The sequence below is a fragment of the Ranitomeya variabilis genome, chromosome 2 (genome assembly GCF_051348905.1).
Source record: "Ranitomeya variabilis isolate aRanVar5 chromosome 2, aRanVar5.hap1, whole genome shotgun sequence".
Lineage (NCBI taxonomy): Eukaryota > Metazoa > Chordata > Amphibia > Anura > Dendrobatidae > Ranitomeya > Ranitomeya variabilis.
In genome coordinates this window covers 680,423,431-680,495,519 of record NC_135233.1, presented here as the reverse complement: position 1 = coordinate 680,495,519, position 72,089 = coordinate 680,423,431, and the positions used below count along the sequence as shown (strand labels likewise).

The window sequence follows — 72,089 nt, the reverse complement described above, 5'->3', positions numbered from 1 at the left end:
CTGGTATAAGTTACCGCGTCACCAGGCTCCAGATCGTGAGGGAATCGTCCTTCACAAGGCTCCACCTCCTCTCGGTCCACGTGGACTTGTAGCGGCTCCCCGATCTCCTGGATAACCCCGCGTCCATATTGGGGGTTGAAGGAGACCACTACACCCCAGTGGGACAAAGGGGGCTCCGCAACGGTGGTTAGATCAACCCGGGTTGCCGGTTGTGGTCGGGTTCGCCGTGCATCCATCAAGCGCCGCAGGTGTTCGGCCTCAGGCATGAGTTTCAGGCCCGGTGCCTGCGGCGCGCTGTCAGCCGCGACCGGGTCGAGAGGATCAGGGGACATTGGAGACAAGCAGACCTCCGTGGGTTGGCCCAGCTGAGCAGTCACACGGGCATCGGCCTCCAGGCGGGCAGCGATCCGCCGGGCCTCGGCTGCGGCCATACATTCTTCCGACGGCGGCCGGGGGGGTCGGCCCATCGTTGGCTCCGTAAGGGTCAGCTTTCGCAGTGACGGCGTATCCTGAGCCACATCGGACTGTCCAGCCTCTCTCTGCGTTCGACCATCCCCATGCGGTGCCTCCGGCGTCGCCATCTTTTTCTCCTCTCCAAAGTCTTCTTCCCGCGGTCTCTTTCGTGGGCGGCCCCATCGCCATGGTCTCCACCCTCCAAACAGGATCAGGAGGCGGACCTCAGCCGTTGACGGACACGTCCGCAGGACACAGAAATACTTGGACTGGGCGGCCATTGTCTTTCGCGCTCTCCAACTTGCCTACGCCCACTCCACGCCCCTCTTCTCTTCCTGCACTCTCCTCAGCGCTGTAATGGCGGCGGATTTTGGCGGCAAATGGCGCAGCACAGTCTTTGCAATAAAGTACAGTCCAAGCACAATAAATCACAGTTCCAAGGCACACATGACCTGATTCTTCAGGCTTAAGTAGATCCTGTTCGTGACGCCAAAGTTTGAAGCGCCCCCACACCGCTGCAGGGCCGAGGGATACCCGGAGCCAGGCCCCTGAGAGTCTCTGTTCAGTTCTGGGGTTGTCACGGTGGCTAGACCCGGTCCGTGGCCCTGTCTGTCAGTGGGGGACGTCCGGTGCAATAAGTGGTGGTGTAACGGTGCAATTGTGAGGTGCAGGTCGCGGTAAATAACGAGGACACCAGGTTGCAGTCTCTTTACCTCTTTACTGAAGATCTCTGAGTCCTCAGTCCAGAATACGGTTTACCAGGCTGCGCAAGTCCGGCCGGTCCAATGGCACCTCCAGAGTTCTCTTCACAGGTGGAAATCTGTGCCTTCCTGCTTGCGCTATGTGTTGTGGTCCTTCCCTGCTGTGCTTACGGAAAGTCCCCACAACTGTTGTGTCTGTTTCTTAAGTTCCCTCACAACTCGACTAGATGATGTTCTGCTAATCCTCCGTCCCTCCCTGAGGTTCGGGTAGGAACGGCACCCGTTTGACGGGTAGGCTCAGAGCTCTTCCGGGACCCTAGAGACGCCCCTCTCCACAAGTTGCCCCCAAGACTTCATAGGTGATTTGAGTTAGACAGCCCGCCTGAGACTGACTGTCCTGCCGCTGTTTAGAGTATTGCTTGAAGCTGGATATTATGATACTCTCTCGGCGTTCCGGCCGCCGGCTGTGCGCCTCAGTAGAATGTTGCCTCGGTCTTACAGCACAACTCCTACTGGTATTCTCCTATCGCTTTGATCTCGTTTCTCACTCAGCACAATCTATCTCTCTTCTAATCCTTTCTTGGGCACCGCCGCTACCCGGAGCAGGCACGGTCCCGTTACGTTCGTTCTCGTTGCCAAGCCTCTGTCAGGATCCCACCCCTAACAGAGACCCTACTGTCTCTTCCCCTACAACACCCTCTGCTACAAGGTGTTGCCTGGTTCCAACCCAGTCAGCTTTCTCTCCAACTTCCTGCCTGACCCCCAGTTTTACCAGTCTGTGAGGAGTGGCCTAATGAATAGAACCCTTAGCTCCCCCTGAAGGCCCGGCGGTGAAATGAATTGGTGTCTGTGATACCTGATTAGATGAACTCCTTCAGTGCCATCAGACGCACCATAGCTCCCCATAGTGGCGGAGCCACAGCACTGCAACGACCAGGACTCTGGGGCACTGCATTTGCTGTATCGGAATTCCGATACCGAGATCCGATACTTTTGTGATATCGGGAATCGGTATCGGGATCGATATTAATGTGTAAAATAAAGAATAAAAATGAAAAATATTGATATACTCACCTCTCCGACGCAGCCTGGACCTTACCGATGTAACCGGCAGCTTCCGTTCCTAAGAGTGAGCGCTTGAAAGACCTTAGATGACGTCGCGGCCTGTGATTGGTTGCGTGAGCGGTCACGTGACCGCCACGCGACCAATCACAAGCCGCGACGTCATCTAAGGTCTTTCAAGTGCTTGAAAGTCCTTAGATGATGTCGCGGCTTGTGATTGGTCGCATGGCGGTCACTTGACCGCTCACGCGACCAATCACAGGCCGCGACGTCATCTAAGGTCTTCAAGCGCTCATTCTTAGGAACGGAAGCTGCCGGTTACATCAGTAAGGTCCAGGCTGCGTCGGAGAGGTGAGTATATCAATATTTTTTTTTTTTATTCTTTATGTTACACATTAATATGGATCCCAGGGCCTGAAGGAGAGTTTCCTCTCCTTCAGACCCTGGGAACCATACAGGATACCTTCTGATACTTGGTGTCCCATTGACTTGTATTGGTATCAGGTATTGGTATCGGCGATATCCGATACTTTTCGGGTATCGGCCGATACTATCCGATACCGATACTTTTAAGTATCGGACGGTATCGCTCAACACTAGTCCTCTGCCATCCTAATACGGTCCGGTTCGTCATAAATAAGTCCTAGGGCCTCAAAGAATCTATCAATTGACCTCCGTTCAGGGGTAGTAGGGGGCAGAAAGCCCAGGATAGGGGTCCCTCCCTAAGAAAGGAGATAGTAATCCCTACCCGCTGAGTCTCATCCCCAGATGATCGAGGTCTAAGAAAAAACCATAATTTACAACTCTCCCTGAAAATGTGAAATTTATCTTTTTCGCCAGAAAACGTGTCCGGAAGTGTAACCGAGGGATCCGGAGAGTGCAAAACAACATCCACAGAGTCACCAGGTAGACTAACAATATGAGAGGTGTTTCCCTGCACGGTCTTAACAGTCTCAGTCAGTTTTTTCTGTAAATGGTTATGAGATGAGATGAGATGACAAGGGACTGATGTTTCACAGAAAAATCCCGCATCATCTGCATCAAACAGGACACTTGATCTGCCAAGTAATGCAGCGGATCCATGACCAGAGAAAAAAAATTCAAAATCCTGTTTTAATGTGGGTTAGTGATAATGTAATGTGCTGCTGCAGCACAGTATAGCGCAACGTCCACCAGGGGGTGCTGGTGAGGGAAGAGAGGTTGTACACACAGTGTAGCAACACTGAAATAGCAGCACAGGTGCCACAGGTAACGAAAGAGTAGTTAGACAAGCCAAGGTCATACACAGAGAGGTCAGCACAGTACACAGGGGCAGTCAGAAGAATAGTCAGGGACAAGCAAGAAGTCAGAGCCTACCGGGAACGTGGTAACCAAAACGTGAGACGTAAGACGAAGTCGTGGTACAAACCAGAGTTGAAGCCACTCGGGTAGCGTGGTATCAGAAACAGAAAACAAGGAGCAAAGTCCGGAGATCAGATCGAGTCATATGTGGGTACAGGCAGTCAGAGGCACACGGATCACTAATACAGGTCAGGGGCTCAAGCCAGGAAGCAAGAACTATCACTAACACTGGTCAGCAGGCTGTGACGGACTGAAATAGTCCAGCTAGCTCCAGAACGAGGCTTAGAAGATTAACTCCTGCATGACCAGTCTCAAGAGAGGAAAGAAGAAAGTAAACTCAGAACTGGACCATGACAGTACCCCCCTCTCAATGGGGGGCCACAGGACCCCCAGGCTTCCCTGGATGATGAGCGTAAAAGGCCTGGACCAACCGATCAGCATGGACCGAACGCACCGGCACCCATGACCGGTCCTCAGGACCGTACCCTTTCCAATGGACCAATTACTGAAGTGAACGGCGGAGCATACGAGAATCCACCACCTGTTCAGCCTCATACTCGGTCTGGCCATCTACCACAACAGGCAGCGAGTGTGAGGGAGACTCACCAGAGGAAGGCATTGATGGCTTCAGAAGTGCCTTATGGAACACATTGGGGATCCGCAACGACGGAGGCAAACGCAGGCAAAAGGCCACAGGATTAATCACCTCTAAAATTTCATACGGACCAATAAACTTGGGACCCAACTTAGCAGAGGGGATTCTCGGCCTTATATTTTGGTGGATAACCATACCTTATCCCCCACCTGATAAGGCTAGTTTCACATTTGCGTTTAAAAATGCAGCGTTTAAAATGCAAACGCAGGTGGTGAAAAAACGCATGTAAACGCGTGCAAACGCTGCGTTTTTTAGACGCATGCGTTTTCTAATGTGGTAAAAAAAACGCGGCGTTTTGACGCGTTTATATGCGTTTTTTCCTGCGTTTGCATTTTTTTTCCCATGAAGAGAAATTTCACAAGAGAAAAATCAAGATAACCAGACACCGCCAATGGGACTAAAGAGGGCGTATATGTTGGGATCTCTATATAAAGACCCTAGGGCTACTGAAATTTTAACAGTTTGCTGCTGTATCCTGTGTCATGATGGATCTTCGCAGGGAGAGCTTTTATTTCAACCTGGATTTCAGCTTCAAGCTGTTTCTTGCCTGTGCTTTTGCTTGGGAGCAAGACAGAAATCGCGAAAGATGGAGGAGACAACGTAGGTGTTTTTGGAGGCACCCCATTATCGAAGTACGTGAGAGCCGTGGAGCCTATCACACGCTCTATGCCGAGCTTAATGCCAACCCGGAGAAATTCCACGAATATACAAGGATGTCACAAGACTCGTTCCGGGATTTGCTTGCTCGTGTCCAAGGAACCATACGGAGACAGGACACCAAGCTCCGTAGAGCGATTCCATCGGAGGAACGTCTGCTGGTTACATTAAGGTACGTCACAAATCTAAATCCAATGACAGTCCAAATTTTTTGTTTTCACACATGTATGTTTTGGCTATTTACCTATCTTTCTTTAGCGTAAACACACCATAAATAGAATAGATTGTAATGTTTTTTGTTTCTGTTTTTCTTACAGATTTCTGGCAACCAGAGAGAGTTTATCATCCCTCCACTTCCAATACCGGCTTGGAATATCCACCCTTTCCGGAATAGTTGCGGACACCTGCCGGGCTTTGTGGAATGTACTCCGGGATGAGTTTATACCCGTACCCACCGCGGACATGTGGCTTGAAATAGCTGAAAAATTCTGGAGTGTGTGTGATTTCCCCAACTGTTTAGGAGCGGTGGATGGAAAGCACATCCGCATTATCAAACCTGCCAGAACAGGATCGGAGTACTTCAACTATAAAAAATATTTTTCTGCTGTGCTCATGGCAATAGCTGATGCGGAATGTCGCTTCATCGCCATGGACATTGGAGCTTTTGGCCGTGGCAACGATTCCCAGACTTTCAAGAACTCAGATATGGGCCGGCGTGTGTATGGCCAAAATTTCAATTTTTCCCTGCCACAACCTCTCCCCAACACTCAAGGTCCACTTATGCCATTCATTATGGTTGGGGATGAGGCCTTCCAGATGTGTGAAAACCTACTGAAGCCCTATTCCTGTCGGGACTTGAACCACACTAGAAGGACTACAGACTGACCAGGGCCCGAAGAACAGTAGAGTGTACCTTTGGCATTCTGGTCGCTAAATGGCGCATTCTTGCATCAGCCATAAATCTAAAAGTGGAAACAGTCGACGAGGTGGTCAAAGCCTGTGTGGTTCTCCACAATTACATAATGACTAAGGAGTAGTGTTGAGCATTCCGATACCGCAAGTATCGGGTATCGGCCGATATTTGCTGTATCGGAATTCCGATACCGAGATCCGATACTTTTGTGGTATCGGGTATCGGTATCGAAACAACATTAATGTGTAAAAGAAAGAATTAAAATAAAAAATATTGCTATACTCACCTCTCCGACGCAGCCTGGACCTCACCGAGGGAACCGGCAGCGTTGTTTGCTTAAAATGCGCGCTTTTCCTTCCTTCCGTGACGTCACGGCTTCTGATTGGTCGCGTGCCGCCCATGTGGCCGCGACGCGACCAATCACAGCAAGCCGTGACGTAATTTTCAGGTCCTTCTAGGCATTCAGTATTTTAAAATTATGTCCCGGCTTTGTGATTGGTCGCGTCGCGGTCACATGGGCGACGCGACCAATCACAAGCCGTGACGTCACGGGAGGCAGGAGACGCGCGCATTTTAAAATGCGCGCGTGTCCAGCCTCCCGTGACGTCACGGCTTGTGATTGGTCGCGTCGCCCATGTGACCGCGACGCGACCAATCACAAGCCAGAACGTAATTTTAAAATCCTGAAGGACCTGAAATTACGTCACGGCTTGCTGTGATTGGTTGCGTCGTGGCCACATGGGCGACGCGACCAATCACAAGCCGTGACGTCACGGGAGGCTGGACACGCGCGCATTTTAAAATGCGCGCGTCTCCTGCCTCCCGTGACGTCACGGCTTGTGATTGGTCGCATCGCCCATGTGACCGCGACGCGACCAATCACAAAGCCGGAACGTAATTTTAAAATACTGAATGCCTAGAAGGACCTGAAAATTACGTCACGGCTTGCTGTGATTGGTCGCGTCGCGGCCACATGGGCGGCACGCGACCAATCAGAAGCCATGACGTCACGGAAGGAAGGAAAAGCGCGCATTTTAAGCAAACAACGCTGCCGGTTCCCTCGGTGAGGTGAGTATAGCAATATTTTTTATTTTAATTCTTTATTTTACACATTAATATGGTTCCCAGGGCCTGAAGGAGAGTTTCCTCTCCTTCAGACCCTGGGAACCATCAGGGATACCGTCCGATACTTGAGTCCCATTGACTTGTATTGGTATCGGGTATCGTATCGGATTAGATCCGATACTTTGCCGGTATCGGCCGATACTTTCCGATACCGATACTTTCAAGTATCGGATGGTATCGCTCAACACTACTAAGGAGCGACCCAACATTGAACTGGATGAACCAGTTGCACACCCACTGCCCGATTTCCAGCATCACCCGCTGCGGTCAACTGCAGCCGTTGGTCACATGCGGGACCAATTTGCTGCCTTTTTTTATTCAGATATTGGACGTGTGTCATGGCAGGACAATGTTGTGTAAATGTCCTGTTGTAATTATATCTGTACCAGTAATTTTCTACAATGATAATAATATTTCTCATTAATAAACTTTATTTTTGGTTGTGTTGACCGTGTCTCCTATGTATTTCCTCTCCAAACCAAGGTTGTCCTAAAACTGGAAGTATTTGATCTGTATTTAATATCATTTTTTGTAATCCAAAACCAGGAGTGGGTTATAAAGGCAGAGGTGCTAGTTATTATGTTAATATCATAACCCGACATGATATGAGACATGGTTTACATACAGTAAACCATGTCATATCCCCCTTTATTTTGCATATTCCACACTACTAATGTTAGTAGTGTGTATGTGCAAAATTTGGGTGATGTAGCTATTAAATTTAAGGGTTAAATTGCGGAAAAAATTGGTGTGGGCTCCCGCGCAATTTTCTCCGCAGAGTAGTAAAGCCAGTGACTGAGGGCAGTGTTGTGAACTCTGTTTTTGGGCTGCCTCTAGTGGTCACAAGCGGTACTGTGTAGTGTTGTCTTTCTGCAGGTTGGCAGCATCAGCTGGTTCGTTATCCTTGGTTGGTTTCCTATTTAGTTCACCTGGATACTCAGTTCCTTGCCTGCTCTCAATGTATTCAGTGCTCTTCAGATTCCTTGTGACTACCTTGCTCCCAGTCTCTCCAAGACAAGCTAAGTTTTTGTTTGATCATTTTTTGATTATCAGCATTTATTATGTTTTTAGTCCAGCTCGCTAAAATGTGATTTCCTCGCTTGCTGGTTGCTCTAGGGGACTGAGTCCAGTCATGAATAGCCTGGACCTTGACTGGGTCCATCTCCACAGTAGAAGGAGAAAAAATAAAACCCAAAAAGGAGACCTTCTGTACTCCGAAGAGGCATTTTAAACCCTTCACAAATAAAGCATTAGCACGCAGGACCTGAAACACCATCCTGACCTGCTTCACATGGGACTCCCAATTATCAGAAAAGACCAAAAGTCATCCAGATAAACAATCATAAATTTATCCAGATATTCTCGGAAGATGTCATGTATGAAAGACTGAAACACAGAAGGAGCATTAGAGAGTCCAAAAGGCATCACCAAGTACTCAAAATGGCCTTCAGGCATATTAAATGCTGTTTTCCATTCATCTCCCTGCTTAATGCGCACAAGGTTATACGCACCACGGAGATCTATCTTGGTGAACCAACTGGCACCCTTAATCCGAGCAAACAAATCAGACAATAGTGGTAAAGGATACTGAAATTTGACTGTGATTTTATTCCGAAGACGATAATCTATACAAGGTCTCAACGAACCGTCCTTCTTGGCCACAAAAAAAAATCCTGCACCAAGAGGGGAAGAGGATGGGCGAATATGTCCCTTCTCCAAAGACTCCTTTATATAACTCCGCATCGCGGCATGCTCTGGTATAGACAGATTAAAAAGTCGTCCCTTAGGGAATTTACTACCAGGACAAAACCACAGCGCCTGGCGCCAGAGAGAAAGCCCAATCTTGAGGGTCGAGGACGAATTGGAGTACGTGGTGGAGAAGATTTTGGATTCTCGTATCTCTAGACGGAGGCTTCAGTATTTGGTGAAGTGGAAGGGCTATGGTCAGGAGGATAATTCCTGGGTTGTCGCCTCTGATGTTCATGCGGCCGATTTGGTTCGTGCCTTCCACGCGGCTCGTCCTGATCGCCCTGGGGGTCTTGATGAGGGTTTGGTGACCCCTCCTCAAGGGGGGGTACTGTTGTGAACTCTGTTTTTGGGCTCCCTCTAGTGGTCACAAGCGGTACTGTGTAGTGTTGTCTTTCTGCAGGATAACGAACCAGCTGATGCTGCCAACCTGCAGAAAGACAACACTACACAGTACCGCTTGTGACCACTAGAGGGAGCCCAAAAACAGAGTTCACAACAGTACCCCCCCTCTTGAGGAGGGGTCACCGAACCCTCATCAAGACCCCCAGGGCGATCAGGACAAGCCGCGTGGAAGGCACGAACCAAATCGGCCGCATGAACATCAGAGGCGACAACCCAGGAATTATCCTCCTGACCATAGCCCTTCCACTTCACCAAATACTGAAGCCTCCGTCTAGAGATATGAGAATCCAAAATCTTCTCCACCACGTACTCCAATTCGCCCTCGACCAGCACCGGAGCAGGAGGTTGCAGCAGATTTGGAACCATGTGGTGGACAATTTGAGGTTGTCACAAGAGAAGGCTCAGCGCTTTGCCAACCGCCGCCGCGGTGTGGGTCCCCGACTTCGTGTTGGGGATTTGGTGTGGCTGTCTTCTCGGTATGTTCCTATGAAGGTCTCCTCTCCTAAATTCAAGCCTCGCTTCATCGGTCCTTATAAGATCTTGGAAATCCTTAACCCGGTGTCTTTTCATTTGGATCTCCCAGCATCGTTTGCCATTCATAATGTGTTCCATAGGTCTTTGCTGCGGAGGTATGTGGTACCTGTGGTTCCTTCTGTTGAGCCCCCTGCTCCGGTGCTGGTCGAGGGCGAATTGGAGTACGTGGTGGAGAAGATTTTGGATTCTCGTATCTCTAGACGGAGGCTTCAGTATTTGGTGAAGTGGAAGGGCTATGGTCAGGAGGATAATTCCTGGGTTGTCGCCTCTGATGTTCATGCGGCCGATTTGGTTCGTGCCTTCCACGCGGCTCGTACTGATCGCCCTGGGGGTCTTGATGAGGGTTCGGTGACCCCTCCTCAAGGGGGGGGGTACTGTTGTGAACTCTGTTTTTGGGCTCCCTCTAGTGGTCACAAGCGGTACTGTGTAGTGTTGTCTTTCTGCAGGTTGGCAGCATCAGCTGGTTCGTTATCCTTGGTTGGTTTCCTATTTAGTTCACCTGGATACTCAGTTCCTTGCCTGCTCTCAATGTATTCAGTGCTCTTCAGATTCCTTGTGACTACCTTGCTCCCAGTCTCTCCAAGACAAGCTAAGTTTTTGTTTGATCATTTTTTGATTATCAGCATTTATTATGTTTTTAGTCCAGCTCGCTAAAATGTGATTTCCTCGCTTGCTGGTTGCTCTAGGGGACTGAGTTTCTCCCCCCCACACCGTTAGTTGGTGCGGGGGTTCTTGAAATCTCAGTGTGGATATTTTGTAAGGGTTTTTTACTGACTGCACAGACCCCTTACTATTTTCTGCTATCTAGTATTAGTGGGCCTCATTTGCTAAATCTGTTTTCACCCCTGTGTATGTGCCTTCCTCTTACCTCACCGTTATTATATGTTGGGGGCTTCTATTTCTTTGGGGATTATTTCTCTGGAGGCAAGAGAGGTCTTTCTTTCTCTCTAGGGGTAGTTAGTTCCTCAGGCTGGCTCGAGACGTCTAGGATTTTTAGACACGTTCACCGGCTACTTCTAGTGTGTTTGGATAGGTTCAGATTTGCGGTCAGTCCAGTTTGCCACCTCCCTAGAGCTTGTCCTATGTATGTTACTTAGCTGGAGTAATTTGTGATCCTCAACCACTAAGGATCATAACAGGGCAGATATTAATAGCCAGGAGAGGGTCCATGGTTATTGCCCCCCCCTGGCTAAAAACATCTGCCCCCAGCCACCCCAGAAAAGGCACATCTATAAGATGCACCAATTCTGGCACTTGGCCACTCTCTTCCCATTCCCGTGTAGCGGTGGGATATGGGGTAATGAAGGGTTAATGTCACCTTGCTATTGTAAGGTGACATTAAGCCAGATTAATAATGGAGAGGCGTCAATTATGACACCTATCCATTATTAATCCACTTGTATGAAAGGGTTAAAAAAAACACACACACATTATTAAAAAGTATTTTAATGAAATAAACACACAGGTTGTTTTAATATTTTATTGCTCTCTCAATCCACCTGAAGACCCTCGCTCTGTAACAAAGAAAAAATAATAAACCAACAATATACATACCTTCCGATGATCTGTCACGTCCCATGATGTAAATCCATCTGAAGGGGTTAAAATATTTTACAGGCAGGAGCTCTGCTAATGCAGCTGTGCTCCTGCCTGTAAACCCCGGGGAATGAAGGTAATGTAGGTCAATGACCTGTATTTACCTTCATTCGCGGTGATGCGCCCCCTACTGGATGTCCTCATATGACTTCGAGCCTGGGAACTTTTCTGAATATTTTCCCACTTTTGAGGGACATCCAGCAGGGGGCGCATCACCGCGAATGAAGGTAACTACAGGTCATTGACCTACATTACCTTCATTCGCGATGATGCGCCCCCTGCTGGATGTCCCTCGAACGTGGGAAAATATTCAGAAAAGTTCCCAGGCTCGAGGTCATATGAGGACATCCAGCAGGGGGCGCATCAATGAAGGTAATGTAGGTCAATGACCTGTAGTTACCTTCATTCGCGGTGATGCGCCCCCTGCTGGATGTCCCTCGAAAGTGGGAAAAAAACTTTTCTGAATATTTTCCCACGTTCTAGGGACATCCAGCAGGGGGCGCATCACCGCGAATGAAGGTAAATACAGGTCATTTACCTACATTACCTTCATTCCCCGGGGTTTTTTACAGGCACGAGCACAGCTGCATTAGCAGAGCTCCTGCCTGTAAAATATTTTAACCCCTTCAGATGGATTTACATTGTGGGACGTGACAGATCATCGGAAGGTGTGTATATAAAAGGGGGATATGACATGGTTTACAGTATCTGGTCGGGTTTCACGAAAACCGACCTTGCCAAAAATCGGCTACTTTGGAAATTTGCCGATCTGTTTAGCTCAATCCTACTGGCGACGTTTCTTGACGCACGGTGTGTGTTGCCGGCGGCCATAGACACAATAAACCAAACATAATTGTGGCAAATCAAACTTTTTTAATTTATTTAACAACTGAAAAAAAATATTTTTCACTGCGCCAGCTTGGGGTAGAGTGATGTAAACGGGGGGTGTGAAGAACTGAGGCCTGGTAACCGTTGACGAGGCAGAGGTGGCAGGAGAAGGGGCAATGAAACTAGAAGGGTCTGGAAGTTCGGGGATGGGGCTTGAAACATGAGAGGCTTGAGACGCATTGGAAGGGTGAGACAAAACTGACATTACAGACACATTGGTAGGTGAAGGGGGAGGAATGCTAAGAGTCCTCTGTTTTTTTTATTCTGGGTTTTTTTTTGCTTTGCCTGGTTGTGGGACGTCTTGGTGGGCTCATATGCCGTGGCGTGGTGGCAGGTGACCTTTCAGGGTCCGGCTGCACTGTGTCACAGTCCATAGCGATTGGCGAGCAGACGGCCATGCCAGGGTCTTGCTGCATCGTGGTGGGGGCGGTACGTAAAGGCATGCCAGGGTCCTGCTGCATCGTGGTGGGGGCGGTCCGGAAAGCTATGCCAGGGTCCTGCTGCATCGTGGTGGGGGCGGTCCGGAAAGCCATGCCAGGGTCCTGCTGCATCGTGGTGGGGGCGGTCTGGAAAGCCATGCCAGGGTCCTGCTGCATCGTGGTGGGGGCGGTCTGGAAAGCCATGCCACGGTCCTGCTGCATCGTGGTGGGGGCGGTCTGGAAAGCCATGCCAGGGTCCTGCTGCATCATGGTGGGAGTGGTCCGGAAAGCCATGCCAGGGTCCTGCTGCATCGTGGTGGGGGCAGTCTGGAAAGCCATGCCACGGTCCTGCTGCATCATGGTGGGGGCGGTCCTGAAAGCCATGCCAGGGTCCTGCTGCAGCGTGGTGGGGGCAGTCCGGAAAGCCATGCCAGGGTCCTGCTGCATCGTGGTGTCAGTGGAGGAGGACCAAGCAGGAGCAGCGGTTGTCACGGTGGTGTGGTGGCGGTGGGATGTCCAACTGCACTCGCCATGGTGCTGGCGCTGTAGTGGAGTCCGCCTGTGGAAGGAATAGAGGTGGCCGTGCAGTGGTATGTAGCAGAGGTCGGCATTGAGGTTAATCATGACAGTGAAGGCACAGTTGGATATGCCGCCACTGTCTGCTGGAAATACCGACTCTGCTGCATAGCCTGCACGTAAGCAGCATTGCAGGCCTACATGACACTCAGCTGGAGATCAGGAGTAAGGTTTTCCGACATGCCCTGCTCAATTTGGTTAAAAAAATGATGAGCTGGCCTCTGGAGGTCGGCTTTAACTTGATCAAGGCTTTTGGTGACCTCCTGGATATGGGCATTCAAGAGGTTATGTGAAACATCCATTCGGTCACCTAAAGCCTTGATTGCTTCGTGTAAAACCGAGCTCAAGTGCAAAAACTCGGGCATGAGTGACCTGTCCGAAGCCCTCTGCCACTGCCGGGATGTGCCCAAAAAAAGGGGGCAGTGGAAGAGGACTGCGAAAGGGGAAGACCTGATGGACCAGCTCCCTGGTCTCCAGTTAGTGTGGAAGGCCCACCTGCTGCTGCGCTGCTGGATGGCTGGGACGGGTCCGTGGCTGTCGGATGAAGGACCGCTCCAGAACCTGGGCCGACAGTCGTGCTGTATGTGCTGTGAAAAAAGGAAAAAGAAAATTAATACCAAAAATTAACCAGACGCAAAATCCTGTGGAATTTAAAAATACAGATTATGGCAATACAACACAACCTAATGCACGTGATAAATACTTACGTTCTCTGGGCAAGGACCGGTCTTAGAAATGCCAATACTCGATGGTATTTGTATCGTCTGATCCTTGCTCCTGAACCACTGGGAACACGACTCTCTTCACGCAGGTCCTTGTTGAAGCGGTCCTTCATCGAACGCCAACGTGTTTTAACTTTGTCCACTGTTAAAAAAAAACCCCTTATGGTCAGAAAATTGACTTTTTGCCGTGCTCATCCAACTGTGTGTGATGAGAGAAACTCCGTAGAGTTTCTTTCATCACACAGAGTTGAGTGAGCATGGCCAAGGTCTCTGCTACTTCACACTGCAGTGCAATACTTACCAAATGCATTTCGGACCCGTGTCGTGGCGTTGTCCCAGCCATCCCACATCGCTTGGGCCACCTCAATCCACAACCGCCGGATCGTGATGTTGTTCGAGTGCAGTGGATCATGGCTGTCCCACAACGGGACTCGCTCCTGGACCAGGGTGATGAGTAGGTCATTGTCTATCAGGTTATGGTCCCGTTGTGAAACCTAAAAGATAAAGAAAGTCATTAAAGTTTGCTCAATTACATAAGGAAAAGAAAGAAAAAAAGATGCTGAGAAATGGCATGAATAGGAAAGTCAAGATACAAAAGGATTCCAGAAGGAAAAAGTTTATAAATACAAGTGGAAAGAAAGGAAGATTCAAGAATATTACACTGAGGACAGTCAGCCTTGTATACGTACCCGCTACCGCCTTTCCACCGGACCTTGACTCCGCTGCTCCGGCCCTGTCTCTGCCGCAGTAGAAGAGCTCTAAAAAAAAGGAAAAATCAAATTGTCACGTGTCGATGTGACAGTGAATACTAACCAATCTGACGAGGCAAATACTCACCTCACTGACATGCTCCACTTCCGACTGGTGTGGCTGAAACTCCTCACCAGACGAAGAATCCGAAGATGACATTCTGATGCATGTAGAAAGAAAAAAATGGCAGAAATTAGGACATGTAGAGACAGAAAATAAAAAATAAAGGCATTGGCTACGATATACTCACATTGTTCATAGTCTTTTCCTCCAAGATGTGGCCTGTCAGGGTGTCTTCGGCTTCAGAGTCTGGTGACAAGTGACCTGCAACTGTCCACACCCTCCCTTTTATCACCTTGATGGTGGGGGGTGGCTTATCAGTGTCTAGACATTGTTATCTTAATTGAAACGCATGCGTTCAAAAACGCAACAAAACGCATGTGCAAAAAAACACATGCGTTTACATTGACAGCAATACGTTTTTTGCCGCAAAAAAACTCATTCGTTTTTTTGCGGCAAAAAAACGCCTCTAGAAATTACTACATGTTGCATTTCTGCATCCAAACGCAAGCATAGAAAAGACGCATGCGTCGTCAAACGCGGCAAAACGCATACAAAAAAAGCATGCGTTTTTAATGTTAAATATAGGGAAAAAACGCATGCGTTTTTTTGCGCTAAAACGCAGCGGCAAAAAACGCAAATGTGAAACCAGCCTAAGGCTTGGCGGTAATTCTATAGGATGTTAAATTGCACTTTATTATGTTATGGATTAGGATAGTATTAAGCACAATGCACTGGCACTTTTATATTGCACTTAACAAAGAGATAGATGATGTTTGATTAATTATTAATCATTAATTCTAATTAATTGCACTGACATAATTGATCACTGTGCACTGGCACTTTCATCAATATAATAATGATTTTATGTCCGTATTAAGTTTTATATAATATAATAAAGGGATTATGTCCGTAATATCTCTGTATTGTTTATTTATTAGGCACATCATGTGGTTGATTGGCACATAGATTTAGATTTAATTTCACATTGTCACACCTTCAGTGATGTTATATTGGGTATACTTATATGGAGGTGTCTTTTAGTAACATTCTTAGACCAATTTCCGCTCTTTGGCTTTGCTGCTCCTGTCTCTTGTGGTGCCAGGGTGTGCGCATGCATGTTTTCCCTGCCCTCGGTTGCTCCCAAGGACGCTCTGACACTGACACGCATAAGCTCCTTGTTTGCGTGTCGTTGAGCGTCGGAGGGAAGCGCGTCATAGAGGGGCGGGGCATCACGCAATGCGCCGATTTTACCGGTGCATACACACATGGCTCTCATATAAAAACACGGCCGCCCCTCACCCTGGCACGCCCCCGGAAGAAGCAGGAGGCGAAACGCGTGTCGGGGTGAGGGGATACCATGGACACCAACACTCGCACCAGGTAAATATCCCTCCCCATGGGGAATTATATGGGTGAGGCTGAATAGGATCGCAGCAATGGAGGGATTGTCACGGATGATAGTACAGAATATTTGGAGAAATTATTAAGGGGGATTGTTTAACCCTTAAGCTATTGAGCTCTGTGTGGTAGTAACCAAACTACCTTGCTAGTATTGTTAATTGACATTCTCTATCCATTGCATTTTTTTGAGTGAGCTCTCACATTCTTTACATGTAGGTGGTATATTTAGGCCTATTTTAGGCAAGATTAACAGATATTTCATCAGGGGAATTAGGCATCCCACCTTTAATTGCATTTTATGTACCACTCTGTGTGTTTATAGATTCCATATAGCTGAATTATAGCGCGTGTTTTTCATGGTGTCCTCTACAGTACTTTTTGCTTTGTTTTATATTTATGTATTTTAACTATTTATTAATAAATATGTTTTTTTAATGAATTTTGGGATCTCTTCTTGTTCTCACATACAGTTTGTGAGATCTATTGGTTGTATATCCCAAAAACTTTCTCAGCTTTTATGCACACACTGATCAAGCAAACAGGTTACAGGTTAGGATGTTACCTTTAGTAGCCTTTCAAACCCATTTGTGTCAACTTCTCTGCATGTCATCAGGCCAAAATCACCAGGGAATGTGATCTTTTGATCAGGGTCATTTGGATGTTTTGGGTTGTAGTTATGATTTAGAAAGAGAAAACACAGTAGTTTGATAATTCACCCAACCACTAACCATGAGTGGAGAAAAAGTTTTGGTGTTATCATTCATATTCTCTGAAAACAGGCCAAGAAGGCAAAAATTCTGCCGGGGTATGTAAACTTTTGAGCACAAGTGTATATCAGCACCAAAATGATATCACTAAAAACGTCAGCTTGGCCCACAAAAAATAAGCCCTCACCCATACTGAGATCACGAAAAATGAAGACGCTACGGGTTTCGGAAAATGGCGCTATTTTTTTTTTTTTTTAAGCAAACTTTGGAATTTTTTTTTCACCACGTAAATAAGAAAGAACCTTTACATGTATGATATCTATGAACCCGTAATGACTTGGAGAATCTTAATGGCAGGTCAGTTTTAGCATTTAGTGAACATGGTAAAGAAAAATAAAAAACAACTGTGGGATTGGACACTTTTTGCAATTTTACAGCACTTGAATTTTTTGTTTCCCGTTTACCAGTATAGCATATGTTAAAACCAATGGTGTCATTCAAAAGTACAACTCGTCCTGCAATAAGCCCTCACATGGCCATTTTGACCAAAATATAAAAAAAGTTATGGCTCTAGGAAGAAGGGGAGCAAAAAATGAAAATGCAAAACCAAAAATACCTCTGGTCATTAAGAGGTTAAATAAAGTATTTTTTGTGTTTTTGTTTAGATTATTAACCCCTTTCTGTCATTAGACGTACTATTCCATCCATGTGGGGTGGGCCCTACTTCCCAAGGACGGAATAGTACGTCATACGCGATCGGCCGCGCTCACGGGGGGAGCGCGGCCGATCGCGGCCGGGTGTCAGCTGACTATCGCAGCTGACATCCGGCACTATGTGCCAGGAGCGGTCACGGACCGCCCCCGGCACATTAACCCCCCGCACACCGCGATCAAACATGATCGCGGTGTGCCGGCGGTATAGGGAAGCATCGCGCAGGGAGGGGGCTCCCTGCGGGCTTCCCTGAGACCCCCGGAGCAACGCGATGTGATCGCGTTGCTCCGAGGGTCTCCTACCTCCCTCCTTGCCGCAGGTCCCGGATCCAAGATGGCCGCGGCATCCGGGTCCTGCAGGGAGGGAGGTGGCTTACCGAGTGTCTGCTCAGAGCAGACACTTGGTAAGCCTGCAGCCCTGCACAGCAGATCGTCGATCTGACAGAGTGCTGTGCACACTGCCAGATCAATGATCTGTAATGTCCCCCCCTGGGACAAAGTAAAAAAGTTAAAAAAAAAAATGTCCACATGTGTAAAAAAAAAAATAAAAAAAAAATTCCTAAATAAATAAATAAAAAAAAAATATTATTCCCATAAATACATTTCTTTATCTAAATAAAAAAAAATCAAACAATAAAAGTACACATATTTAGTATCGCCATGTCCATAACGACCCCACCTATAAAACTATATCACTAGTTAACCCCTTCAGTGAACACCGTAAAAAAAAAAAAAAAAAACGAGGCAAAAAACAACGCTTTATTCTCATACCGCCAAACAAAAAGTGGAATAACACGCGATCAAAAAGACGGATATAAATAACCAGGGTACCGCTGAAAACGTCATCTTGTCCCGCAAAAAACGAGCCGCCATACACCATCATGTGCGAAAAAATAAAAAAGTTATAGTCCTCAGAATAAAGCGATGCCAAAATAATTATTTTTTCTATAAAATAGCTTTTATCGTATAAAAGCGCCAAAACAAAAAAAAATTATATAAATGAGGTATCGCTGTAATCGTACTGACCCGAAGAATAAAACTGCTTTATCAATTTTACCAAACGCGGAACGGTATAAACGCCTCCGCCAAAAGAAATTCATGAATAGCTGGTTTTTGGTCATTCTGCCTCACAAAAATCGGAATAAAAAGCAATCAAAAAAATATCCCGTGCCCGAACATGTTACCAATAAAAACGTCAACTCGTCCCACAAAAAACAAGACCTCACATGACTCTGTGGTCTCAAATATGGAAAAATTATAGCTCTCAAAATGTGGTAACGCAAAAAATATTTTTTGCAATAAAAAGCGTCTTTCATGTGTGATGGCTGCCAATCATAAAAATCCGCTAAATAACCCGCTATAAAAGTAAATCAAACCCCCCTTCATCACCCGCTTAGTTAGGGAAAAATTAAAAAAATGTAAAAAATGTATTTATTTCCATTTTCCCATTAGGGTTAGGGCTAGGGTTAGGGTTAGGGCTAGAGTTGGGGCTAAAGTTAGGGTTAGGGTTTGGATTACATTTACGGTTGGGATTAGGGTTGGGATTAGGGTTAGGGGTGTGTCTGGGTTAGAGGTGTGGTTAGGGTTACCGTTGGGATTAGGGTTAGGGGTGTGTTTGGATTAGGGTTTCAGTTATAATTGGGGGGTTTCTGTTGTGAATTTGGTTTCTGGGCTCCCCCGGTGGTTACTGGTGGTACTGAACTTGTGTGCTTCATCTCCTCTGTTCACCTGTTTCCATCAGGATGTGGGAGTTTCTATTTAGCCTTGCTCCTCAGTCATTTCTATGCCGGCCAACAATGTTACCAGAAGCCTTTCTGTTGCATGTTCCTGCTCCTAGACTACTATCAGCTAAGTTGGACTTGTAGTCCTAAGATTGTTTTGCATTTTTGTTCCAGTTCTCTGTGTTTGAATATTTCTGAGGCTGGAAGCTCTTGTGAGCTGAAATTGCCACTCTGGTGTCATGAGTTGATATTAGAGTCTTAAAGTAATTTCAGGATGGTGTTTTGAAAGGGTTTTCAGCTGACTGTGAAGTTCCCTTTTCTGTCTTCCTACTATCTAGTAAGCGGACCTCAATTTGCTAAACCTATCTTCATACTTCGTATGTCAATTTCCTCTAAAATCACCGACAATATATGTGGGGGCTACTGTCTGCCTTTTGGGGAAAATTTCTCTAGAGGTAAGCCAGGTCTGTATTTTCCTCTGCTAGGGTCAGTCAGTCCTCCGGCTGGCGCTGGGCGTCTAGGGATAAAACGTAGGCACGCTACCCGGCCACTGTTAGTTGTGCGGTAGGTTTAGCTCACAGTCAGCTCGAGTTCCCATCTTCCAAGAGCTAGTCCTTTTGTATGCTTTACTACGGTCTCTTGCCATTGAGAACCATGACAGTTTGGCCGGCCAAGGGTTAAAATAATTGGCAGAAGAAAGGAGAGAAAAGAAGTCTGCAGAGAATTTATTTTTTTTTTTCTGAGTTTGCTCATTAGTTGATTCACTTGCATCTCTGCTTACTGCAGCCTTCGTCTCTCTCTCCTTCTAATCCTTGAATGGTTCTGATTTCACCTGATTAAAATGGATCCTCAGAGTTTAGCTACAGGTTTGGATAATCTCGCTATGAAGGTTCAAAGTTTACAGGATTTTGTAATTCATGCTCCTATATCTGAACCTAGAATTCCTTTACCTGAATTTTTCTCCGGGGATAGATCTCGCTTCCAGAATTTCAAACATAATTGTAAATTATTTTTGTCTCTGAGATCTCGCTCCGCTGGAGATCCTGCACAGCAGGTCAGGATTGTAATTTCCTTGCTCCGGGGCGACCCTCAGGATTGGGCATTTGCTTTGGCACCAGGGGATCCTGCGTTGCTCAATGTGGATGCGTTTTTCCTGGCTTTGGGGTTGCTTTATGAGGAACCTCATTTAGAGATTCAGGCTGAAAAAGCCTTGATGGCCCTGTCTCAAGGGCAAGATGAGGCTGAAATATACTGCCAAAAATTTCGTAAGTGGTCTGTGCTTACTCAGTGGAATGAGTGCGCCCTGGCGGCGAATTTCAGAGAGGGTCTCTCTGATGCCATTAAAGATGTTATGGTGGGGTTCCCTGTGCCTACAGGTCTGAATGAGTCCATGACAATGGCTATTCAGATTGATCGGCGTTTGCGGGAGCGCAAACCTGTGCACCATTTGGCGGTGTCTACTGAGAAGGTGCCAGAGATTATGCAATGTGATAGAATTCTGTCCAGAAGCGAACGACAGAATTTTAGGCGAAAAAATGGGTTATGCTTCTATTGTGGTGATTCAACTCATGTTATATCAGCATGCTCTAAACGTACTAAGAAGGTTGATAAGTCTGTTTCAATTGGCACTTTACAGTCTAAGTTTATTCTGTCTGTGACCCTGATTTGCTCTTTATCGTCTATTACCGCGGACGCCTATGTCGACTCTGGCGCCGCTTTGAGTCTTATGGATTGGTCCTTTGCCAAACGCTGTGGGTTTAATTTAGAGCCTCTGGAAGTTCCTATACCTCTGAAGGGTATTGACTCCACGCCATTGGCTAGTAATAAACCACAATACTGGACACAAGTACTATGCGTATTAATCCGGATCACCAGGAGATTATTCGCTTCCTTGTGTTGTATAATCTACATGATGTGTTGGTGCTTGGATTGCCATGGCTGCAATCTCATAACCCAGTCCTCGACTGGAAAGCAATGTCTGTGTTAAGCTGGGGATGTCAGGGGACTCATGGGGACGTACCTTTGGTTTCCATTTCGTCATCTATTCCCTCTGAGATTCCGGAATTTTTATCTGATTATCGTGACGTTTTTGAGGAGCCTAAACTTGGTTCACTACCTCCGCACAGAGATTGCGATTGTACTATAGATCTGATTCCGGGCAGTAAGTTTCCAAAGGGTCGTTTATTTAATCTATCTGTGCCTGAACATGCTGCTATGCGGGAATATATTAAGGAGTCCTTGGAAAAGGGACATATTCGTCCTTCGTCATCTCCCTTAGGAGCCGTTTTTTTCTTTGTATCTAAAAAAGATGGCTCTTTGAGGCCGTGTATTGATTATCGGCTTTTGAATAAAATCACGGTTAAATATCAGTATCCTTTGCCACTGCTTACTGATTTGTTTGCTCGAATAAAGGGGGCCAAGTGGTTCTCTAAGATTGATCTTCGTGGGGCGTATAATTTAGTGCGAATTAAGCAGGGGGATGAGTGGAAAACCGCATTTAATACGCCTGAGGGCCATTTTGAGTATTTAGTAATGCCTTTTGGTCTTTCAAATACCCCTTCAGTCTTTCAGTCTTTTATGCATGACATTTTCCGTGAATATTTGGATAAATTTATGATTGTGTATCTGGATGATATTTTGATTTTTTCGGATGACTGGGACTCTCATGTCCAACAGGTCAGGAGGGTTTTTCAGGTTTTGCGCTCTAATTCCTTGTGTGTAAAGGGTTCTAAGTGTGTTTTTGGGGTTCAAAAGATTTCATTTTTGGGGTACATTTTTTCCCCCTCTTCCATTGAGATGGACCCTGTCAAGGTTCAGGCTATTTGTGATTGGACGCAACCCTCTTCTCTTAAGAGCCTTCAGAAGTTTTTGGGCTTTGCTAATTTTTATCGTCGATTTATAACTGGTTTTTCTGATGTTGCTAAGCCGTTGACTGATTTGACTAAGAAGGGTGCTGATGTTGCTGATTGGTCCCCTGCTGCTGTGGAGGCCTTTCGGGAGCTTAAGCGCCGCTTTTCTTCCGCCCCTGTATTGCGTCAGCCTGATGTTACTCTTCCTTTTCAGGTTGAGGTAGACGCTTCAGAAATCGGAGCTGGGGCGGTTTTGTCGCAGAAAAGTTCCGACTGCTCCGTGATGAGACCTTGCGCGTTCTTTTCTCGTAAATTTTCGCCTGCTGAGCGAAATTATGATATTGGTAATCGGGAGCTCTTGGCTATGAAGTGGGCTTTTGAGGAGTGGCGTCATTGGCTTGAGGGGGCTAGACATCAGGTGGTGGTATTGACCGACCACAAGAATTTGATTTATCTTGAGTCTGCCAGGCGCCTGAATCCTAGACAGGCGCGCTGGTCGTTATTTTTCTCTCGGTTTAATTTTGTGGTTTCTTACCTACCGGGTTCTAAAAATGTGAAGGCGGATGCCCTTTCTAGGAGTTTTGAGCCTGATTCCCCTGGTAATTCTGAACCTACAGGTATCCTTAAGGATGGAGTGATATTATCTGCTGTTTCCCCAGACTTGCGACGGGTCTTGCAGGAGTTTCAGGCGGATAGACCTGATCGTTGCCCGCCTGGTAGACTGTTTGTTCCGGATGATTGGACCAGTAGAGTCATCTCGGAGGTCCATTCTTCTGCGTTAGCTGGTCATCCTGGAATCTTTGGTACCAGGGATTTGGTGGCTAGGTCCTTCTGGTGGCCTTCCCTGTCGCGAGATGTGCGAGGTTTTGTGCAGTCTTGTGATGTTTGTGCGAGGGCCAAGCCTTGTTGTTCTCGGGCTAGTGGATTGTTGTTATCTTTGCCTATTCCGAAGAGGCCTTGGACTCACATCTCCATGGATTTTATTTCTGATCTCCCTGTTTCTCAGAAGATGTCTGTCATCTGGGTGGTGTGTGACCGTTTCTCTAAGATGGTCCATTTGGTCCCCTTGCCTAAATTGCCTTCCTCATCCGAGCTGGTTCCTCTGTTTTTTCAAAATGTGGTTCGCTTGCATGGTATTCCGGAGAATATCGTTTCTGACAGGGGAACCCAATTCGTGTCTAGATTTTGGCGAGCGTTCTGTGCTAGGATGGGCATTGATTTGTCTTTTTCGTCTGCTTTCCATCCTCAGACTAATGGCCAGACCGAGCGAACTAATCAGACCTTGGAGACTTATTTGAGGTGTTTTGTGTCTGCGGATCAGGATGATTGGGTTGCCTTTTTGCCCTTGGCGGAGTTTGCCCTCAATAACCGGGCTAGTTCTGCCACCTTGGTTTCTCCTTTCTTCTGTAATTCGGGGTTTTCAACCTCGTTTCTCTTCCGGTCAGGTGGAGTCTTCGGATTGTCCTGGAGTGGATGCTGTGGTGGAGAGGTTGCATCAGATTTGGGGGCATGTGGTGGACAATTTGAAGTTGTCCCAGGAGAAGACTCAGCAGTTTGCCAACCGCCGTCGTCGTGCTGGTCCTCGTCTTTGTGTTGGGGACTTGGTGTGGTTGTCTTCTCGTTTTGTCCCTATGAAGGTTTCTTCTCCTAAGTTTAAGCCTCGGTTCATCGGCCCGTACAAGATATTGGAGATTCTTAACCCTGTGTCCTTTCGTTTGGACCTCCCTGCATCTTTTTCTATTCATAATGTCTTCCATCGGTCATTGTTGCGCAGGTATGAGGTACCGGTTGTGCCTTCCGTTGAGCCTCCTGCTCCGGTGTTGGTTGAGGGTGAGTTGGAGTACGTTGTCGAGAAGATCTTGGACTCCCGTGTTTCCAGACGGAGACTTCAGTATTTGGTCAAGTGGAAGGGCTACGGTCAGGAGGATAATTCTTGGGTGACAGCCTCTGATGTTCATGCCTCCGATTTGGTCCCTGCCTTTCATAGGGCTCATCCTGATCGCCCTGGTGGTTCTGGTGAAGGTTCGGTGCCCCCTCCTTGAGGGGGGGGTACTGTTGTGAATTTGGTTTCTGGGCTCCCCCGGTGGTTACTGGTGGTACTGAACTTGTGTGCTTCATCTCCTCTGTTCACCTGTTTCCATCAGGATGTGGGAGTTTCTATTTAGCCTTGCTCCTCAGTCATTTCTATGCCGGCCAACAATGTTACCAGAAGCCTTTCTGTTGCATGTTCCTGCTCCTAGACTACTATCAGCTAAGTTGGACTTGTAGTCCTAAGATTGTTTTGCATTTTTGTTCCAGCTCTCTGTGTTTGAATATTTCTGAGGCTGGAAGCTCTTGTGAGCTGAAATTGCCACTCTGGTGTCATGAGTTGATATTAGAGTCTTAACCCCTTCCCGACCCATGACGCCACATAGGCGTCATGAAAACCTGTGCCAATCCGACCCATGACGCCTATGTGGCGTCATGGAATGATCGCGTCCCTGCAGATCGGGTGAAGGGGTTAACTCCCATTTTACCCGATCTGCAGAGACAGGGGGAGTGGTGCTTCAGCCCAGGGGGGGTGGCTTCACCCCCCCGTGGCTACGATCGCTCTGATTGGCTGTTGAAAGTGAAACTGCCAATCAGAGCGATTTGTAATATTTCACCTAAAAAACAGGTGAAATATTACAATCCAGCCATGGCCGATGCTGCAATATCATCGGCCATGGCTGGAAAACCTGAAGTGACCACCCCCCACCCCACCGATCGCCCCCCCAGTGCTCCGGTGCGTGGTCCGGTCCCCTCCGTCCTGTGCTCCGCTGCCCCGTGCTCCTGCCCGCTCCCCCGTCCTGCTGTCCGCTCCCCCCGTCCTCCGATCACCCCCCCTGTGCTCAGATCCACCCCCCCACCACCCCTTCATACTTACCGATCCTCCCGGTGTCCGGCCGTCTCCTCGCTGGGCGCCGCCATCTTCCAAAATGGCGGGCGCATGCTCAGTACGCCCGCCGGCCGGCAGATTCCTTACAGGTACATTTTGATCGCTGTGGTAGTTTCTACCACAGCGATCAAAATAAAAAAAATAATAAATAAACCCCCCCCTTTATCACCCCCATAGATAGGGACAATAATAAAATAAAGAAAATATTTTTTTATTTTTTTTTTTTCCACTAGGGTTAGGGTTAGAACTAGGGTTAGGGTTAGAACTAGGGTTAGGGTTAGATCTAGGGTTAGGGTTACGGGTAGGGTTAGGGTTATGGCATGTGTGGATTTGGCAGCGGATCTGCAGCGGATCGGCCGCGGATCCGCAGCGGATCGGCCGCGGATCCGCAGCGGATCGGCCGCGGATCCGCAGCGGATCGGCCGCGGATCCGCCGCGGATCGGCCGCGGATCGGCCGCGGATCCGCCGCGGATCGGCCGCGGATCCGCCGCGGATTGGCCGCGGATCCGCAGCGGATTGGCCGCTGCTCCGCAGCGGATTGGCCGCTGCGAATTCGTAGCAGTTTTCCATCAGGTTTACAGTACCGTGTACACCTATGGAAAACCAAATCCGCTGTGCCCATAATGCGGAAAATTCCGTGCAGAAACGCTGCGTTGTATTTTCCACAGCATGTCAATTCTTTGTGCGGATTCCGCAGCGTTTTACACCTGTTCCTCAATAGGAATCCACAGGTGAAATCCGCACAAAAAAACACTGGAAATCTGCTGTAAATCCTCAGGTAAAACGCAGTGCCTTTTACTTGCAGATTTTTCAAAAGTCGTGCGGAAAAATCTCACACGAATCCGCTACGTGGGCACATACCCTTAGGGTTAGGGTTGGAATTAGGGCTAGGGTTGGAATTAGGGTTACGGGTGTGTTGGGGTTAGGGTTGTGGTTAGGGGTGTGTTGGGGTTAGGGTTGGGATTAGGGTTATGGCTACAGTTGGGATTAGGGTTAGGGGTGTGTTGGGGTTAGTGTTGAAGTTAGAAATGAGGGGTTTCCACTGTTTAGGCACATCAGGGGTCTCCAAACGCAACATGGCGCCACCATTGATTCCAGCCAATCTTGCATTCAAAAAGTCAAATGGTGCTCCCTCCCTTCCAAGCCCCGACGTGTGCCCAAACAGTGGTTTACCCCCACATTTGGGGTACCAGCGTACTCAGGACAAACTGGGCAACAACTGTTGGGGTCCAATTTCTCCTGTTACCCTTGCAAAAATAAAAAATTACTTGCTAAGACATAATTTTTGAGAAAAGAAGAATGATTTTTTATTTTCACGGCTCTGCGTTGTAAACTTCTGTGAAGCACTTGGGGGTTGAACGTGCTCATCACACATCTAGATAAGTTCCTTGGGGGGTCTAGTTTCCAAAATGGGGTCACTTGTGGGGTGTTTCTACTGTTTAGGCACATCAGGGGCTCTGCAAATGCAACGTGACGCCCGCAGACCATTCCATCAAAGTCTGCATTTCAAATGTCACTACTTCCCTTCCGAGCCCTGACGTGCGCCCAAACAGTGGTTTACCCCCACATATGGGGTATCACTGTACTCACAACAAACTGGGCAACAAACATTGGGGCCCAATTTCTCCTGTTACCCTTGTGAAAATAAAAAATTGCTTGCTAAAACATCTTTTTTGAGGAAAGAAAAATGATTTTTTATTTTCTTGGCTCTGCGTTGTAAACTTCTGCGAAGCACTTGGGGGTTCAAAGTGCTCACCACACATCTAGATAAGTTCCTTGGGGGGTCTAGTTTCCAAAATGGAGTCACTTGTGGGGAGTTCCTACTGTTTAGGCACATCAGGGGCTCTGCAAATGCAACGTGACGCCCGCAGAGCATTCCATCAAAGTCTGCATTCCAAAACGTCACTACTTCCCTTCCGAGCCCCGGCATGTGCCCAAACAGTGGTTTACCCCCACATATGGGGTATCAGCGTACTCAGGAGAAACTGGACAACAACTTTTGGGGTCCAATTTCTCCTGTTACCCTTGCAAAAATAAAAAATTCTGGGCTAAAAAAATATTTTTGAGGAAAGGAAACACATTTATTATTTTCACGGCTCTGCGTTATAAACTTCTGCGAAGCACTTGGGGGTTCAAAGTGCTCACCACACATCTAGATTAGTTCCTTGGGAGGTCTAGTTTCCAAAATGGGGTCACTTGTTAGGGAGCTCCAATGTTTAGGCACACAGGGGCTCTCCAAACGTGACATGGTGTCCGCTAATGATTGGAGCTAATTTTCCATTCAAAAAGCCAAATGGCGTGCCTTCCCTTCCGAGCCCTGCCGTGTGCCCAAACAGTGGTTTACCCCCACACATGGGGTATCATCGTACTCAGGACAAACTGGACAACAACATTTGGGGTCCAATTTCTCCTATTACCCTTGGAAAATTAAAAAATCCTGGGCTAAAAATCATTTTTGAGGAAAGAAAAATTATTTTTTATTTTCACGGCTCTGCGTTATAAACTTCTGTGAAGCATCTGGGGGTTATAAGTGCTCACTATGCATCTAGATAAGTTCCTTGGGGGGTCTAGTTTCCAAAATGGGGTCACGTGTAGGGGAGCTCCAATGTTTAGGCACACAGGGGCTCTCCAAACGCGACATGGTGTTCGCTAACGATTGGAGCTAATTTTCCATTCAAAAAGTCAAATGGCACGCCTCCCCTTCCGAGCCTTGCCGTGCACCCAAACAGTGGTTTACCCCCACATATGAGGTATCAACATACTCAGCAGAAATTGCCCAACAAATTTTAGGATCCATTTTATCCTGTTGCCCATGTGAAAATGAAAAAATTGAGGCTAAAAGAAATTTTGTGTGAAAAAAAAGTACTGTTTAATTTTTACGGATCAATTTGTGAAGCATCTGGGGGTTATAAGTGCTCACTATGCATCTAGATAAGTTCCTTGGGGGGTCTAGTTTCCAAAATGGGGTCACGTGTAGGGGAGCTCCAATGTTTAGGCACACAGGGGCTCTCCAAACGCGACATGGTGTTCGCTAACGATTGGAGCTAATTTTCCATTCAAAAAGTCAAATGGCACGCCTCCCCTTCCGAGCCTTGCCGTGCACCCAAACAGTGGTTTACCCCCACATATGAGGTATCAACATACTCAGCAGAAATTGCCCAACAAATTTTAGGATCCATTTTATCCTGTTGCCCATGTGAAAATGAAAAAATTGAGGCTAAAAGAAATTTTGTGTGAAAAAAAAGTACTGTTTCATTTTTACGGATCAATTTGTGAAGCACCTGGGGGTTTAAAGTGCTCACTATGCTTCTAGATAAGTTCCTTGGGGGGTCTAGTTTCCAAAATGGGGTCACTTGTGGGGGAGCTCCAATGTTTAGGCACACGGGGGCTCTCCAAACGCGACATGGTGTCCGCTAAAGATTGGAGCCAATTTTTCATTCAAAAAGTCAAATGGTGCTCCTTTCCTTCCAAGCCCTGCCGTATGCCCAAACAGTGGTTTACCCCCACATATGAGGTATCAGCGTACTCAGGACAAATTGGACAACATCGTTCGTGGTCCAGTTTTTCCTTTTACCCTTGGGAAAATAAAAAAATTGTTGCTAAAAGATCATTTTTGTGACTAAAAAGTTAAATGTTCATTTTTTCCTTCCATGTTGCTTCTGCTGCTGTGAAACACCTGAAGGGTTAATAAACTTCTTGAATGTGGTTTTGAGCACCTTGAGGGGTGCAGTTTTTAGAATGGTGTCACTTTGGGGTATTTTCAGCCATATAGAACCCTCAAACTGACTTCAAATGTGAGGTGGTCCCAAGAAAAAATGGTTTTGTAAATTTTGTTGTAAAAATGAGAAATCACTGGTCAAATTTTAACCCTTATAACTTCCTAGCAAAAAAAAAATTTGTTTCCAAAATTGTGCTGATGTAAAGTAGACATGTGAGAAATGTTATTTATTAACTGTTTTGTGTCACATACCTCTCTGGTTTAACAGAATAAAAATTCAAAATGTGAAAATTGCGAAATTTTCAAAATTTTCGCCAAATTTCCATTTTTTTCACAAATAAACTCAGAAATTATCGACCTAAATTTACCACTAACATGAAGCCCAATATGTCACGAAAAAACAATCTCAGAATCGCTAGGATCCGTTGAAGCGTTCCTGAGTTATTACCTCATAAAGGGACACTGGTCAGAATTGCAAAAAACGGCAAGGTCATTAAGGCCAAAATAGGCTGGGTCATGAAGGGGTTAAAGTAATTTCAGGATGGTGTTTTGAAAGGGTTTTCAGCTGACTGTGAAGTTCCCTTTTCTGTCTTCCTACTATCTAGTAAGCGGACCTCAATTTGCTAAACCTATCTTCATACTTCGTATGTCAATTTCCTCTAAAATCACCGACAATATATGTGGGGGCTACTGTCTGCCTTTTGGGGAAAATTTCTCTAGAGGTAAGCCAGGTCTGTATTTTCCTCTGCTAGGGTCAGTCAGTCCTCCGGCTGGCGCTGGGCATCTAGGGATAAAACGTAGGCACGCTACCCGGCCACTGTTAGTTGTGCGGTAGGTTTAGCTCACAGTCAGCTCGAGTTCCCATCTTCCAAGAGCTAGTCCTTTTGTATGCTTTACTACGGTCTCTTGCCATTGAGAACCATGACAGGTTTCCACTGTTTAGGCACATCAGGGGCTCTCCAAACGTGACATGGCGTCCGATTTCACTTCCAGCCAATTCTGCGTTGAAAAAGTAAAACAGTGTTTCTTCCCTTCCAAGCTCTCCCGTGCGCCCAAACAGGGGTTTACCCCAACATATGGGGTATCAGCGTACTCGGAACACATTGGAGAACAACTTTTGGGGTCCAATTTCTCCTGTTACCCTTGGGAAAATACAAAACTAGGGGCTAAAAAATAATTTTTGCGGAAAAAAAAAAAAAAATTATTTGCATGGATCTGCGTTATAAACTGTAGTGAAACACTTGGGGGTTCAAAGCTCTCACAACACATCTAGATAAGTTCCTTAGGGGGTTCTACTTTCCAAAATGGTGTCACTTGTGGGGGGTTTCTACTGTTTAGGTACATTAGGGGCTCTGCAAACGCAATGTGACGCCTGCAGACCATTCCATCTAAGTCTGCGTTCCAAATGGCGCTCCTTCCTTTCCGAGCCCTCCCATGCGCCCAAACGGTGGTTCCCCCCCACATATGGGGTATCATCGTACTCAAGACAAATTGGACAACAACTTTTGGGGTCCAATTTCTCCTGTTACCATTGGGAAAATACAAAACTGGGGGCTAAAAAATAATTTTTTGGGGAAATTTTTTATTTTTTTTATCTTCACGGCTCTGCGTTCTAAACTGTAGTGAAACGCTTGGGGGTTCAAAGTTCTCACAACACAACTAGATAAGTTCCTTGGGGGGTCTAGTTTCCAATATTGGGTCACTTGTGGGGGGTTTATACTGTTTAGGTACATTAGGGGCTCTGCAAACGCAATGTGACGCCTGTAGACCAATCCATCTAAGTCTGCATTGCAAATGGTGATCCTTCCCTTCCGAGCTCTGCCATGCGCTCAAACGGTGGTTCACCCCCAGATATCAGGTATCAGCGTACTCAGGACAAATTGGACAACAATATATAGGGTCCAATTTCTCCTGTTACCCTTGGAAAAATACAAAACTGGGGGCTAAAATATAATTTTTGTGGAAAAAAAAATATTTTTTATTTGCACGGCTCTGCGTTATAAACTGTAGTGAAACACTTGGGGGTTCAAAGCTCTCACAACACATCTAGATGAGTTCCTTAGGGGGTCTACTTTCCAAAATGGTGTCACTTGTGGGGGGGTTTTACTGTTTAGGTACATTAGGGGCTCTGCAAACGCAATGTGATGCCTGCAGACCATTCCATCTAAGTCTGCATTCCAAATGGCGCTCCATCCCTTCCGAGCCCTCCCATGCGCCCAAACGGTGGTTCCCCCCCACATATGGGGTATCAGCGTACTCAGGACAAATTGGACAACAACTGTTGGGGTCCAATTTCTCCTGTTACTCTTGGGAAAATACAAAACTGGGGGCTAAAAAATAATTTTTGTGGGAAAAAAATTTTGTTTTATTTTTACGGCTCTGCATTATAAACTTCTGTGAAGCACTTGGTGGGTCAAAGTGCTCACCACAGCTCTAGATAAGTTCCTTAGGGGGTCTACTTTCCAAAATGGTGTCACTTGTGGGGGGGCTTCAATGTTTAGGCACATCAGTGGCTCTCCAAACGCAACATGGCGTCCCATCTCAATTCCAGTCAATTTTGCATTGAAAAGTCAAATGGCGCTCCTTCGCTTCCGAGCTCTGTCATGCGCCCAAACAGTGGTTTACCCCTACATATGGAGTATCGGCGTACTCAGGACAAATTGTATAACATCTTTTGGGGTCCATTTTTTCCTGTTACCCTTGGTAAAATAAACCAAATTGGAGCTGAAGTAAATTTTGTGTGAAAAAAAGTTAAATGTTCATTTTTATTTAAACATTCCAAAAATTCCTGTGAAACACCTGAAGGGTTAATAAACTTTTTGAATGTGGTTTTGAGCACCTTGAGGGGTGCAGTTTTTAGAATGGTGTCACACTTGGGTATTTTCTATCATATAGACCCCTCAAAATGACTTCAAATGAGATGTGGTCCCTAAAAAAAAATGGTGTTGTAAAAATGAGAAATTGCTGGTCAACTTTTAACCCTTATAACTCCCTAACAAAAAAAAATTTTGGTTCCAAAATGGTGCTGATGTAAAGTAGACATGTGGGAAATGTTACTTATTAAGTATTTTGTGTGACATATCACTGTGATTTAATTGCATAAAAATTCAAATTTGGAAAATTGCGAAATTTTCAAAATTTTCGCCAAATTTCCATTTTTTTCACAAATAAACGCAGGTAATATCAAAGAAATTTTACCACTATCATGAAGTACAATATGTCACGAGAAAACAATGTCAGAATCACCAGAAGCGTTCCAGAGTTATAACCTCATAAAGGGACAGTGGTCAGAATTGTAAAAATTGGCCCGGTCCATAACGTGCAAACCACCCTTGGGGGTGAAGGGGTTAAGTTAGTAATGGGGGTGTCTGATAGACTCCTCTCCATTACTAACACCAGGGCTTGATGCCAACTGTGTTTTTGAACAATCCACAGCTGACATCAACCCCAACTACCATTGACAATGCACCAGGGCAATCGGGAAGAGCGAAGGCAAAGCGCCAGAATTTGCACATCTCATCACTTCACCCATATTTTTTTATTTGAGATATCACACATCGCTTTAGAATTTGCAAGTCCTAACTTTATTATTCCCGTTTAAAGTCAGTCAATTTCAGTAAAACGAGTTCTTACCAACCAGATGTCTATTTTATTGATGCCTGTATGCTTTGAAACTGCAGACAGTTATGTACGATATACGTTTATGTAGTTGCCTTTCTTAACCCCTTAGTGACAGAGCCAATTTGGTACTTAAGGACTGAGCCAATTTTTACAACTGACCACTGTCACTTTATGAGGTTATAACTCTGGAACGCTTTAACGGATCCTGCTGATTCTGAGAATGTTTTTTCATGACATATAGTACTTCATGTTAGTGGTAACATTTCTTCGATATTACTTGCGTTTATTTATGAAAAAAACTGAAATATGGCGAAAATTTAGCAATTTTCAAACTTTGAATTTTTATGCCCTTAAATCAGAGAGATATGTCACACAAAATAGTTAATAAATAACATTTCTCACATGTCTACTTTACATCAGCACAATTTTGGAAACAACATTCTTTTTGTTAGGAAGTTATAAGGGTTAAATGTTGACCAGCGATTTCTCATTTTTACAACAAAATTTACGAAACCATTTTTTTAGGGACCATCTAACATTTAAAGTCACTTTGAGGGGCCTACATGACAGAAAATACCCAAAAGTGACACCATTCTAAAAACTACATCCCTCAAGGTGCTAAAAACCACATTCAAAAAGTTTATTAACCCTTTACGTGCTTCACAGGAACTGAAACAATGTGGAAGGAAAAAATTAACATTTAACTTTTTTTTACAAACATTTTACTTCAGATCCAATTGTTTTTATTTTCACAAGTGTAAAAAGAGAAAATAAACCATAAAATTTGTTGTGCAATTTCTCCTGAATACGCCGATACCCCATAAGTGGGGGTAAACCACTGTTTGGGCGCACTGCAGAGCTCAGAAGGGAAGGAGCGCCATTTGACATTTTCAATGCAGAATTGGTTGGAATTGAGATTGGGCGCCATGTCGCGTTTGGAGAGCCCCTGATGTACCTAAACAGTGGAAAACCCCCACAAGGGACACCATTTAGGAAACTAGACCCCTTAAGAAACTTATCTAGATGTGTGGTGAGCACTTTGAACCCCCAAGTGCTTCACAGAAGTTTATAACGTAGAGCCGTGAAAATAAAAAATCGTATTTGTTCCACAAAAATGATATTTTCGCCCCCAAATTCTTATTTTCACAAGGGTAACAGGAGAAATTAGACCACGAAAGTTGTTGTGCAATTTTTCCTCAGTGGGCCGATACCCCATATGTGGGGGTAAACCACTGTTTGGGCGCACGGCAGAGCTTGGAAGAGAAGGAGTTCCGTTTGACTTTTTAAATGCAGAATTGGCTGGAATTAATATCGGACGCCATGTCGCATTTGGAGAGCCCCTGATGTGCCTAAACAGTAGAAACCCCCCACATGTGACACCATTTTGGAAACTAGACCCTTTAAGGAACTTGTCTACATGTGTGTTGAGTACTTTGAACCCCAAATGCTTCACAGAAGTTTATAATGTAGAGCTGTGAATATAAAAAAATCGAATTTTTTCTACAAAAATGATCTTTTCGCCCCAAAATTCTTATTTTCACAAGGGTAACAGGAGAAATTAGACCATGAAAGTTGTTGTGCAATTTGTCCTGAGTAGGCCGATACCCCATATGTAGGGGTAAACCACTGTTTGGGCGCACGACAGAGATCAGAAGGGAAGCAGCGCCGTTTGACTTTTTCAATGCAGAATTGGCTGGAATTGAGATCTGATGCCATGTCGTGTTTGGAGAGCCCCTGATGTGCCTAAACAGTGGAAACCCCCACAAGTGATGCCATTTTGGAAAGTAGACCCATTAGGGAACTTATCTAGATGTGTGGTGAGCACTTTGAACCCCCAAGTGCTTCACAGAAATTTATAACGTAGAGCCTTGAAAAAAAAATTATTTTTTAGCCCAAATTTTTTTATTTTCACAAGGTTAACAGGATAAACTGGTCCCCAAAATTTGGTGTCCAGTTTATCCTGAGTACGCTGATACCCCATATGTGGGGGACCATTGTTTGGGCACACATCGGGGCTCAGAAGTGAAGTAGTGACGTTTTAAAATGCAGACTTTGATGAAATGGTCTGTGGGTGTCATGTTGTATTTGCAGAGCTCCTGATGTACCTAAACAGAAGAACCCCCCCCCCACAAGTGACACCATTTTTGAAATTGGACCCCCAATGAGCTTATCTAGATGTATGGTGAGCACTATGAACCCCCGAGTGCTTCACAGAAGTTTATAACGTAGAGCCATGAAAATAAAAAATCATATTTTTTCCACAAAAATGATTTTTTCACCCCCAAATATTTACTTTCACAAGGGTAACAGGAAAAATTGGACCCTGAAATGTATTGTGCAATTTATCCTGAGTACACTGATACCCCATATGTGGGGGGGAACCACTGTTTTGGTGCATGGCAGAGCTCGGAAGGGAAGGAGCGCCGTTTTGGAATGCAGATGTTGATATACTGGTCTGCGGGCGTCATGTTGCGTTTGCAGAGCCCCTGATGTGCCTAAACAGTAGAAACCCCCACAAATGACACCATTTTGGAAACTAGACCCCCCAAGAAACTTATCTAGATGTGTAGTGAGCACTTTGAACCCCCAAGTGCTTCACAGAAGTTTATAATGCAGAGTCGTGAAAATAAAAATAAAAAAATTCCACAAAAATGGTTTTTCAGCCCGCAATTTTTAAGTTTTCACAAAGGTAACAGGAGAAATTGGACCCCAAAAGTTGTTGTCCAGTTTGTCCTGAGTACGCTGATACCCTATACGTGGGAGATAACTACTGTTTGGGCACACGTCGGGGCTCAGAAGGGAAGTAGTGATGTTTTGTAATTCAGACTTTGATGGCATGGTCTGCGGGCATCATGTTGCATTTGCAGAGCCCCTAAAGTGCCTAAACAGTAGAAACCCCCCACAAGTGACCCTATTTTGGAAACTAGATGCCCCCAAGGAGCTTATCTAAATGTGTGATGAGCATTTTGAACGCCCAAGTGCTTCACAGAAGTTTGACGCAGAGCCGTGAAAATAAAAAATCATTTTTTCCACAAAAATGATTTTTTAGCCCCAAATTTTTTTTCTTTTCCCAAGGGTAACAGGAGAAACTAGACGCCAAAAGTTGGTGTCCTATTTGTCCCGAGTACACTGATGCCCCATATGTGGGGGTAAACCACTGTTTGGGCACACGGGAGAGCTCAGAATGGAGGGAGCACCATGTGACTTTTCTAACGCAAAATTGGCTGGAATCAATGGTGGAGCCATGTCGCGTTTGGTGACCCATTGATGTAGCTAATCAGTGGAAACCCCCAATTCTAACTCCAATCCTAACCCCAACACACCCCTAACCCTAATCCCAACCCATAATCCTAATCACAACCCCATCCAAAACACACACCTAACCCTAATCCCAACCATAACCCTAATCAAAACCCTAAGAGCCCAAAACACCCCTAACGCTAATCTCAACCCTAACCTCAAACCTAACTCTAATCCCAATACACCCCTAACCATAATCCCAACCCTAATTATAACCCTAATCACAAACCTAACCCTATTCCCAAACGTAACCCTAATGCCAAACCTAACCCTAATCCCAACCCTAACCCTAATCTCAACCGTAATAGAACAATAATAGAAAACACTTGGTACTCAATAGTGAGGAAAATTATTTAGCTTCTTTTTATTATTAATGCATCCAGACAAAATTAACAAATAAACGTTTTCGGTCCGGCAAAGGGCCTTCATCAGACAATTCTTTAGTGTGAACTGGATGTAGAAGCAATCTAAGAAGGTATAAGGAGCGTCCACAGATTATATAACAGCCTGCTGCAATAGGTACAATTTGCTGCAATAGGTATGATCTGAGATATGGAACACCAATCACACAGGGAGGATAAAGCGCCGGGGCATGTGGCAACATCAGTTGCAGAGGCAAAGCGCTGTGTCTGGATCAGTGAGGAGGAAGTGTGGCAACGTGCCGTGCAGCAGGAGGGACCCTGTGTGATTGGTGTTCCATATCTCAGATCATACCTATTGCAGCAGATTATACCTATTGCAGCAGGCTGTTATATAATCTGTGGACGCTCCTTATACCTTCTTAGATTGCTTCTACATCCAGTTCACACTAAAGAATTGTCTGATGAAGGTCCTTTGCCGGACCGAAAACGTTTATTTGTTAATTTTGTCTGGATGCATTAATAATAAAAAGAAGCAAAATAATTTTCCTCACTACTGAGTGCCAAGTTTTTTCTATTATTTTTCTATGGGTTGGAGACCCTACTTGAGCACCTACAAAAAACTTTTTTCTATTGAGTGCTGTGTTTTCTTCTACTATCCTAATCTCAACCCTAACCCTAATCCAAACCCTAATCCCAACCCTACCCCTAATCCCAACTCTAACCCAAACTTTAGACCCAAACCTTACCCTAACTTTAGCCCCAACTCTAACCCTAACCCTAACTTTAGCCCAACTCACTTTAGCCCAACTATAACCCTAATTGGAAAATGGAAATAAATATATTTTTTTTTATTTATTTTTTCCTAACTAAGGGGGTGATAAAGGGGAGTTATTTACAATTTTTTTTATTTTGATCACTGTGATAGGGTCTATCAGAGTGACCAAAATGAACCAATAGGAAAAATCTTCCTATGGTTGCCGGCCGGCATATCTCGGCGGGCGCACTGTGCATGTGCCCGCCATTTTCTTACCGGAGGAAGACATCAGCGGCCATGAATGGAAGCAGGAGGACCCAGGGACACCGGGAGACACTGGTAAGTATCAGGAGGGGGATTGGGGAACCTATTTATCTGTCCTCTGATGTGCAATCACATCAGAGGACAGAGACATTGAATGGCACATTTTTGCGGTCGTCGCTACATGGTTTGTAGCAGCGATTGCAAAACAGGGGTTGGTAAAAACTGACCCGGATCATTTTTTTTGGGGTCTCGGCTACCCCCGGCAGCCAAGACCCCAAAACCTGCTGGGTGCCGGCCGGTAGGCGGGCGCACTGAGCATGCGCCTGCCATTTTTTGCATGAAGAAGATGGCCAAGCCCATGGGGGGAATCACGAGGGCCGAGGAGCACCGAGAGGTACTGAGGGGGATTGAGGACCCTATTTCTCTGTCCTCTGATGTGCAATCACATCGGAGGACAGAGAAACTAAATGGCAAATCTAGCTTTTTTTGCGGTCACCGGTAAACGGTTAATACCGGCGATCGCAACCCGGGGGTCAGTAAAAACCGACCCAAATCATGTTCTCTGGGGTCACGGCTACCCCTGGCAGCTGAGTCCCTGGAGAAAATCCGACTCTGGGGGGCGCTATACACTTTTTCCACAGCGCCGTTAATTAACGGCGCTGTGGTTTAAGTGCCCTTAACTACCATCGTTAAAAGGCGTATCGGCGGTCGTTAAGGGGTTAATATCCAAATCACCAGAAGGGTTATCATTAGAGATGAGCAAATACCTACTGTTCGGGCATGGAGTTCACTAGGAAGTCCGTGTTACTGTTTGGGTTCGGCACCCCGAACACTGAGTGTTTGCTGTGCTGTCATGTGACAGATGACAATGTGAGCACAAAGCTGTGATCAGAGGTAAAAAGTTTACATCCAGTCACTGACGTCAGCTGATGGAACTACTACTCCAATGTGCCAATGCCTGCTGCCGCTAATAACAGAGAGAAGAGGTGGCAACTGATGGGAGTATTCATCAGTTGGTGCCTGCGCTATAAATAATTCAAATAATAATAATAATTAAAGAAAAAAAACCCTGCATGGGTTCTCCTGTATTTTTGATAATAAGACAGGCAAAACTGACAACTGCGGGCTGCAACCCTCAGCTGTCAGTGTTAGCAAGGCTGGTTATCAATAATAGTAGATTCCCCATTTTTTAAAGCTATTTAAATAAATCATTAAAAAAGTGGCATTGGGTCCCCCCAATTTTTGACAACAAGCCAAGCTAAAGCAGACAGCTGGGGCTGGTATTCTCAGGCTAGTAGGGGGCCATGGATATTGGCCCCTAAACATAGCAGCCAGCAGCCACCCAGAAAAGGCACATCTATTAGATGGCGCTTTACCCAGCTTTTCCCACTTGCCCTGTGGCAGTGGCAAGTGGGGTTCATATTTGTGGGGTTGATGTCAATTTTGTATTGTCTGGTGACATCAAGCCCACGGTTTAGTAATGGAGAGGCATCTATAAGTTGCCTCTCCATTACTAATTCTATAGTTGTAATGTAAATAAACACACAGAGAGAATACAGACATTTATCTGAAATAAAAAACACACTTTTACTTTTTTTATTTAAAAATAACAGTTATACTCACTAGTGATGAGCGAAAATGCTCGCCACTGCTCGTTACTCGCCCGAGTATCACTATGCTCGGTGTACTCAGCGAGCACCGAGCATTTCCGGGATTATTCGGCGGTAACTGGTGTCTCCACCCAGCGTTTTTGGCAGACTTTAGAGACCCAATCACGGTGCAGGGATTGTCTGCCAGGCCATGAAACGCCGCAGCCATCTTTGTTGTGGTCGTGCAGTGATTAGCTTGGCCGCACAGCATCATCCCGAGTATAAGAGACCTGGCGCCGCCCTGCTCGCCACATTCTGTTCTTGATGTGGTTTTTAGAGTTAGTGTGGATCTGCAACTCTTAAATCCACAACTCATCAGAAACCAAAAGTCCTTTTTAGGGCAAATTCGTGGGTCCCGATATTGCAACGCTAGGTAGGCAGGGAACAGCGTATCCACATCAGTGCAAGGCCTGCAGGCACTGTATGTGCGTCCATTGCTCCCACTGCATCCCTCCCAAAGCTCCATAACTGTCTGCTGCTGCAGCTTCTTTACTATATACCTAGTTGCAGTTGCATTTTTTTTTTCCAAAAATTCACCCAAGGAAAACAAATCAATATACAGTCTGTTCTGTCAGACTGAGGACTGTTGAAAAATCATAGTTTGTCAGGCATACGTAGCATAGTTGTGTGTGGTAGCCTTGTGCCACTTTTTTTTTGGTATTAAATTCACCGAAAAAGGCCTCATATATCTGCGTGCTCCAAGTTTTTGCATTTTAGGCCATTTTGCCACTGTTTTTGCTGTCTGTTATTCTAATTATATACAGCACTATTTGGCATTTAAAAAAACAAAACAGGCCACATATGTGCCAGTGTGGTATTTCCGTGACAGCCCTCATATACAGTATCTGCGTGCTCCAAGTTTTGGCATTTTAGGCCGTTTTGCCACTGTTTCTGGTGTCTGTTACTCTAATTATATACAGCACTATTTGGCATTTTTTTAAAAAACAGGGCACATATTTGCCAGTGTGGTATTTCCGTGATGCCCTCATATATCTGCGTGCTCCAAGTTTTGGCATTTTAGTCCGTTTTGCCACTGTTTCTGGTGTCTGTTACTCTAATTATATAGAGCACTATTTGGCAATTTAAAAAAAAAACAGGCCACATATTTGCCAGTGTGGTATTTCTGTGACAGCCCTCATATATCTGCGTGGTCCAAGTTTGGGCATTGTAGGCCGGTGTACCCCTTTTTTTGCTGTCTGATACTCAAATTCTATACAGCACTATTTAGCTTCAAAAAATATAAAAAGGACACATATTTGCCAGTGTGATTTCCGTGACAGCCCTCATATATCTGCGTGATCCAAGTTTTGTCATTGTAGGCCAGTGTACCCCTTTTTTTGCTGATACTCTTAATTCTATACAGCACTATTTCGCTTCAAAAAATATAAGAGGGCCACATATTTGCCAGTGTGGTATTTCCGTGACAGCCCGCATATATCTACGTGCTCCAAGTTTAATCACTGTAGGCCGGTGTACCCCTTTTTTGGTGTTTGATATTCTAATTCTATACAGCACTATTAGCTTCAAAAAGTATAAAAAGGCCACATATTTGCCAGTGTGGTATTTCCGTGACAGCCCTCATATATCTGCGTGCTCCAAGTTTGGGCATTTTAGGCCATTTTGCCACTGTTTCTGGTGTCTGTTACTCTAATTATATACAGCACTATTTGGTATTTTAAAAAACAAAACCAGGCCACATATTTGCAGTGTGGTATTTCCGTGACAGCCCTCATTGTTATGACCTGGTGGTTAAGAGGCCACACCGATATGACCTGGTGGCTAAAACGCAACATGGGATGAGCTCTGAGGAGGTGGTATCTCTACTGACCGCAATCCCTAATCCTAACAACAACACTAGTAATAGCCGTGGGATGTTCCTGACTCTCCCTAGACATCTCTTCACAGCCTAAGAATTAACTACCCCTAAAGAAGGAAATAGAAAGCTATCTTGCCTCAGAGAAAACCCCAAAAGGAAAGATAGCCCCCCACAAATATTGGCTGTGAGTGGAGAGGGAAATGACATACACAGAAATGAATTCAGTTTTCAGCAAAGGAGGCCAATACTAAACTTGATAGACAGAGAGAAAAGGATACTGTGCGGTCAGTATTAAAAACTACAAAAATCCACGCAGAGTTTACAAAAAATGAACTCCACACCGACTCACAGTGTGGAGGGGCAAATCTGCTTCCCAGAGCTTCCAGCTAGCCTGAATATGACATAGTGACAAGCTGGACAAAAAGAGACATATTTGCAAAGCAATAATGTCCAAAGCAAATGGACAAACAAGAACTAGCAGAACTTATCTTTTGCTGACAAGGACAGGCCATATGAGAAATCCAAGGAGAGAACCAAATCCGACCTAAGACATTGACAGCTGGCATGAACTAAAGCCCAGAGCAGGTTTAAATAACAAACCCAGGCAAGGCGATCAGTGATGACAGCTGCTACAGCTATAGCAAGCAAGATGTGTCACATCAAGACACTTCAACACAATCTCTAGTCAGAAGTATATATAAATAGCCAAGAGAGTCCTTTATAAATAAACTAAAACATAACCTTTAATACTGCTATTATAAAAACATTTTATGGACAATAAACGTGATAAAGTGCAAAAAGTGCATACCAGTGCTCAGTAAAAAAATGGTTTTGTCTCACCAAATAAGTTGTTAGTTCCTGGCAGGAGCCTATTGATGCTTGAAGGGGGAGGGGGAAGAAATTAATCACTATACTACCCCAGTCGTGCCCCTGTGTTGCTCCTGCCCTGACAAGGGCAGTACCCAAGTCAGGCTAAATAGTTGTACCCACCACACAGAACGATTAGGCTTCCCTACGCGTTTCCTCTCACATAAGTGAGACTCATCAGGGGAACATACAAGATTGTGGGATGTTATATTCAGAAAAAGTATCCCTCCATCGGGAGGTGACTACTATGTGTCCGATGCATACGGTTCTCGGCATGGACTAATGGTAGGGTGAGACACAGGACCGAAATACTCCCCCTTAAATAGTTTCCTCTTTTTTAACTTTTTTAACAGGATAGTTATGTGGCGTCCTACCTTTGTTTCCTTAGGGCCACGTGTTTTTAAAAAGGAACCAGCGTGGTATTCCATGGCGTTGTATCGCCATTGTTATAAGCATACATTTCCGGTTCCGGAACCATTGTATCGATCATACCTGCGTTCCCCAGCGCCGTGTGTGTATTCAGAGAATCAGTCCGCCGTCATTTCCGGTTTGCGCTCACCGGACCTCTGTTTAGTGCGCATGCGCCGTTCGAATAAAGGAGAGGACAAGTGACTTCCCATATCACGGCGTCCCCGTCTCCTTAGTAACGCGCGTGTTGTAGCGGTTAAGAACCTGCCTCTACACATGAACTGATTGCCGGCAGCATATGAAAACATATCGTGTAAGCGTCTGTCACCGCTAGAGATGTCCCTATTATTCATGAGTTATTTTCTATATAGCACACATGTGTGCTTTATCAGCAAAACGGGGGATGGGCCTCTGTACTGCACACATAGATATTATATATAAAGGGTACCTGATGTAAATATGGAGGCTCGTATATTTCCATAATTATCATATCCAAATATTGTTGTCTCAGTGCTTGTTACAACTACATCCGGATAGCATATTCTTATACTTAATGGTAAAGTGATGTGTTGAACACCCCATGGTCTCAATATTGCTGATAACCAATGCTCTAAATATAGCAGCATCCCAAAATGCCATTTTAGGCTAAAAATGGAATATTACACACAATAAGCATTTAAAACATGAGGGGTAGAGATACGGTAGTTCTAAATAAAACAACTACCTAAACCCCACAGGGACAAATCTAAACTTCTGGATTTGTCTTACACTCTGGTCCTTGGATCCAACTTTATAAGGCAATTTCTATTCAAGGGACAGAAAGCTGGTACTCCATATACACGAGGAAAAACCCCATAAGAAAGAGGGAGAAAGACAATCCTGATGAAACTGTCCATAAAAGACACAAAATTCTCAATTTATGCCACATGTGTCAGAGCCAGAGATACGGATATGTAAAGTATAGCAATGGCTAATATCTTACTAATTCTGTCATAATAGACAATATAGAATCTGTCTCATTGGCTCAACATTCCTAAAAGACAAAGTCCAAAACACCAACCTATAAATATGCAGCAGTAAAACCAGAGTTTCTACATAAATCATGAAGTCTGCTGTTCGTATTCAAAGGAAACAGCTATAATTCAATTGCTCGTTTAGGCCATGTGGGTGGCACGTATTCAGGCGAAATATCCACCTTGATTCTCTTTGGAGCAGAACCCTATCATAGTCTCCACCCCTCTTTAGTGGCATCACTTTCTCAATGCCCATAAACTGTATGGCCCTCACATCCCCAGTATGTAAACCATTAACGTGTCTTGCCACAGATGTGTCTCATTTGTTGCGGATGTCGCCCAGATGTTCTCCTATCCTCCTCCTAAACTCTCTTATGGTTTTACCCACATAGGCCTTGCCACATCTGCAAATAATACGGTAAATTACGCCTTTGGTTTTACAATTGATAAAGTCCCTGATGTCAAAAGACTGAGTCACCAGCGTTTTCAAAATTCTTACCCACCAAAATGTGCTCACAGGCAATACATTCCCCACAGCGGTAGCATCCCTTAGTTTTGACCGGCAGCCATGTTCCCCTAGCCGTAGGTGTGACAAAGTGGCTATGTACCAATCGATTTCCTATCGTCTGGCTCTTTTTGTAGGTAATTTGCGGTCTCTCGCCTACAAAATCTCTGATGTCCTCATCCATCTGGAGGATACCCCAGTATTTCTGGATTACCTCTCTGACCATATGAGCACCGTTATCAAAGGAACAGATGAGTCGAGCCTTCCCTGCCGAGTTTACAGTTCTTTTTTTGGGGACCAAAAGTCCTCTCCTATCTTGATTGTTAGCGTGTCTGAATGCCTCTCTGAGTACATGGTCGGGGTAGCCTTTATTCTGGAACCTTTGGCGCAAATCATCCGCCTTGATTTTGAAGTCTTTTTCATTTGAACAATTCCTTTTTAACCTAAGGTACTGGCCCTTGGGTATACCTTTTTTCAAGGTATACCCTAACGGAGCAGCAGCTCCACTCAAAACCACCAGAGGGAGCCCAAGGGCAAAACCCACAAAAATACCATTAGCAACCACAGGAGGGAGCTCCAGAACGGAATTCACAACACTTCATATATCTGCGTGGTCCAAGTTTGGGCATTGTAGGCCGGTGTACCCCTTTTTTTGCTGCCTGATACTCTAATTCTATACAGCACTATTTTGCTTCAAAAAATATAAAAAGGCCACATATTTTCCAGTGTGGTATTTCCGTGACAGCCCTCATATATCTGCGTGGTCTGTTGTGAATTGAACTTTTTGGCTCCCTCTTGTGGTCACTAGCTACATGACACTTTGATTTTCTTTCCCCAGCTTGGTACCCACCTGTACGTTAGTCCAGGGGTGTTGCTATTTAAACTCCCTGGATTCTCAGTCTGGTGCCTGGCATCGTTGTAATCAGTTCCTTTCTGTTTGCTTCTGTCTGCTGGTCCTGGTTCTTTGCAAAATAAGCTAAGTCCTGCTTCCTTATTTTTTGGTTATTTGCATTGCTCTTATTTTTGTCCAGCTTGTACTAAATGTGATTCCTGATATTGCTGGTAGCTCTAGGGGGCTGATATTCTCCCCCCGTGCCGTTAGACGGTTCGGGGGTTCTTGAATATTCAGCGTGGAAATTTTGATAGGGTTTTTGCTGACCGTATAAGTCATCTTCCTATATTCTGCTATTAGTCAGTGGGCCTCTCTTTGCTAAAACCTAGTTCATTCTTACGTTTGTCTTTTCTTCTTACCTCACCGTTATTATTTGTTGGGGGCTTGTATCCAACTTTTGGGGTCTTTTCTCTGGAGGCAAGAAAGGTCTATTGTTTCCCTTTAGGGTTAGTTAGTTCTCCGGCTGGCGCGAGATGTCTAGAATCAACGTAGGTACGTTCCCCGGCTACTGCTATTTGTTGTGCTAGGATCAGTTATACGGTCAGCCTAGTTATCACTGCCCTATGAGCTGGTTTTTTGTGTGTGCAGACTTGGTAATAACCTCTGAGACCCTCTGCCATTGGGGTCATAACAGTATGCCAGGCCAAAAGTAATACTTAATGCATTGCAGAAGTGGGATTATAAGAAAGGAAATTCTGAGTTTTTTTTTTTTTTTTCTTCCTCCCCTTTATCTCTGAGTGGCTTGAGCTTGCTGCAGACATGAATGTCCAGACTTTGATTACTAGTGTGGATCAGCTTGCTGCTCGTGTGCAGAGCATTCAAGATTTTGTTACTTGTAGTCCTATGTCAGAACCTAAAATACCTATTCCTGAACTGTTCTCTGGAGACCGATTTAAGTTTAGGAATTTCAGGAATAATTGTAAATTGTTTCTATCTCTGAGACCTCGTTCGTCTGGAGACTCAGCTCAGCAAGTAAAAATTGTTATCTCTTTCTTGCGGGGCGACCCTCAGGATTGGGCCTTCTCGTTAGCGCCAGGAGATCCGGCATTGGCAAATATTGATGCATTTTTTCTGGCGCTCGGGTTGCTTTACGAGGAGCCCAATCTTGAAATTCAGGCAGAAAAAGCTTTGCTGGCTATCTCTCAGGGCCAGGATGAAGCTGAAGTGTATTGCCAAAAATTTCGGAAATGGTCCGTGCTTACTCAGTGGAATGAGTGTGCTCTGGCCGCAAATTTCAGAAATGGCCTTTCTGAAGCCATTAAGAATGTGATGGTGGGTTTCTCCATTCCTACAAGTCTGAATGATTCCATGGCGCTGGCTATTCAAATTGACCGGCGTTTGCGGGAGCGCAAAGCCGCTAATCCTCTGGTGGTGTTGTCTGAACAAACACCTGATTTAATGCAATGTGGTAGAATTCAGACTAGAAATGAACGGAAAAATCATAGATGTCAGAATGGGTTGTGTTTTTACTGTGGTGATCCTACACATGTTATATCAGCATGCTCTAAACGCTTAACAAAGGTGATTAGTCCTGTCGCCATTGGTAATTTGCAACCTAAATTTATTTTGTCTGTGACTTTAATTTGCTCATTGTCTTCCTACCCTGTTATGGCGTCTGTGGATTCAGGTGCTGCCCTGAGTCTTATGGATTTTTCATTTGCCAAGCGCTGTGGTTTTGTTCTTGAGCCGTTGGTAAATCCTATCCCTCTTAGAGGTATTGATGCTACGCCATTGGCGGAAAATAAGCCGCAGTTTTGGACACAGGTAACCATGTGTATGACTCCTGAACATCGGGAGGTGATTCGTTTTCTGGTTCTGCATAAAATGCATGATTTGGTCGTTTTGGGTCTACCATGGTTACAGACCCATAATCCAGTTTTGGATTGGAAGGCAATGTCTGTGTCAAGTTGGGGCTGTCAGGGAATTCATGGCGATTCCCCGCCGGTGTCTATTGCTTCCTCTACTCCTTCGGAAGTTCCTGAGTATTTGTCTGATTATCAGGATGTATTCAGCGAGTCCAGGTCCAGTGCTCTTCCTCCTCATAGGGACTGTGACTGTGCTATAGATTTGATTCCGGGTAGTAAATTTCCTAAGGGAAGATTATTTAATCTGTCTGTACCTGAGCATACCGCAATGCGTTCGTATATCAAGGAGTCTCTGGAGAAGGGGCATATTCGTCCATCCTCTTCCCCTCTTGGTGCGGGATTCTTTTTTGTGGCCAAGAAGGACGGATCTTTGAGACCTTGTATAGACTATCGGCTTCTGAATAAAATCACTGTTAAATTTCAGTGTCCTTTGCCTCTGTTGTCGGACTTGTTTGCCCGGATTAAGGGTGCCAAGTGGTTCACCAAGATAGATCTTCGTGGTGCGTACAACCTTGTGCGCATTAAGCAGGGAGATGAATGGAAAACTGCATTTAATACGCCCGAAGGTCATTTTGAGTACTTGGTGATGCCTTTTGGGCTCTCTAATGCCCCTTCAGTGTTTCAGTCCTTTATGCATGATATTTTCCGGAAGTACCTGGATAAATTTATGATCGTTTATCTGGATGATATTCTGGTTTTTTCTGATGATTGGGACTCCCATGTAAAGCAGGTCAGGATGGTGTTTCAGGTTTTGCGTGAGAATGCTTTGTTTGTCAAGGGCTCAAAGTGTCTCTTTGGAGTGCAGAAGGTTCCCTTTTTGGGTTTTATTTTCTCCCCTTCTGCGGTGGAGATGGACCCAGTCAAGGTCCGAGCTATTCATGATTGGACTCAACCCACGTCAGTTAAGAGTCTTCAGAAGTTCTTGGGTTTTGCTAACTTCTACCGTCGTTTTATCGCTAACTTTTCTAGCGTTGTTAAACCTTTGACGGATATGACCAAGAAAGGTTCTGATGTTGCTAACTGGGCTCCTGCAGCCGTGGAAGCTTTCCAAGAGCTGAAGCGCCGGTTTACTTCGGCGCCTGTTTTGTGTCAGCCTGATGTCTCACTTCCCTTTCAGGTTGAAGTGGATGATTCTGAGATCGGTGCAGGGGCCGTTTTGTCGCAGAGAGACCCTGGTTGCTCTATAATGAGACCATGTGCTTTTTTTTCTAGGAAGTTTTCGCCTGCTGAGTGGAACTATGATGTTGGCAATCGGGAGTTGTTGGCCATGAAGTGGGCATTTGAGGAGTGGCGTCATTGGCTCGAGGGTTCTAAGCATCGTGTGGTGGTCTTGACTGATCACAAAAATCTGATGTATCTCGAGTCTGCTAAACGCCTGAATCCTAGACAGGCCCGTTGGTCATTGTTTTTCTCCCGTTTTGACTTTGTGGTCTCGTACCTACCGGGTTCAAAGAATGTGAAGGCTGATGCTCTTTCTAGGAGCTTTGTGCCTGACTCTCCTGGAGTCTCAGAGCCAGCTGGTATTCTTAAAGAGGGAGTTATCTTGTCGGCCATTTCTCCGGATTTGCGACGTGTGTTGCAGAGATTTCAGGCTGGTAGACCTGACTCTTGTCCACCTGACAGACTGTTTGTTCCTGATAAATGGACCAGCAGAGTCATTTCCGAGGTTCATTCCTCGGTGTTGGCAGGGCATCCGGGGATTTTTGGCACCAGAGATTTGGTGGCTAGGTCCTTTTGGTGGCCTTCCTTGTCACGGGATGTGCGGTCGTTTGTGCAGTCCTGTGGGACTTGTGCTCGAGCTAAGCCTTGCTGTTCTCGTGCCAGCGGGTTGCTCTTGCCCTTGCCTGTCCCGAAGAGGTCTTGGACACACATTTCCATGGATTTCATTTCAGATCTTCCGGTGTCTCAGGGCATGTCTGTCATCTGGGTGGTATGTGATCGTTTTTCCAAGATGGTCCATTTGGTGTCCTTGCCTAAGCTGCCTTCCTCTTCCGATCTGGTTCCTCTATTCTTTCAGAATGTGGTTCGTTTGCACGGCATTCCTGAGAATATCGTGTCTGACAGAGGATCCCAGTTTGTTTCCAGGTTCTGGCGATCCTTTTGTGCTAAGATGGGCATTGATTTGTCGTTTTCATCTGCCTTTCATCCTCAGACTAATGGCCAAACTGAGCGAACAAATCAGACTCTAGAGGCTTATTTGAGGTGTTTTGTTTCTGCAGATCAGGATGATTGGGTGACCTTCTTGCCATTGGCTGAGTTTGCCCTTAATAATTGGGCTAGTTCCGCTACTTTGGTTTCGCCATTTTTCTGCAACTCTGGTTTTCATCCTCGTTTTTCCTCGGGACATGTTGAGCCCTCTGACTGTCCTGGGGTAGATTCTGTGGTGGATAGGTTGCAGCGGATTTGGAATCATGTGGTGGACAACTTAAAGTTGTCACAGGAGAAGGCTCAGCGTTTTGCCAACCGCCGCCGCGGTGTGGGTCCCCGACTTCGCGTTGGGGATTTGGTGTGGCTGTCTTCTCGGTTTGTTCCTATGAAGGTCTCCTCTCCTAAATTTAAGCCTCGCTTCATCGGTCCTTATAAGATTTTGGAAATCCTTAATCCTGTGTCCTTTCGCTTGGATCTTCCGGTGTCGTTTGCCATTCACAACGTGTTCCATAGGTCTTTGTTGCGGCGGTACGTTGTGCCGGTGGTTCCTTCTGTTGAGCCTCCTGCTCCGGTGTTGGTTGAGGGCGAGTTGGAGTACGTGGTGGAGAAGATCTTGGATTCTCGTCTCTCCAGACGGAGGCTTTAGTATCTGGTCAAGTGGAAGGGCTATGGTCAGGAGGATAATTCCTGGGTGGTCGCCTCTGATGTTCATGCGGCCGATTTGGTTCGTGCCTTTCACGCTGCTCATCCTGATCGCCCTGGTGGTCTTGGTGAGGGTTCGGTGACCCCTCCTTAAGGGGGGGGTACTGTTGTGAATTGAACTTTTTGGCTCCCTCTTGTGGTCACTAGCTACATGACACTTTGATTTTCTTTCCCCAGCTTGGTACCCACCTGTTCGTTAGTCCAGGGGTGTTGCTATTTAAACTCCCTGGATTCTCAGTCTGGTGCCTGGCATCGTTGTAATCAGTTCCTTTCTGTTTGCTTCTGTCTGCTGGTCCTGGTTCTTTGCAAAATAAGCTAAGTCCTGCTTCCTTATTTTTTGGTTATTTGCATTGCTCTTATTTTTGTCCAGCTTGTACTAAATGTGATTCCTGATATTGCTGGTAGCTCTAGGGGGCTGATATTCTCCCCCCGTGCCGTTAGACGGTTCGGGGGTTCTTGAATATTCAGCGTGGAAATTTTGATAGGGTTTTTGCTGACCGTATAAGTCATCTTCCTATATTCTGCTATTAGTCAGTGGGCCTCTCTTTGCTAAAACCTAGTTCATTCTTACGTTTGTCTTTTCTTCTTACCTCACCGTTATTATTTGTTGGGGGCTTGTATCCAACTTTTGGGGTCTTTTCTCTGGAGGCAAGAAAGGTCTATTGTTTCCCTTTAGGATTAGTTAGTTCTCCGGCTGGCGCGAGACGTCTAGAATCAACGTAGGTACGTTCCCCGGCTACTGCTATTTGTTGTGCTAGGATCAGTTATACGGTCAGCCTAGTTACCACTGCCCTATGAGCTGGTTTTTTGTGTGTGCAGACTTGGTAATAACCTCTGAGACCCTCTGCCATTGGGGTCATAACAGTGGTCCAGGTTTGGTCAATGTAGGCCAGTGTACCCCTTTTTTTGCTGTCTGATACTGTATTTCTATACAGCACTATTTCACTTCAAAAAATATAAAAACGTAGTAACAAAGAAGGAAAGCAGGAGGCAGGGTTCAGAATTCAAGCCGAGTCATACACTGTAGGAAACCACTAAACACACACTAAGTCAGGGATAGGGAATGGGTAATCAGAGGCAGAAGGATCACTAGGATATACGGGTCACCTGCTCAAGCCAGGAACTGGAACAATCACTGACAAATGCTACCATGAGTGGCACCAATAAATAGCCACCCATGAACCAAAAAGAGGCAGGAAAGGTTAACATCACCATAACCAGGTCGGGGAAGGAAAAGCAAGAAGCAAACCCTGACCTGGATCATGACAGTAACTATATTTAATTAGTCTTGAGCAACCACTGTGACCTGAAGGGCTGCGCTGCAATGTTTTACCCAGCATGTGCCTCTCTGGATATTAGCCGACACCCGGACATTCGTACTGCGATGTTCCATCGATCTCATGCTCCCCTGAACACCTGCCGGTTTCGGTGAGTCCCTCACTATGCCGCCCTTTCTCTTCACGCCACGGCCTGTCGCTCCCCTCTCAGCGTTTGCGGTCTGTACCTCAGTAGGATTCTTGCTGGATGCCCGCTTCCGTTGATGTGCAACCCATTTTACCTCACACTGACGGGCCATGCCCCCTTCACCCTGGTTACTGGCTCGCTCCAGCTGCAATCTTGTTCCCCCCAGGAACAGGAGGTTTGGCCCCAGCAGTTCCGGACCCAGCCCTTCAGCAGCTCTGGCAGCCTGGTCTTCCCTTCTACACGATTATCTAGGCTGAGAACCACTGAGGAGGGAGCTGCTGGAAGCGCAGCGTCAGTGACTAGAGGTGACGTGGGTCACTGAGGCTGCATTCCCAGCTGGGCCCCTGTACTCCAGTGACCTCGATGAGATCACTGCTAGCACAGTGAGAAAAAGTCTCACAGTGGACATCAATGTTTCAGGCTGAAACATCAAAATTGCTGTGATTAGCTATTCAGAATATAATATATTTATTATATAATCTTTAGGTGGAGCTGATCATTCTTCCATTATCTTACACACCAATGATCAAATGTTCTTATAAATATTGATTTGACAAATCACTGATCCATGTAAACGACCTTAAGTGGTAATATCGCTAGACAGAAGACAATTTTTAGATTTGCCTTCCTCTGCTGTTTTTTGGTGTGTCATTTTCACTTGCAGAGTGGCTTTAATGAAGTGTAGACCATTACATGTCCTTAATTATTACCAAACGTAAGATCCAAATGTTCATTGTCACCTTCACATCAGAAGTTTACAACATAAAAGGTTTTGCAACTATTTTATGAGAACAAACAAACTTGATGTGCCCTCATCAGTTGCAGTTTGTTGTTGGCAGATAAGATAGGTGGAATAACAAATTGAGCCATAAACTTTACGAGTGTTTGTGATTATTGCTGAAGTTTTGAAGTAACTGTTATGTTGAACCTAAGTCTGGGAAAATCTGGACCTATAAGAGAACATTCATTTTAGGAAGTGGGAGTGTGCACAATTTTTATATCTGAATTCCTGACATCAAGGCTTTATTTTCCATTCCAACTTTCAAAGTAGCAAGAAGACATATGCAATGGCAGGAAGTAACTAGAGGTCAATGTAACCCAGAAAAGATCTAGTGGAAAGTTGTACTTTTACTAACTCATTGAATAAGAGACTGCATTCATCCAAAAGGAATTTTATATTTATTAGTATTGTTTTAATAACATTTCATTTATAGGAACTTGTCACCAAGTCTCACGCTGTGGCATTCTTTTGAACTAAAAGTACTTCCCAAATAATTATTTTCTGCCAAAACTCACCTAATTTATGAATTTATTGCACAGAGCAGTATGGATATAATTCATCATGATTGCATTTGTTAATAACGTACAAGATCAATATTAATCAGAATTGTAAAATGACATGTAATTTACAATGGTCAATTTCAGCACAATTACAAGCACTGATAAACTACCGTATATTCAGGCAGTTCAGTGCTTGCTACCCCAGAACAAAATTTCAAAAAATATCACAGAAAAAAGATACAGCCTTACCAACTCCAAGGCAGATTACCAATGCACTTAGTAAGGCCGGCGTCACACTGGCGTGTTTTACGGACGTATGAGAGGCGCAGAAAATACGGATTACACACGGTACAATGATTCTCTATGGGCCAGCTCCTATCTACCGTATTTTACGGATCCATATTATACGGTCTTGTACGGCCGTAGAAAATCGCAGCATGCTGCGTTTGTCAGCGTATTGCGCAAAAAAGTCGCCAATGAAAGTCTATGGGGGCGAGAAAAATACGGAATACACATGGACCAGCAGTGTGACTTGCGAGAAATATGCCAGACATCTCCAGGTGCCAGGAAATGTGCCAAGCCCTCATTCAGGAAGCTCAGACATGCTAATTAGCTCAAAAAGCCTCACAGACATCCCGGAAGTCTGGCGCTCGCCTCTACGGAGTTGCAAGCAGCATGGCAAGCATCATCAACGTCGATATGCTCCTCATCCTGGTCCAAGAAAGGACAGAAATCTGGGACCAGTGTCATCCAAATTATTCCAACCGGGCCAGGAAAGAGGCAGCTTGGAGGACCATCTGTGGGATCCTGTTCCCAGATTATGCCCAACGGCCACGTGTGGAGCAGACACAGGTTTGTAAGTACACTCATGTTGCAACATTAATTAATCTTGAAAAATGCTTTACCCAGATGATTTCTTGCAGATTTTTTGTAGCTTATTTTTTTTTTGTTTAAAATTTTTGTTCAAAAACAAAGATCATGAACATGAGAAAGTGTTTACGTACATAGATAATATAGATGTTGTGTTGGGTACTATTTTTGTTAATGCCAGACTGGTACAGAGGGGAGTGAACCCTATCCTTGTGTTGTTTCATTTTATTGTGTATAATGTATTTGGTGTTGTAAGCAATTTAAACTTTAGGGAAATCATTTAAGAAGGCATTTTATTAGCATCCTTACAATATGATGAGTCAATGCCAACTGTTTAAAAAAATGTGCAGAATGAGCTTATATAATATTTGTTACCATGTCATTGCAGTGGATGATGTTATGACACGATGGCGCAGCATCAGGGACCAATATCGGCGGGAAAGGCAGCAGCGGGCAAGAAGTGGCTCAGCAGCAACAACCGAAAAAAGAAAGTACATATACTACGATCGACTTTCATTTTTGGATCCCAGTATGGATCTAAGACAGTAAGTAAAAAGCTCACAACACAATTATTATTCTTATTCTTTTTTGGGTTTTTTATTGTTATAGCGTCATTTATTCCATGGCGCTTTACATGTAAGGAGGGGTATACAGAATCAAAAAAAGGTAACTAATCTTATCCAATATAAGTCAGAACTGGTACAGGAGGAGAGAGGACCCTGCCCACAAAGCCTCACAATCTACAAGGGATGGGTGAGAATACAGTAGGCAAGGGTAGAGCTGGTCATGCAGTGGTGTGGTTGATTGTTGGTGAATGCAGGTTATATGTTTGTCGGAATAGGTGGGTCTTCTGGCTCTTTTTGAAGCTTTCAATGGTAGGCGAGAGTCTGATGTGTTGTGGCAGAGGGTTCCAAAGTAGGGGTGATACACAAGATAAATCTTGTATACCATTGTGTGATGAGGAGATAACAGGGTAGTAGAGAAGGAGATATTGTGAGGATAGTAGTTTGCGTGTAGCTAATTACAGTGAGACGATGTCACAGTTGTCTAATAAACTTATGTTAGAAAATGACTCATTTTTTTTTTTTTTTTTTTAATACCAGAACACAGTCCAACCTCACTGAGAGGGAGACTGGGTCAGATTCGGAGGTTGTAATAGATTCGGTTGCTGTTGATGATGAGGTAGCAGGCCCATCTTTGGCCTCTTCTAGATCCATCATCCCTGGACCATCGGCTTCTGCATCACAACAGACAGCAACAAGTGTCGAAGATGCAGCTCCTACAACATCAGCAGCACCTGATCCTGTAAGCCAGGAAGAAGAGCATGGACACAGCAGCATCCCTTCTGTCCCACTGGTGTCCTCCCCACAGGCATCTGGGCCTTTACGCAGAGGCCGCAGAAGGAGAGAGCTGCAAGCCACTAGGAGGGAAGTGGACGCTGGGGTCCTCAATTATTTGGCCAGGGCAGCCACGGATGATGGTGAGGAGGCCTTTGCTTGCAACCTGGCCCAGTACCTTCGTCGTGAGGTGAGGCTCCCTGTGAGAGGGTGTATTCAAATCCTGATTGATTTAAGCACTGCCCCAAATGACCCCTATGAGTAGTGTTGAGCGATACCGTCCGATACTTGAAAGTATCGGTATCGGAAAGTATCGGCCGATACCGGCAAAATATCGGATCCAATCCGATACCGATACCCGATACCAATACAAGTCAATGGGACTCATGTATCGGACGGTATTCCTGATGGTTCCCAGGGTCTGAAGGAGAGGAAACTCTCCTTCAGGCCCTGGGAACCATATAAATGTGTAAAAGAAAGAATTAAAATAAAAAATATCGCTATACTCACCTGTCCGACGCAGCCGGGACCTCAGCGAGGGAACCGGCAGCGTTGTTTGTTTAAAATTCGCGCTATTACTTGGTTACGTGAATTCCCGGCTTGTGATTGGTCAGGTCGGCCATGTTGCCGGGACGCGGACCAATCACAGCAAGCCGTGACGAAATTACGTCACGGCTTGCTGTGATTGGTCCGCGTCCCGGCAATATGGCCGCCCTGACCAATCACAAGCCGTGACGTCACGGGAGGCTGGACACGCGCTCATTTTAAAATGGGCGCATGTCCAGCCTCCCGTGACGTCACGGCTTGTGATTGGTTGCGCCGCGGTCAACCAATCACAAGCCGGGAGGCTGGACGCGCTCATTTTAAAATGGGCGCGTGTCCAGCCTCCCGTGACGTCACGGCTTGTGATTGGTTGCGCCGCGGTCAACCAATCACAAGCCGGGAGGCTGGACGCGCTCATTTTAAAATGGGCGCGTGTCCAGCCTCCCGTGACGTCACGGCTTGTGATTGGTCAGGGCGGCCATATTGCCGGGACGCGGACCAATCACAGCAAGCCGTGACGTAATTTCGTCACGGCTTGCTGTGATTGGTCCGCGTCCCGGCAACGTGGCCGACCTGACCAATCACAAGCCGGGAATTCACGTAACCAAGTAATAGCGCGAATTTTAAACAAACAACGCTGCCGGTTCCCTCGCTGAAGTCCCGGCTGCGTCGGAGAGGTGAGTATAGCGATATTTTTTATTTTAATTCTCTCTTTTACACATTTTAACATTAATGTTGTTGCGATACCCGATACCCGATACCACAAGAGTATCGGAATCCCGGTATCGGAATTCCGATACAGCAAGTATCGGCCGATACCCGATACTTGCAGCATCGGAATGCTCAACACTACCTATGAGGTTTTTGAATTTATTGAGAGAAGGCAGCTTTCACCACAGAACCTCTTGAGCCTTCCACGAAATCAACAGGTGCATGGTCAATCAGGATTTGAAGCACCTCCTCCATGTGTGCCTACACCTCAACCCCTCCCAACCCAAAATCAACCAAGGCCAGCACCGTACCATATGGCAGCCTACAACCAACCTTCCCAATATGGCCACTTTTCCAGACCCAGTGCTGTAGGCTGGTCCCAACCAGGGTTTGGACGACATGGCCATTTTGGGGGTGGGTATGAGTCCAGCCAATATGTTCCTTAGCATGAGGGCCAGAGACAAATCCCTTATGGCCAATACCCAACTGGCCAATATGAACAAGGCCTGTATTTTGATCCGCCACACACAGCATCCACACAGGCTGAAGGACAATTGGCCCAACAAAGGCCACCTGAGCAGGACCCTGAACTGCTGCCATCACCTCCACCAACTTACAGAAATCTGTAATAAAAAGTTTGCTTTGTTTTTATTTGTTACGTGTAACCATGTTTTGGTTACCTTTGTGCTGTAATTGCATTTTGTTCTTTTGTGGTTTTGAACCCCCCCCCCCCCCCCCAAAAAAAAAAAAAAAAAAAAAACATATGAAAAAAATATGGTTTAAAGTTTACAACAAAAGGCTTTTGCTCTTAGTGAAAAATGTTGTCAAAAGCCAATTGACGTTTGTGGGACAATCATTCTTACATCACACACATATGCTCTGTTCATAAGCATCTGGTATTTAAGTAAATACAACACACAGAGTACAGTTTCTGTATGAAACCAAATTTATATGGTGCAAATATGTTTTGAAAATAAGGAAATCACAACTGAGAAACAGCATAGTCTTGCCAGGGAGTAGCACCCTGAGGAGAAACAAAATAATTTGTGAAAATATCTCTCACTTTGATTCCAGAAAGGGGACGGTGCGGAGGAGGGACATGTGGTGTAGGGCTACTCGCATTGGGCAACATGTCTTCACCAACAACAGATGCTAACGGATTGCATACGGATCACCATTTCTGAATTTTTGATGTGTATTACGGCTGTAAAATACGGACTGTATTTCCCTACGCTGAGTGTGACATCGGCCTAAGATGGAGCAGAACCCCATGATAAAGGCGTTAGCAGCATAAGTGCAAAATACTGGTGCAAACAGCTACTCACAAGCCTACCAATTGATGGAGGGGGTGGCTGTGTAGTTTTAAACATGCACCCAGATGGAGCTTGCATAGAATGCTAGTCACACAGATACATGTGATGCACAATGTCTGGCTTACAGCCTATTGATAATGCTCACACTATTAGATCAGGTGGGCTGTCCAGCACTATATAAGTGTACCCCACAAGGACAGACACCCCAGTACACCCAACCAACACAAAAGGGCCTGACTGCATCCTGCATAACAATGGAAAAAGTGCAAGAAAAAATATGAATAATGTATAAGATAAATACATTACATTGGGTATTGGTTGATATTTTAAAATATAATATAAAAATATGGCTAACATAGAAAAAAATCCTAGAAAAAGATACAGCCTTACCAATACACTTAGCAGGATGCATGAGACCCCCATGATACAGGCAGGGACAGCACAAGTGCAAAATACTGAATTCAGACAGCCACTCACTAGCCAACCAATTCATGGAAGAGGTGGCTGTGTAGTATTAACCCCTTCACCCCGAAGCCTGGTTTCACCTTCCTGACCAGGCCAATTTTTACAATTCTGACCACTGTCACTTTATGAAGTCATAACTCTGGAACACTTAAATAGATCCCACTGATTCAAAATCACATTACTGTTTTCACATGACATATTGTACTTCCTGACAGTGGTAAAATTTCTTTGACATGACTTGCGTTTATTTATAAATTTCACAATTTTCAAACTTTTAATTGTTATGCCCTTAAATCAGAGAGTCACCTTGAACAAAATAGTTAGTAAATATAATTTCCCACATGTCTAGTTTACAAAACACAATTTTTGAAACATAATTGTCTTTGTTAGGAAGTTATAAGGGTTAAAAGTTGACCAGCGATTTCTGATTTTTACAACAAAATTAGCAAAAACCATTTTTATTTTAGGACCACCTCACATTTGAAGTGACTTTGAGGGGCTTATATGACATAAAATACCCAAACATGACACAACTCTAAAAACTGCACCTCTCAAGGCGCTCAAAACCCCGTTCATGAAGCTTATTAACCCTTTATGTGCTTCACAGGAATTTTTAGAATGTGGAAGGAAAAAATAAACATTAAAAAATACTCGGAGGACACCCGAGCATGCTCGAGAAATCTCGAGTAACGAGTATATTCGCTCATCACTAGTGACCACATTTTACAAACTAAACCTCTCAATGAATTCATCTAGGGATGCAGTGATTACATTGACACCACAGGTACCATTGAGCAGTGAAGATAAAATAATTTACATTTTTGCCATCAATATTGTGTGTTAGCCCCAAGTTTTACATTTTCATACTGGGAAATGGGTAAAAATGGCAACAAAATTTGTCCCACAATTTCTACTGAATGTGGCAATACCCCATATGTGGCTGTACAGTACTACTTAGCTACTTGGCTCCTGGAATGTAGATTTTCCTAGAATAATTTGCAGATTCTATATAAAGAGCCCCTAAGTGCTAGAAAAGCAGAATCCACCCTCAAGTGACCCCATTTTGGAAGTTATAATGCTTTGGGAATTTATCTACAGATGTAATGATGATTTTGACTCCATGGGTGTTTTCCAGAAACAAGCAGCAGTGGATGTTGCTGAGTGAAATTTGCAAACTGCAGTTGTAGTGACCAGTACAGTATGCCCAGCTCATGCTTCTGGAGACACACACCTGTAAATTAGGCGGGCTCTCATCACTACAGAAATGCTAAACATGTGGGCACTAAATGTGGTTTAGGCACACTGGGGCTCAGAAGGGAGTGGGGGCATTTGGATTTGGGAGCGGAGAATTTGCTTAATTTCTTTTGGAGGGCGAGGAGCCATTTAGCTTTTCCAGAACCTTTGTGCTACCAGTAACATGGAAGACCCCTATATTTCCGTTAACAGATGATGGACCTGAATGGGGACTTCCTATTTTTGTGGATTAAGTTGAAGCTTTTATTGGGAACATTTTACATAACATTTATCCGGTGCTCTACGCTGAGCGCTTCCATCTAAATCTCCGAGTGACGTGACAGATGAAACCCCCGATTGATCCATTCACAATAATGAGACAGCAGAGTTACTCTGGACTCCGTCCGGCATCTGTTTAGCGGTGTCCTTCTTTTGAGAGGTGTACAAAACTGTGGCTGACGGCACTTTTATGCAATCCTAAAAAAAGGACACTGCCGGATCACAGGTCCTATGGCGTCCACAATGCCTCCATCTGCCTCATTATAGGGAATCTTTCGCTGGGGATTCCCTCTGAATCACATATTTCAGAGATTTACACGGAAACCTCGATGTAAGCGCAAAGCACAGGATAAATGTGCGCTGAGCCTTACTGCGATCGTTGGGAGGCAGAATGAAAACATCAACAGCATGTAAAGAATTGGTTTTATTTATTTTTTACGCTGTTTCTTGTGCGGTATAAGCGATTAGGCGACTTTATTCTTTTGGTCGGTGCAATTAGAGCGATAACAGATTTATATGGGGTTTTATGTTTGACACTTTTTATTGTGGAAACTAGTTTTTGCATCACCATATTTTGAGAGCTATAATTTTTCCATATTTAGGCCAACAGAGTCATGTTATGGCTTGTTTCTTGTGGGACGAGATGTCGTTTTTATTGGTACCAATTGCTTTTTGTTTTGTTTTTTATACCATTCCGCATGTGGTGAAATTGGTAAGGCAGCTTTATTCTTCGGGTCAGTATGATTACAGGGATACCCAATTGATATCTTTTTTTATGTTTTAGCGCTTTTATACAATAAAAACTATTTTATAGAAAAAATTATTATTTTGCAAACTGTTGCACCTCCATGGGACAAACATGAAGAAATTGGTCTTTCACCATCAGATCTTTCAGTTCCACAAAGGTGGTGATTGACAGTCCTTGAACCCACTGCTCAAAGTTGGTTCTGAGTTCATCCACCACATCACTGTAGCAGTCATATGGTCCAAGCTGGAGGGCTCTGATTTTTTTTCGGTAGACCTCAGGAGGCAGCTGGTACTTTTTTTTTATCAGGGTCTGCTTGATGGCCTCATAGGCTTCATCTTTGTCTCGAGGGAGAGAATCAAACACCTCCAGAGCTTTTCCTCTCAGCCCCGGAGTTAAATATCGGGCCCACTAGTCCTAAGGCAGCTGGTACTGTCTGCAGGCTTTTTCAAATCCCCATAGAAATATGTCCAAGTCCCCATCCTTGTCCATCACAGGAAAATGCTCGGGACGGGGTTTAAAGCAATTGGCGTTGCTGGACTCACCTCTGTATAGGGGAAATCTCTGGCCCTGGATTCGGGCTAACTCCAGCTGGTACTGCCTCTCTTCCCGCTCAGCCTGGGCCTGTCGCTCCTCCCGCTCTGCCAGAGCCTGTCGATGTTGCTGAATCAGGTTTAGATGTCCCTCACGATCGTCTACGTCAAGTTGCTCCAAGGCCATCTGCAGGAGGGGTCCACTCTACTCTGGTTGCGAGTATGGCTGGCATTTACCGGTTGGACCTCCACAGCAGTGCTACCTGCACATAGGCTGACCTCTCATGCATCAGGGCTCTGGTGATGTACTGTCTCTGTGGCAGCCTGCAACAGTTTCGCAATAATTTGGTGCTCGGTTTTGCCCGTGGAGTCAATCTGTCTCAGCGCACATAGGGCAATAAGAGTGTCCTTGGTCTGCTGGTTATACCAGGGCTCTCCCAACATAGCCATTATTGCCAAATAAAAGATAGGACACAAAAACAAGAGAAGGGAAGGGGTTGTAATCTGCTACACGTCCCAGATAAAAAACATTAAAACACTGAGTCTGATTCATTAAAACCTTGCACAGGATTCTCGCAAGAACTGTGCAAGTTTTCAGTGACAGGAATGATTTCTCAAACCAGATCACTGATGTTCTGTAAAATCCCACCGCTTGCCGCCAATTCGTCAGGGATGCGATATTCGTCAGGACTTTTATAATCCCACAAGATATCACAGGCCGGGAAGTGTTGTGAATTCCGTTCTGGAGCTCCCTCCTGTGGTTGCTAGTGGTATTTTTGTGAGTTCTGCCCTTGGGCTCCCTCTGGTGGTTTCGAGTGGAACTGCTGCTCCTTTAGGTAGCTGTGGCAGCTGCCTTCACTAATCGCCTTGCCTGGGTTTGTTATTTAAACCTGCTCTGGGCTTTGGTTCATGCCAGCTGTCAATGTTCTTGGTTGGATTTGGTTCTCTCCTTGGATTTCTCATATGGCCTGTCCTTGTCAGCAAAAGATAAGTTTTTGCTAGTTTTTGTTTGTCCATTTGCTTGGACTCTATTGCTCTGCAAATATGTCTCTTTTTGTCCAGCTTGTCACTATGTCATATTCAGGCTACCTGGAAGCTCTGGGAAAGCAGATTTGCCCCTCCACACCGTGAGTCGGTGTGGAGTTCATTTTTGTAAACTCTGCGTGGATTTTGTAGTTTTTAACCCCTTCCTGACATCAGACGTACTATCCCGTCGAGGTGGGGTGGGCCCCCATGACCGCCGACGGGATAGTACGTCATACGCGATCGGCCGCGCTCACGGGGGGAGTGCGGCCGATCGCGGCCGGGTGTCGGCTGCCTATCGCAGCTGACATCCGGCACTATGTGCCAGGAGCGGTCACGGACCGCCCCCGGCACATTAACCCCCGGCACACCGCGATCAAACATGATCGCGGTGTACCGGCGGTACAGGGAAGCATCGCGCAGGGAGGGGGCTCCCTGCGTGCTTCCCTGAGACGATCGGTACAAGGTGATGTACTCACCTCGTACCGAACGTCTTCTCCCTGCAGGGCCCGGATCCAAAATGGCCGAGGGGCTGTATCCGGGTCCTGCAGGGAGCACTTCCGGGTCGGAGCAGGCTGCAGATGAAAGCTGCAGCCTGCTCCGATGAAAGTATGATTGCAGATCTGATAGAGTGCTGTGCACACTATCAGATCTGCGATCTGTGATGTCCCCCCCTGGGACAAAGTAAAAAAGTAAAAAAAAAAATTTCCACATGTGTAAAAAAAAAATAAAAAAATTCCTAAATAAATAATAATAAAAAAAAAAATATTATTCCCATAAATACATTTCTTTATCTAAAAAAAACAAACAAAAACAATAAAAGTACACATATTTAGTATCGCCGCGTCCGTAACGACCCAACCTATAAAACTGGCCCACTAGTTAACCCCTTCAGTAAACACCGTAAGAAAAAAAAAAAAAACGAGGCAAAAAACGCTTTATTACCATACCGCCGAACAAAAAGTGGAATAACACGCGATCAAAAAGACGGATATAAATAACCATGGTACCGCTGAAAACGTCATCTTGTCCCGCAAAAAACGAGCCGCCATACAGCATCATCAGCAAAAAAATAAAAAAGTTATAGTCCTCAGAATAAAGCGATACCAAAATAATTATTTTTTCTATAAAATAGTTTTTATCGTATAAAAGCGTCAAAACATAAAAAAATGATATAAATGAGGTATCGCTGTAATCGTACTGACCCGACGAATAAAACTGCTTTATCAATTTTACCAAGCGCAGAACGGTATAAACGCCTCTCCAAAAGAAATTCATGAATAGCTGGTTTTTGGTTATTCTGCCTCACAAAAATCGGAATAAAAAGTGATAAAAAATGGTCACGTGTCCGAAAATGTTACCAATAAAAACGTCAACTCGTCCCGCAAAAAACAAGACCTCACATGACTCTGTGGACCAAAATGTGGAAAAATTATAGGTCTCAAAATGTGGAGACGCAAAAACTTTTTTGCTATAAAAAGCGTCTTTTAGTCTGGTTTCACACTTGCGTTTTTATCTGCATGCGTTTTTTAAAAAAACCACATGTGTGAAAAAATGCATGTAAACGCGGTAAAACGCATGCATTTTTATAGAAAAACACAAGAAAACAAGAAAAAAACAAAAAACCCTAACCCTACCCCTAACCCTACCCCTAACCTGAAATACGTGGCACTGAAATACGTGGCACTGAAATATACGTTTATATACGTATATACGTATATAAGTGCCACAATATTTCAGTGGCCACGTATATAAGTGCCACGTATTTAAGTGCCACGTATTTAAGTGCCACGTATTTAAGTGCCACGTATTTAAGTGCCACGTATTTAAGTGCCACGTATTTCAGTGCCACATATTTCAGTGCCACGTATTTACGTGCCACGTATTTACGTGCCACGTATTTTTCAGTGCCTGAAATACGTGGCACTGAAATACGTGGCACTGAAATATCGTGGCACTGAAATATCGTGGCACTGAAGTATTTACGTGCCACGTATTTTTCAGTGCCTGAAATACGTGGCACTGAAATACGTGGCACTGAAATACGTGGCACTGAAATATCGTGGCACTGAAATACGTGGCACTTAAATACGTGGCACTTAAATACGTGGCACTTATATACGTGGCACTTATATACGTGGCACTTATATACGTGGCACTTATGACTGTCAGAAAATGTTCAGTAAACGGTTAGGGGTGAGGTTAGGGGTAGGGTTTCAGGTAGAATTGGGGAGTTTCCACTGTTCAGGCACATCAGGGGCTCTCCAAACGCGACATGGCGTCCAATCTCAATTCCAGCCAATTCTGCGTTGAAAAAGTAAAACAGTGCTCCTTCCCTTCCGAGCTCTCCCGTGCGTCCAAAAAGGGTTTTACCCCAACATATGGGGTATCAGCGTACTAGGGACAAATTGAACAACAACTTCTGGGGTCCAAGTTCTCTTGTTATCCTTGGGAAAATAAAAATTTGGGGGGCTAAAAATCATTTTTGTGGGAAAAAAAATATGTTTTATTTTCACGGCTCTGCGTTGTAAACTGTAGTGAAACACTTGGGGGTTCAAAGTTCTCACAACACATCTAGATAAGTTCCTTGGGGGGTCTAGTTTCCAATATGGGGTCACTTGTGGGGGGTTTGTACTGTTTGGGTACATCAGGGGCTCTGCAAATGCAACGTGACGCCTGCAGACCAATCCATTTAAGTCTGCATTCCAAATGGCGCTCCTTCCCTTCCGAGCTCTGTCATGCACCCAAACAGTGGTTCCCCCCCACATAGGGGGTATCAGCGTACTCAGGACAAATTGGACAACAACTTTTAGGGTCCAATTTATCCTGATACCCTTGTGAAAATACAAAACTGGGGGCTAAAAAATCATTTTTGTGAAAAAAAAAATAATTTTTATTTTCACGGCTCTGCGTTATAAACTGTAGTGAAACACTTGGGGGTTCAAAGTTCTCACAACACATCTAGATAAGTTCCTTGGGGGGTCTAGTTTCCAATATGGGGTCACTTGTGGGGGGTTTGTACTGTTTGGGTACATCAGGGGCTCTGCAAATGCAACGTGACGCCTGCAGACCAATCCATTTAAGTCTGCATTCCAAATGGCGCTCCTTCCCTTCCGAGCTCTGTCATGCACCCAAACAGTGGTTCCCCCCCACATAGGGGGTATCAGCGTACTCAGGACAAATTGGACAACAACTTTTAGGGTCCAATTTATCCTGATACCCTTGTGAAAATACAAAACTGGGGGCTAAAAAATCATTTTTGTGAAAAAAAAAATAATTTTTATTTTCACGGCTCTGCGTTATAAACTGTAGTGAAACACTTGGGGGTTCAAAGTTCTCACAACACATCTAGATAAGTTCCTTGGGGGGTCTAGTTTCCAATATGGGGTCACTTGTGGGGGGTTTGTACTGTTTGGGTACATCAGGGGCTCTGCAAATGCAACGTGACGCCTGCAGACCAATCCATTTAAGTCTGCATTCCAAATGGCGCTCCTTCCCTTCCGAGCTCTGTCATGCACCCAAACAGTGGTTCCCCCCCACATAGGGGGTATCAGCGTACTCAGGACAAATTGGACAACAACTTTTAGGGTCCAATTTATCCTGATACCCTTGTGAAAATACAAAACTGGGGGCTAAAAAATCATTTTTGTGAAAAAAAAAATAATTTTTATTTTCACGGCTCTGCGTTATAAACTGTAGTGAAACACTTGGGGGTTCAAAGTTCTCACAACACATCTAGATAAGTTCCTTGGGGGGTCTAGTTTCCAATATGGGGTCACTTGTGGGGGGTTTGTACTGTTTGGGTACATCAGGGGCTCTGCAAATGCAACGTGACGCCTGCAGACCAATCCATTTAAGTCTGCATTCCAAATGGCGCTCCTTCCCTTCCGAGCTCTGTCATGCGCCCAAACAGTGGTTCCCCCCCACATAGGGGGTATCAGCGTACTCAGGACAAATTGGACAACAACTTTTAGGGTCCAATTTATCCTGATACCCTTGTGAAAATACAAAACTGGGGGCTAAAAAATCATTTTTGTGAAAAAAAAAAATTTTTTTTATTTTCACGGCTCTGCGTTATAAACTGTAGTGAAACACTTGGGGGTTCAAAGTTCTCACAACACATCTAGATAAGTTCCTTGGGGGGTCTAGTTTCCAATATGGGGTCACTTGTGGGGGGTTTGTACTGTTTGGGTACATCAGGGGCTCTGCAAATGCAACGTGACGCCTGCAGACCAATCCATTTAAGTCTGCATTCCAAATGGCGCTCCTTCCCTTCCGAGCTCTGTCATGCGCCCAAACAGTGGTCCCCCCCACAAATGGGGTATCAGCGTACTCCAGACAAATTGGACAACAACTTTTGGGGTCCAATTTATCCTGATACCCTTGTGAAAATACAAAACTGGGGGCTAAAAAATCATTTTTGTGAAAAAAAGAAAATAATTTTTATTTTCACGGCTCTGCGTTATAAACTGTAGTGAAACACTTGGGGGTTCAAAGCTCTCAAAACACATCTAGATAAGTTCCTTAGGGGGTCTACTTTCCAAAATGGTGTCACTTGTGGGGGGGTTTAATGTTTAGGCACATCAGGGGCTCTCCAAACGCAACATGGCATCCCATCTTAATTCCAGTCAATTTTGCATTGAAAAGTAAAATAGCGCTTCTTCCCTTCTGAGCTCTGCTATGCGCCCAAACAATGGTTTACACCCACATATGGGGTATCAGTGTACTCAGGACAAATTGCACAACAATTTTTGGGGTCCAATTTCTTCTTTTACCCTTGGGAAAATAAAAAATTGGGGGTGAAAAGATCATTTTTGTGAAAAAATATGATTTTTTATTTTTACGGCTCTGCATTATAAACTTCTGTAAAGCACTTATTGGGTCAAAGTGCTCACCACACATCTAGATAAGTTCCTTAGGGGGTCTACTTTCCAAAATGGTGTCACTTGTTAGGGGTTTCAATGTTTAGGCACATCAAGGGCTCTCTAAATGCAACATGGCGTCCCATCTCAATTCCAGTCAATTTTGCATTGAAAAGTCAAATGGCGCTCCTTCCCTTCCGAGCTCTGCCCTGCGCCCAAACAATGGTTTACACCCACATATGGGGTATCAGCGTACTCAGGACAAATTGCACAACAATTTTTGGGGTCCAATTTCTTCTCTCACCCTTGGAAAAAAAAAAATTGGGGGTGAAAAGATCATTTTTGTGAAAAAATATGATTTTTTATTTTTACGGCTCTGCATTATAAACTTCTGTAAAGCACTTGTTGGGTCAAAGTGCTCACCACACATCTAGATAAGTTCCTTAGGGGGTCTACTTTCCAAAATGGTGTCACTTTTTAGGGGTTTCAATGTTTAGGCACATCAGGGGCTCTCCAAATGCAACATGGCGTCCCATCTCAATTCCAGTCAATTTTGCATTGAAAAGTCAAATGGCGCTCCTTTGCTTCCAAGCTCTGCCATGCGCCCAAACTGTGGTTTACCCCCACATATGGGGTATCAGCGTACTCAGGACAAATTGTACAACAACTTTTGGGGTCTATTTTGTCCTGTTACCCTTGGTAAAATAAAACAAATTGGAGCTGAAATAAATTTTGTGTGAAAAAAAGTTAAATGTTCATTTTTTTTTAAACATTCCAAAAATTCCTGTGAAACACCTGAAGGGTTAATAAACTTCTTGAAAGTGGTTTTGAGTACCTTGAGGGGTGCAGTTTTTAGAATGGTGTCACACTTGGGTATTTTCTATCATATAGACCCGTCAAAATGACTTCAAATGAGATGTGGTCCCTAAAAAAAAATGGTGTTGTAAAAATGAGAAATTGCTGGTCAACTTTTAACCCTTATAACTCCGTCACAAAAAAAAATTTTGGTTCCAAAATTGTGCTGATGTAAAGTAGACATGTGGGAAATGTTATTTATTAAGTATTTTGTGTGACATATGTCTGTGATTTAAGGGCATAAAAATTCAAAGTTGGAAAATTGCGAAATTTTCAAAATTTTCGCCAAATATTCGTTTTTTTCACAAATAAACGCAAATTATATCGAAGAAATTTTACCACTAACATGAAGTACAATATGTCACGAGAAAACAGTGTCAGAATCGCCAAGATCCGTCAAAGCGTTCCAGAGTTATAACCTCATAAAGGGACAGTGGTCAGAATTGTAAAAATTGGCCCGGTCATTAACGTGCAAACCACCCTTGGGGGTGAAGGGGTTAATACTGACCGCACAGTATCCTTTTCTCTCTGTCTATCAAGTTTAGTATTGGCCTCCTTTGCTGAAATCTGATTTCATTTCTGTGTATGTCATTTCCCTCTTCACTCACAGTCAATATTTGTGGGGGGCTGTCTTTCCTTTTGGGGTTTTCTCTGAGGCAAGATAGCTTTCTATTTCCTTCTTTAGGGGTAGTTAGTTCTTAGGCTGTGAAGAGGTGTCTAGGGAGAGTCAGGAACATCCCACGGCTATTACTAGTGTTGTTGTTAGGATTAGGGACTGCGGTCAGTAGAGATACCACCTTCTCAGAGCTCGTCCCATGTTGCGTTTTAGCCACCAGGTCATATCAGTGTGGCCTCTTAACCACCAGGTCATAACAGTACAGCTGGCCCACAATGTGTTAAATGCATCTCAAAAGAGGGAAAAGAAAGTTCTGAGTCATTTTTTTTTTCCTTTGTAGCTTGTTTTGTCTTTTTTTTCCCCTTAATCTCTGGGTGGTTCAGGATTTTGGTGCAGATATGGAGGTTCAGGGTCTGTCCTTGCGCGTGGATCAACTCGCTGCAAGGGTACAGAGTATCCAAGATTATGTTGTCCAGACTCCGGTATTAGAGCCTAGAATTCCTATTCCTGATTTATTTTCTGGGGATAGATCTAAATTTTTGAACTTTAAAAATAATTGCAGATTGTTTTTTGCTCTGAGACCCCGTTCCTCTGGTGACCCCATTCAGCAGGTGAAGATTGTTATTTCTTTGCTGCGTGGCGACCCGCAGGACTGGGCATTCTCCCTTGAGCCAGGAAATGCTGCATTGCTCAATATTGACGCATTTTTTCAAGCGCTCGGATTGCTGTATGACGAGACTAATTCTGTGGATCAGGCAGAAAAAACTTTGCTGGCTCTGTGTCAGGGTCAGGAAGCAGCAGAAGTATACTGCCAGAAATTTAGAAAGTGGTCTGTGCTCACAAAATGGAATGAGTATGCCCTGGCAGCGATTTTCAGAAAGGGTCTTTCTGAAGCCCTTAAAGATGTTATGGTAGGGTTTCCTACGCCTGCTGGTCTGAATGAGTCAATGTCTTTGGCCATTCAGATTGATCGGCGCTTGCGTGAGCGCAAGGTGGTGCACCATATGGCAGTGTCCTCTGAGCAGAGTCCTGAGCCTATGCAATATGATAGGATTTTGACTAGAGCAGAAAGGCAGAAATTCAGACGTCAGAATGGCCTGTGTTTTTACTGTGGTGATTCTGCTCATGCTATTTCTGATTGCCCTAAGCGTACTAAGAGGGTCCCTAGGTCTGTTACCATTAGTACTGTACAGCCTAAATTTCTCTTGTCTGTTACCCTGATTTGCTCATTGTCGTCCTTTTCTGTTATGGCATTTGTGGATTCTGGCGCTGCCCTAAACTTAATGGACTTAGAATTTGCCAAGCGCTGTGGTTTTTCCTTGGAGCCTTTGCAAAGCCCTATTCCCTTAAGGGGGATTGATGCTACGCCATTGGCCAAAAATAAACCTCAGTGCTGGACACAGTTAACCATGTACATGGCTCCAGCACATCAGGAAAATATTTGCTTTTTGGTGTTGCATAATTTGCATGATGTTGTTGTGCTGGGTTTTCCATGGTTACAGGTACATAATCCAGTGCTGGATTGGAGATCTATGTCTGTAACTGGTTGGGGTTGTCAGGGGATACATAGTGATATTCCTTTGATGTCCATTTCCTCGTCCCCTTCTTCTGAAGTTCCTGAGTTTTTGTCAGATTTCCAGGATATATTTGATGAGCCCAAGTCCAGTTCCCTGCCTCCTCATAGGGACTGCGATTGTGCCATTAATTTGATTCCTGGCTGTAATTTCCCTAAAGGCCGACTTTTCAATCTGTCTGTGCCAGAGCATGCCGCTATGCGGAGTTATGTAAAGGAGTCCTTGGAGAAGGGGCATATTCGCCCGTCTTCGTCACCGTTGGGAGCGGGATTTTTTTTTGTTGCCAAGAAGGATGGCTCCTTGAGACCCTGTATAGATTATCGCCTTCTCAATAAGATCACTGTCAAATTCCAGTACCCTTTACCTTTACTTTCTGATTTGTTTGCTCGGATTAAGGGTGCCAGTTGGTTTACTAAAATCGACCTTTGAGGGGCGTATAATATCATGCGTATTAAACAAGGTGATGAATGGAAAACAGCATTTAATACGCCCGAAGGCCATTTTGAATATCTTGTGATGCCATTCGGGCTCTCTAATGCTCCATCGGTATTTCAGTCCTTTATGCATGATATCTTCCGGAATTATCTGGATAAATTCATGATTGTGTATTTGGATGATATTTTGGTTTTCTCCGATGATTGGGAGTCTCATGTGAAGCAGGTTAGGATGGTATTTCAGGTCCTTCGTGCTAATGCGTTGTTTGTGAAGGGGTCTAAGTGCCTCTTTGGAGTTCAGAAGGTTTCTTTTTTGGGTTTCATTTTTTCTCCCTCGGCTATTGAAATGGACCCTGTTAAAGTCCAGGCCATTCATGACTGGACTCAACCTACATCTGTAAAGAGCCTTCAGAAATTTTTGGGCTTTGCCAATTTTTATCGCCGCTTTATTGCTAATTTTTCTAGTGTGGTGAAGCCTCTGACCGATTTGACGAGGAAGGGTGCTGATGTGATGAATTGGTCCTCTGCGGCTGTTGAGGCCTTTCAGGAGCTTAAACGTCGTTTTACTTCTGCCCCTGTGTTGCGTCAGCCAGATGTTTCTCTCCCTTTTCAGGTTGAGGTTGATGCTTCTGAGATTGGGGCAGGGGCTGTTTTGTCTCAGAGAAATTCTGATGGCTCTTTGATGAAACCATGTGCTTTCTTCTCCAGAAAGTTTTCGCCTGCTGAGCGTAATTATGATGTCGGCAAGCGGGAGTTGTTGGCTATGAAGTGGGCATTTGAGGAGTGGCGACATTGGCTTGAGGGAGCCAAGCATCACGTGGTGGTCTTGACTGATCATAAGAATCTGATTTACCTCGAGTCTGCTAAGCAGTTGAATCCTAGACAAGCTCGGTGGTCTCTGTTTTTCTCACGTTTTGATTTTGTGGTCTCGTATATTCCGGGATCTAAGAATGTGAAGGCTGATGCCCTTTCTAGGAGTTTTTTGCCTGATTCTCCGGGAATTCTTGAGCCAGCTGGGATCCTCAAGGAGGGGGTGATTCTTTCTGCCATCTCCTCTGATTTGCGGCGGGTACTTCAGGAGTTTCAGGCTGATAAACCTGACCGCTGTCCTGTGGGGAAACTGTTCCTGATAGATGGACTAGCAGGGTAATTTCTGAGGTTCATTGTGCGGTGTTGGCTGGTCACCCTGGGATTTTCGGTACCAGAGATTTGGTGGCTAGGTCCTTTTGGTGGCCTTCCTTGTCGCGGGATGTGCGTTCGTTTGTGCAGTCCTGTGGGACCTATGCTCGGGCTAAGCCTTGCTGTTCCCGTGCCAGTGGGTTGCTTTTGCCTTTGCCTATTCCTGAGAGGCCCTGGACGCATATTTCCATGGATTTTATTTCTGATCTTCCTGTTTCTCAGAAGATGTCTGTCATCTGGGTGGTTTGTGACTGGTTTTCTAAGATGGTCCATTTGGTACCGTTGCCTAAGTTGCCTTCCTCCTCTGATTTGGTTCCATTATTTTTTCAGCATGTGGTTTGTTTGCATGGTATTCCGGAGAATATTGTGTCTGACAGAGGTTCCCAGTTCGTTTCTAGGTTTTGGCGGTCCTTTTGTGCTAGAATGGGCATTGATTTGTCTTTTTCTTCAGCATTCCATCCTCAGACAAATGGCCAAACGGAGCGAACCAATCAGACCTTGGAAACCTATTTGAGATGCTTCGTGTCTGCTGATCAGGATGATTGGGTGACCTTTTTGCCGTTGGCCGAGTTTGCCCTTAATAATCGGGCTAGTTCGGCTACCTTGGTTTCGCCTTTCTTTTGTAATTTTGGTTTTCATCCTCGTTTTTCTTCGGGGCAGCTTGAGTCTTCTGACTGTCCTGGTGTGGACTCTGTGGTGGACAGGTTGCAGCAAATTTGGACTCATGTGGTTGACAATTTGACGTTGTCTCAGGAAAAGGCTCAACGTTTTGCTAACCGTCGTCGGTGTGTTGGTCCCCGGCTTCGTGTTGGGGATTTGGTCTGGTTGTCTTCTCGTCATGTTCCAATGAAGGTTTCTTCCCCTAAGTTCAAGCCTTTCTTTATTGGGCCTTATAAGATTTCTGAAATTATCAATCCGGTGTCTTTTCATTTGGCCCTTCCAGCTTCCTTTTCCATTCATAATGTGTTCCATAGATCCTTGTTGCGGAGATATGTGGTACCTATGGTTCCCTCCGTTGATCCTCCTGCTCCGGTGTTGGTTGAGGGGGAATTGGAATATGTGGTGGAGAAGATTTTGGATTCTCGTTTTTCGAGGCGGAAGCTTCAGTATCTGGTCAAATGGAAGGGTTATGGCCAGGAGGATAATTCTTGGGTTGTTGCCTCCGATGTTCATGCTGCCGATTTGGTTCGTGCTTTCCATTTGGCTCGTCCTGATCGGCCTGGGAGCTCTGGTGAGGGTTCGGTGACCCCTCCTCAAGGGGGGGTACTGTTGTGAATTCCGTTCTGGAGCACCCTCCTGTGGTTGCTAGTGGTATTTTTGTGAGTTCTGCCCTTGGGCTCCCTCTGGTGGTTTCGAGTGGAACTGCTGCTCCTTTAGGTAGCTGTGGCAGCTGCCTTCACTAATCGCCTTGCCTGGGTTTGTTATTTAAACCTGCTCTGGGCTTTGGTTCATGCCAGCTGTCAATGTTCTTGGTTGGATTTGGTTCTCTCCTTGGATTTCTCATATGGCCTGTCCTTGTCAGCAAAAGATAAGTTTTTGCTAGTTTTTGTTTGTCCATTTGCTTGGACTCTATTGCTCTGCAAATATGTCTCTTTTTGTCCAGCTTGTCACTATGTCATATTCAGGCTAGCTGGAAGCTCTGGGAAAGCAGATTTGCCCCTCCACACCGTGAGTCGGTGTGGAGTTCATTTTTGTAAACTCTGCGTGGATTTTGTAGTTTTTAATACTGACCGCACAGTATCCTTTTCTCTCTGTCTATCAAGTTTAGTATTGGCCTCCTTTGCTGAAATCTGATTTCATTTCTGTGTATGTCATTTCCCTCTTCACTCACAGTCAATATTTGTGGGGGGCTGTCTTTCCTTTTGGGGTTTTCTCTGAGGCAAGATAGCTTTCTATTTCCTTCTTTAGGGGTAGTTAGTTCTTAGGCTGTGAAGAGGTGTCTAGGGAGAGTCAGGAACATCCCACGGCTATTACTA

General features: G+C 45.0%; 1 long non-coding RNA gene across 1 annotated transcript; it reads left to right on the top strand.

Annotated features, from left to right (window-relative positions):
* Nucleotides 1-15,848: 15,848 nt before the first annotated feature.
* On the top strand, nt 15,849-53,958 carry LOC143809827 (uncharacterized). The gene is made up of 3 exons (XR_013222477.1): nt 15,849-15,986; nt 52,800-52,956; nt 53,515-53,958. It is a non-coding gene; the product is annotated as an uncharacterized LOC143809827 (long non-coding RNA).
* Nucleotides 53,959-72,089: the final 18,131 nt, after the last annotated feature.